This window comes from Phoca vitulina, unplaced genomic scaffold, assembly GCF_004348235.1.
Source record: "Phoca vitulina isolate PV1807 unplaced genomic scaffold, GSC_HSeal_1.0 scaffold34, whole genome shotgun sequence".
Taxonomy (NCBI): Eukaryota; Metazoa; Chordata; class Mammalia; order Carnivora; family Phocidae; genus Phoca; species Phoca vitulina.
In genome coordinates, this window is record NW_022589737.1 from 20,078,967 (window position 1) to 20,151,055 (window position 72,089).

Below are 72,089 nucleotides of genomic sequence, written 5' to 3' on the forward strand. Positions count from 1 at the left end.
CCTGACTCAGATGCTGTTCCCTCTTCCTTCCCTTCTTACTTTGGATGCAGTCATGGCAGCCTCATCTGCAGAAGCCACTCACAAATCATGATCGAAAGGCCAAGAGAATCACAGACACATTTACCCTAACACTGCAGTATTGAGCCAAGGCCAGGAGCCACTTACCTCCAGACTTTCATTTTATGAGAAAAACAAACCCATATTTTTAAAGCCAATGTAGTCGGGGTTTTTTGTAGCTTGCAGGCAGATAATAGACTGGGCTTATTGTCAATGTCCACAGGAGATTATGTTCTTTTCTAAAAGATAGAGGGACTTCTCAGCTCAATAAGAATTGTGACAAACTTTCACAAGGGAAGTTTGAGGATGTAATCATGGAATAGGAAGAAATATCTAAAATAACTCCAAGTCAGAAATTAGTAGGCTGAGTCCGAGAGACATGTAAATCATGCTGAGTATGTGAGCATATAACCCCTCTGCACTCCCTAGGAGAGATTTTATAGCTTGTGTCAGATTTCAAAGAGTTCTGAGTCTCAAGCAAATTTAAGAACCGCTATAAGAGTTTCTGGCATAGACCACTAGAAATAACTGATAACTCGTTCACTATCAAATCCTGTAAAATTAACATTTTTGAGCATTTCCTGCTTTTCAGCACGGTGTTGAGTGTTGCATCTACCTCTCTATTATCTCATTTACTCCTTAGAATAGCCCTGTGATGAAAGAATCTTTCTACTCTCATTTACTAGACGAAGAAACTGAGACTTAAAGAGATAACTTGCCCCTGACCCGCAAGCACTGTCTGTTTTGTCTTACTCGTCTTGTCTCCTCAACACCAACACTGGTAAATAGTAAATAGTGAATAAATGTTTTCAGTGAGTAGTAAGTGCATACTGCTTCTGTACATACTATACAGCTTTATTGAGAACCTGTTATCCTCTGACCTCATTCTGAGGTGTTAAATCATAAAATGTCCGTAAGAGATTTTCCTTGTACTTAAGGAAATGGCAGTTCAGTGCATCAGATTTCATGTAAACAGGAATTTTTTTTTTTTTTTTACTAACATATTCAAGGACAAATTAACAGAGAGTTGGTGGACTTCAAACTGTGAGCATAGCAAACAAAGACAATAGCAACTGCAAAGCACAGGCTCATTCAAAAACAAGGATGGGTAAATAAGGATGTGAGAGTGATTAATATATAAAACATAGGGAAGCAGTGGCAAGAGAGGAGTTAGATTTAGATTAAATTATGAAGGGTGTTGTATAGCAAGCTAAGAAGTTGGGATTTTAGGATTTTATTCAACTGGTAATGAGGTATTAACATGGATAGCTAAGCAGTGAAGTGAAAGCTCAACTTTGTTTTAAGCAAGACAGTTCTGGAATCAGTGTGGAAGAAGGACTACCTAGCTGTAGTTGTCTCGGCATAAATGCTGAGGGCATTTGGCTTGGGACTCGGAGTGGTTAGATATGGAAGAGTCCTTAGGAGGGATGGTATGTGATATCTTATGAAAAGCATAAGAAAATAAAATAGCATTATTGGACTTGCAGCACTTTTGGGTCATTCACAGATATGCATTGAGTGGCAAAAAATCTGAATTGCCTAGCATGCATGGTATCAGCTGAAGTGAAATAAGGTGATGTTTTGCCTTCTTGTTTTAGCACTCATACTGTAAACAAGTATGCTTTTCACAATCTATTTAGTGCCACATTTCTCACATTTTGTGCTTTTTGTTGTTGATTTCACTATTAAAATGGCTTCCAAGCATAATGTTGAAGTGCTGTCTAAAGCTCCTAAGTGCAAAGAGGCTGTGGAGTGCCTTAGGGAGAAAATGTGTATCAGATACACTTTGTTCAAACATGAATTTTAGTGCTTTGGGCCATGAATTCCATGCTAATGAATCAATACTATCTATTAAATATGGTGTCCTTAAACAGAAACACACATAAAACCAGGTTATGTATTGATAGGTTGACAAAAATGTGACCAGAGGCTTTCAGGAACCTAACCCTGTTTTTCCCCTTGGAGCAATGATTCAGCATTTGCTAATTCATTTTTCACAGCAATTTTATAGAACATAACTACTAATAATGAAATCAACTTGTATATATCATAGAATGTTCGACCTAGAAGAGACATTTGAAATGACCAAATTCAATGCCATTATTACACAGAAGAAACTGCAGTCTGAAGGTGCAAAATGCAGTACCCAAGACTGTATACTTATTCATCGCTGAGATTGGACCAGCATTAAGACTCTTAATTTTTTCTTCAGTGGTTTTTCTACTTCACAAAAATATCAACCTTTAAACAGAGTACTGCCATGGATGGAATATTTAAATCAAAGTATTAGCTGATTTGATTTCCTCTTATTAATTGGAAGGAGATCTATGATAGACATAATGAATCATACACAAGATGCATAGTTTCTGCTCTGCTTCCCTGCCTTCATCAAGACTGATAGTAAACTTGTGTGATTTCGGTCTAAACTTATATAGACTCAGAACCTAAGAGGCTTTCAAAGATGACTAGAAGGAACTCTCATGCGCATAACCTGGAAATACCTGAAATACACCTGGACATACCACACTTCTAATACCAACCATCAGCTTTTTGGGAAGTCATAATCTAGTACAGGAGTCAACAAACTATGACCTACAGGTTAAATTTGTCCCACTGCCTGTTTTTTTTTTTTTTTTTAAGATTTTATTTTTATTTATTTATTTGAGAGAGAGAGTGAGAGAGAGAGAGAGCACAAGAGGGGGGAGCGGGAGAGGGAGAAGCAGACTCCCTGCTGAGCAGGGAGCCCGATGCGGGACTCGATCCAGGGACTCCAGGATCATGACCTGAGCCGAAGGCAGTCACTTAACCAACTGAGCCACCCAGGCGCCCCCACTGCCTGTTCTTATAAATAAAGTTTTATTGGAACTCACCTAATATTTATTTATGTATTGTCTATAGCTATTTTCATGCTATAACTGTATAACTGAGTAGTTGTAACAGAGATTATATAACCCTTTGTGTTAACTATCTTGCCCTTTATAGAAAACGTTTGCTGACCCATGGTCCAGCCTATAGCATGAACTTTGGTGCCAGTCTTCCATGTAAATTTTTTGTGATGACAGTCTTTGAAAACATTTCATCAGTCGTTTTGCCCTTAACTTCTGGTTTAAGATATTCCAATGAGGAGCCTTATCAAAGTGTCTAGATGACACGAGAGGATTATCTTTTGCTATTTGGTGTCATCCCAAAATCTGAATCAATTTAACAAGTGATCCATAACTCATTTTAGCACTTAGTGAAATACATGTCAGTCACCTGACTTCCTCCACTTCAGGACTACAGTGGTAAGATTCTAAGTCTATAATGCATTGCTTGCTTTAGCCCATCCTTACCAGCTGTCAACACTACCTGAACCAATTGTTACTGTGGCTGTCAGAGCTGACATTTGAAATCAGCAACAGGACAGAATTAACTTCCCAAGTGTCTTTCCTGTTGCACAAGCATATGTAAGAAATGCTTTTATTGAGCTTAGTGACATTTGCTACCCAAGTACTGACAAAACATCGTGTCTAAACAAATGTTGATTGCACAGATTCTTCTTCCCATGATAATGAATGTTAAACACATAGAGATAATTACATAATAATCTCAAAACCACACACAGTGACTTTTGCTTAATGGAATTACTTAGGAAAGAGTGTTTTAATTTTGTAACCTGACACTTTAATAAAAAGAATACTGTGGTAAACATTTTATCAGAGCTTCTTCTATATTCTGATTCTTGTTGAAATGAACATTGTATGGAGGCTTTCTGAATGTTTAAAAATTTCTTAATTAGCATAGTGTGGCTAAATTAACACATCATTTCAGTTTCTTGTTAGTCTCAATAGATATCTTCAATAAAGAAGGTTTAGTGCCCCAAATGGGTATTTTATTAGAATTAAGAATTTTATGAAATCTTTGCCTTTGAATCTGCTAGGTGTGGGGTAGAGCGAAGTGAGGTAGTAGGGCTTGGGGTAATCAGACAAAGTATGAAAAACTGCTATTCTCTCCTGGATATAAACTAGAGAATATTTTTTCATAGACTCTTTTTTTTTTTTTTTTTTTTAAGAAAGAGAGATGGGGAATAGGGGCAGAGGGGGAGAGAGAGAGAGAATCTTAAGCAGGCTCCACGCCTAACATGGGGCTTGATGTGGGGCTTGATCCCAGGACCCTGAGATCATGACCTGAGCCAAAATCAAGAGTCAGATGTTTACCCAACTGAGGCACCCAAGCACCCTTTTCATGGACTCTTTCTATGGATTGTAGGAATAGTAGATCAGGAATGAAAAGAAAAACATAACCATGGGTGAGGAATACAGAAAGATAAGATGCCTTAGGCTTAAACACCATATTGAGGAAAGAATGACAAGGGTATGGGTCAAGACTGAGGGTGGACATACACAAAAATTAACTCAATATGTATTAAAGATTCAAATGTAAGACCTAAAATTGTAAAACCTAGAAGAAAATATAGTGGGTAAACTTGACATTAGTCTTGGCAATGATTTTTTTGGATTTGACACCAAAAAGCAAAGGAAGTGAAAGGAAAAATAAATAAGCAGGACCATGTCAAACTAAAAAGCTTCTTCACACAGAGGGAAAACAATCAACAAAATGAAAAGGTGACCTATGGAATGAGAGAAAAAATTTGCAAACCACATATCTGATAAGGGGTTAATATCCAAATATATAAGCAACCCATACAACTCAATAGCAAAAAAAGAAACAACTCATTAAAAAATGAGCCTTAACCTGAATAGACATTTTTCCAAGGAAGACATTCAAATGTCTAAGAGGTATATCTAGAGATACTCAACGTCATTAATCATCAGGGAAATGCAAATTGAACCACAGTGAGATATCACCCCACACCTGTTAGGTGTTATCAAAAAGACAAGAGATAACAAATATTGGTGAGGGTGGGGAGAAAAGGGAACACTTGTGCACTGTTGGTGGGAATGCAAACTGGTGCAGCCACTCTGGAAAACAAGTAGGGAGGTTCCTCAAGAAATTAAAAATAGAATTGCCATATGATCCAGAAATGCCAGTTACAGGTGTATATCCAAAGGAAACAAAATCATTATCTTAAAGAGATACCTGTACTTTCAAGTTCATTGCAGCATTATTCACAATAACCAATGTATGGAAACAACCTAAGTGTCCACTGATGGATGAATGGATAAAATGTGATAGATAGATAGATATAGAGATAGATATATGTACACACAAACGAATGTTATTTAACCATCAAAAAAGAAGGAAATCCTGTCATTTACAACAACATGGATGAAACTGGAGGATATGATGCCAAGTGAAATAAGCTGGACAGGAAAAGACAAATTCCACATGGTATCACTTATGTGTGGAACTCCCTCATAAAACTCAGTAGAAAAGTGGTTTCCAGGGTCTGGGGGTGGGGAAAATAGGGAAATGTTGGTAAAAGGATACAAGCTTTCCATTATAAGACGTAAAAGGTCTGAGGATCTAATGTGTAACATGGTGACTATAGTTGATAACACTGTATGGTATAATTGAAATTTGGTAAGAAAGTAGAGCTTAAATATTCTCCCCAAAATGAAAAAAAAATGTGTATGTGAGGTGATGGATGTGTTAATTACCTTGATGGAGAGAATCCTTTTACAACATATACATATATCAAATTATCACATTGTATGCTTTAAATATCTTACAATATTTTGGTCAATTACACCTCAGTAAAGCTGGGGGACAAAAAATGAGGGTGAAGACATAAGATGGTCTAGGCTATATTTATAAAACAAGTTGTGATGTGCAGAAATGATCACTATTACATATGACATACATTTAAGAAATGTAAGAGAGATTAAGTAAGGCTACTGAGGATGCCTTGGCATTGGGAAAAGTAGGCTGTTTGAGAAGAAGCACAAAATATGAAGATGGGCATATTTAGGATATGAGACTGTACATCTAGCTTCTACAATTTTATATTGAGTTAGTTGATCTATGGTTCTAGTTGTAAATCACCAACAGCAAAAATCACTATAAAATGCCTAAGGGCATGTGTAGTTGTGATCAGAAAGGACTGTCCATTTCAAAGCTATTCTTTTGTGTAGTCTCAGCTGACCGTAGCTGAGTCTAAACTTTTTTACCTGTTCATAGGCCAATTGTGAAACCAGTGACCATTCTGACAATGATCTGTAATGTGGGGCTCATCAGCATCATGAATTTGATCATTCCAACCAACTAGCCTCGAGTATAAAGGCAGTGGAGTGCTGATTTTCTGAAGATCCATTGCTCAGTTCCTAACATCCTGGACTTTAAAGTCAGAAAGATATAAATTTTATATCCAGCTTTGTCATTTATTAGGTGTGTGACTTTGGACACTTGACTAAACTCCGTCTAAACTACAACACTTTAATTATGTTAAGATAAAAATAATAATTCCCAGGCTTGGTTTTCTGATTAAATGAAAAAAAAAAAAAAGAAATTACCTTGAATATAGGAAGCATCAATAAATCAGTTATTATATAAATAAATAGTTTCACCCTTTGAATATGATCATGGGCTATATTAAGGGCCAAGTATTCCATAGTCTATAAGCAAATAATAGAGATAAGCAAAGAAGGGCAGAACAGCCAGAGTCTTCCAAAGGTGTTCTTTGAAGCCAGAGTTGAACAAAAATTTATTTTTTTAGATTCTAGTGTTAATTTGATGTTCTCATGGCTGCAGCAGAGATTGCTTTTATACCATACCATTTCACCAGATGTGGTTTTTAAATCTGTGTGAGGACCCAAGAGATGGCTCTACAAGATGCAGAGTTATACAGAATTAAGTCTACTCTCCTTACAAATAGGTCTAGACAGCAGTTCGTGACACTGTGTTTTGCTAAGTGTCTTAAAGCCAATGTTCATCACAACTCAGCTTAGTGCTACCGGATGCACTAATAAATACATTTTAGGACTGTTCCATTTGAGAAAACAAAATCTGTAGATTAAAGTTCAGCTGGAAGGTTGTGACTCAGTCTCTCAAGTGTGCTGTCTGCAAAGTAGCTCCTTAAAAGAACACAAAGGAAAATATTTCACAGTCAAGTTTAGCCGCTAGGTTTCTAGGGAATTAGAACTGAGCCTTGATGTCCAAGTGGCTTTTTTAGAAAATTCTCATATGTGTATCAAGTAAAAAACAACTTCACTTCAGCAGTCCTTTGCTCTTTTAGAGTTTTTCAATTATGCTGCCTTCTTTTGGTTCCTTAAGAAGAATCTTCTCCAAACTTTCATGGTTTGGTGAAACAATGATCTCATATAATTTTTTTAAAAAGAGAAATTTTAGGATTTGAGGAGGATATCTTCTCAGGCTGTCTTTGATGGCAGAGATTGACCTATACTAGGATGTTCAAAATTGACCTCTATAGAACTCTAGCTGTTCCTTAATATGCTTCATGAGAAAGAAGGTAGTAACACCATCAAATTTAATTTAGGGATTATGTTCGATTCCTACACAATCTCCTAAAAATTGTGAGAAGCTTCATGCTAAAGAAACTTGTTTGCTTATGTTTAACCCATTGTTTAACTCAATGTTAACTCCAGTTTTTCCAAACGTATTTATAGAACATGACCCTTTTTTCCTCCAGCTACAATATATTGTCCCCCTGTGAAACTATTGTTCTGTGGGGTATACTTTGGGAAGCGTTAATATACCCATCATTGACAAGTAATTTCAGAAAGATGAAGATGGATATTTAATTAGTTACCTTATCATACAGAATGGGGTGGCACCCTTAACTGATGATAGTTTTATATCTACTTCTTGTATTGGTCCAGTCCTCCTCTCTGTAATGTGGGCTGCATTTTGTATTGGTGACCCTACAGAAACAGATTAGCCTGTGCTGAAAATAACCCTTCTTACACATGAAGAAGAGGTGACTTCCCCCTTTAGGCTGTCTCCAGGCAATTGTCCAGAAGGATTCCATCCTCTTAAAATTTCCCTTTAGTCTTTTTTCTTCCATGATTTTCTCCAGATCTTTTTAAAGCAGGTGCAGAAGTACAGCACTAATGTTCTCTATTTTTTCAACATCAAAGCCCATCTAAGTTATTTTGCATATTGGTTCTAGTTCTATATTTAGATGGTTGTTTTTAATTTCCAGACTACATCATCTTATACTATCAGCCATTGACTATTAGCATGTTTGAATAGATAATTACTTTATCAAGTCTGCTTTGCATTTAGCTTCATTCTTTTCTGGTTTAATTACTTTCTTAAAAAAATTGTCACTTTCTGCAAATGTAATGAAGGCATCCTTCATTTAAGGCACTGATAAAATTTTCAAGCAACTCAGATCCCAGATTCCACTCTCCACCTCCACTCATGCTTCTCAAAAAATTTCCTCAAGGTAGCCCCACTCACTCACTACCCAGTCTTTGGAGTTAACCCAAGTATTGAAGTTTTTTGAATGCAAGTTATGAATGTCACCCCTCTTTACATCTTGGATCCATGCAGTATCTGTACATGGTATGTTTTCAGTGCATGGCTGTGTAAAGAGAACATCAACAAACCATATCAGAATAGCATGATCTAGACCATACTTCAGAGCTAACTAGTAAAAATACCACTTGGGAAATAACAAATGCCATAGGAGATCCCACAAATTATATCTATTGTTTCTTCCTTATTTACGGAGCTTGTTTTCCTATGATAATAAGAAATTAGTGTGTTACACACCTCCATTTCCTCAAGCCACATTATCTCCCTGCTAAATGTGTACTAAGCTAGATGGCTGCTAGCTCACATTTTTATAAAATTTATTTATTTTTTCATATTTTAACATTTGTAAAGTCGGATGAATCTTAAAATTGATGGCATCCTAGTATTGGGTCATAGTTTAATTGGCAGAGGTTTTTCTTTCTTTGTGATGCATATAATAATGATGAGTAAGATTCAATAGAGATTTGATGAAATACAGTATTTTAATGCTCCCAGTATGTAGAGTACAATGCTTTGTGCTGGGCATGGCAAAGTTCTTAGAGAAGAATTAAAATAATGTGAATATATCAGTTGTATCATGCTTATAAAGAGTTCCCACATACATTGTATCACTTGATGGCAGTGGAGTCATTATTAGCCTAAATTTATACCTGACAAAAAATACACACTTAAATGATTTGCCCAAGGACATAGATTCACAAAGGCAGGAACCATGTTTATTTTATTTAGAAAGCACAGTATAGTGTTTGGCATATAGTGGGAACTTCATACATATTTGTAGAATGAATGGAAGAATGAACTTGTACTCAAGTTTAACTTATTCTCATTTGAATATTTTTCCCTTTCCTTTATAACATTGGTCCATCTCCCTCATCTCTCTCTAGTACTTTACTGTCTCTCACAAGTGATGAGCTCATTAAGAGGCAAGACCAAATGAAAACACATTTAAAAACCCTATCATGGGGCGCCTGGGTGGCTCAGTTGGTGGGGCGACTGCCTTCGGCTCAGGTCATGATCCTGGAGTCCCAGGATCAAGTCCCACGTCGGGCTCCCTGCTCAGCAGGGAGTCTGCTTTCCCTCTGACCCTCCTCCCTCTCATGTGCTCTCTCTCTCTCTCTCATTCTCTCTCTCAAATAAATAAATAAAATCTTAAAAAAAATAAAAAATAAAAATAAATAAAAACCCTATCATGGGGCGCCTGGGTGGCTCATTCGGTTAAGTGTCTGCCTTCAGCTCAGGTCATGATCCCAGGGTCCTTAGATCAAGCCCCATGTTGGACTCTCTGCTGAGCAGGGAGTCTGCTTTTCCCTCTCCTTCTGCCCCCTTCCCCCCAGCCCCCACTCATGCCCTCTCTCTCTTTCTCTCTCAAATAAATAAATAAAATCTTTTAAAAAATAAAAATAATAAAAAACCTATCATGACAATGTGATGAACATTTAGAGTTGGAAGGATTTTAAGAGATTGTTTACTCCTATCTTCTTCATCCTGAAGAAAAATAAACCAAGGACACAAGAGACTAAATGATTTCTTCAAGTTTATATGACCAGTAAATGGCAGACCTCAACTTTGAGCCAGGCATTCTGGCACTTTGCATTACACTACCACCATTTCCTTTATATTGTTGGTCTAATAAAGCCAGCTAATCTCTTGTCTTCAAGATTAGTTTGAATTTGCAATACATGTGTCCAAATTGCTAGAACTCTCCCTTTGAGTCCTCACAGGAGATTCAACCTCAAATTTTGCAAAACAGAATTTATTATAGCCCATTCAACTTTGCTCTGCCTCATGTATTCCCATCTGGGCTAATGGAAGACCCTTTTTCAGTCAATCTGGTGCAAACACTTGAGAATCATCCTTTGATTTCTCTCTCTCCCTGCAGAGTAACTGCTGAGTCTTGGTAATTTCAGAAACTACCCATTTCTCACATCTGTCTGTTATCCCACACATAATGGCCTGGTTTTAGGCCATTGTCGTCTCCCTCCTAAAATATCATGGTGGCCCCTATAGGGTCCTTCCTTTCTTGGGTCTTATCCTCTGAAATCTATTCTATAAATTGTATAGTAAAAAACTATAAATATGAAACTGATCTTGATTCTCTTCCCTTTCAAATCTTTTACTGGTTCTTTACCTTCAGATTCAAATCCAAGTCCTCAATATGACCTATGAGTTCTTCCAAATTTGGCTTCTGCCTAACTCCACTCTGTTTCCCAATTGAACCCACACCTCAGGGGTGCCTGGGTGGCTCAGTCGGTTAAGAGTCTGCCTTCAGCTCAGGTCATGATCTCAGGGTCCTGGGATCGAGCCCCACATTGGGCTCCTTGCTCAGTGGGGAGTCTGCTTCTCCTTCTCCCTCTGCCTGCCACTCCCCCTGTTTGTACTCTCTCTCTCTGCCAAACAAATAAATAAGTAATCTTAAAAAACAAAACAAAACAAAACAAAAAAAACCCACACCTCATAGTCATGCCAGACATTCAGGCACAGTGATTAGGAGCTCTGCTCTGGAGTTTCACAGATAGAACCAATTCCTGGCTCTACTTTACTAAATGTTTAAATATATTTTTAGTGACTTAATTTCTCTAGGCCTCAGTTTCCTCATTTTCAAAATGAGGCTAATGAGGTTCCTATTCTATTGCATTGTTGTAAGAATAAAGGTTATAATTGGTGTAAAGTATTGGTTATATACCTGACCCATGCATTTTTAGCATGCAGTACATATTAGCTATTATTATATTTTATGGTTCTATGCCTTTATTCATGTAGAGTAACTTTCTAGGAATGTAATTTCTTTTTGCCTTAGCTTGAGACGTTCTTCCTCATCATTGAAGACTCAGTACAGTCTTTATTCGACTTGAAAAACTTCCTTAACAACCTTTCCCAAGCAGGGTTCTCTAGCGCCTGTGTGCATCTTTATCATGCTACACTTATTGACTTATATATCTGTCCAACTACACTGAGTTCCTTGAGGGCAGCAGTTGTGGCTTTTAACTCTGTTCTGAGAGTCTAGCATGGCGTCTGAGACAGAGGAGTCACTTTATAAATATTTATTGAAATGATCTAACAACCATGAGGGCAGGATATCATTACTGTATCCCTAGCCTCTGACTTATATATAGTAGGCAAGTTGATAAATATCTGTTGAATGGATAAATTAGTGGATATAAAGATGAATAAATACTCCTGCAACTAATACAATACTGTATGTTAATTACACGTCAATAATAATAATAAAAAGAATCATAGGGAGTAGATGTGGTGTATACACACAATGAAATATTACTTAGCCATATAAAAGAATGAGATCTTGCCATTTGGGAGAACATGCATGGGCCTAGAGGATATTATGCTAACTGAAATAAGTCAGACAGAGAAAGACAGATATCAAATGATTTCACTTATATGTGGATCTAGAAAACAAAATGAACAAACAAACCAAAAATTAAACTCTTAAATACTGAGAACAAACTGATGGTTGCCAGAGGGGAGGTGGGTGGGTGCATGGGTAAAACAGATAAAGGGGATTAATAGTTACAAACTTCAATTTATAAAATAAGTAAGTCATGGAGAAGAAAAGTGCACCGTGGAGAATATAATCAATAATATTGTGATAACATTTATGGTGAGAGATGGTGACTACACTTACTGGGGTGAGCCCTTAGTAGTGTATAGAATTGTTGAATCAATATTTTGTACACCTGAAACTAAAATAACAAAGTATGTCAATTATACATCAATAAATGAATGAATGAATGAATGAATAAAAAAAAGGAAGAATACTCTCTTTGCTAGTTTTCTTCTTCCACGTGTGAGGGTGGAAAAACTTTTCCTTGACCTTCTTAGGGTTTCTGGCTGAGCCTGAACATTAAACAGACAAAGACAGAATAACAGGGAAAAATATATACATTTACTTATTATAAGTTTTACATGGCATGAGAGTCTTCATAAGGAAATGAAGACTCCAAAAAGCTGTTAAGCTTAAGCATTTTTATACTGGGATTGGTGAAGGGTGGAAAGTTGTGGAAAAACAAGATAAACATGAAAGGATATGAGCTAAGTAAGAGTAGTGAACTGGGGAAGCTCAGGAAGGCCTGTTGGTTCCCCTCCATCTTTGGAGATGAAGATGCTACTTTCCTCTGGATTAAGGGAGGGCATCTCTCACATGAGGGTCTTAGAACCTGCTTCAGCCAAGAAGCGGGAGAGGTTAGAGAGTCCTTCCTGCACCTTCCATTGCTCAGATTTCTTTAGCTAAAAAAGTTCTTTATGCCAAAGTGCCCTATTTTGGAGTGGTATGTTCTTAACCCCGTTCATGACATCTCAAAAAAACAAAAAAAACCCACTCTGCTCTCAAGCTCTGACCACCACCAATATTTTCCACTTCAAGGCAACATTCTTGTACAAATGGCAGCCGCGATCTGTGGTTACTCTTATTTTAGGAGGTGACTGACACTTCAGCCTGTGACTTGAAGGCAGTAACCTGCATCTGATAAAGACATGGACTGCTAAAGTGGCAGGATATAAAATCAATGCACAGAAATCAGTGGCATTCCTATACACCAACAACAAGACAGAAGAAAGAGAAATTAAGGAGTCAATCCCATTTACAATTGCACCCAAAACCATAAGATACCTAGGAATAAATCTAACCAAAGAGGCAAAGGATCTGTACTCAGAAAACTATAAAATACTCATGAAAGAAATTGAGTAAGACACAAAGAAATGGAAAAACGTTCCATGCTCATGGATTGGAAGAACAAATATTGTGAAGATGTCAATGCTACCTAGAGCAATCTACACATTCAATGCAATCCCCATCAAAATACCATCCACTTTTTTCAAAGAAATGGGACAAATAATCCTAAAATTGGTATGGAACCAGAAAAGACCCCAAATAGCCAGAGGAATGTTGAAAAAGAAAAGCAAAGCTGGTGGCATCACAATTCCGGACTTCCAGCTCTATTACAAAGCTGTCATCATCTAGACAGTATGGTACTGGCACAAAAACAGACACATATATCAGTGGAACAGAATAGAGAGCCCACAAATGGACCCTCAACTCTACGGTCAACTCATCTTTGACAAAGCAGGAAAGAATGTCCAATGGCAAAAAGACAGTCTCTTCAACAAATGGTGTTGGGAAAATTGGATAGCTGCATGCAGAAGAATGAAACTGGACCATTTCCTTACACCACACACAAAAATAGACTCAAAATGGTTGAAAGACCTAAATGTGAGACCGGAGTCCATCAAAATCCTAAAGGAGAACACAGGCGGCAACCTCTTCGACCTCCGCCGCAGCAACTTCTTCCTAGAAACATTGCCAAAGGCAAGGGAAGCAATGGCAAAATGAACTCTTGGGACTTCATCAAGATAAAAAGCTTTTGCACAGCAAAGGAAACAGTCAACAAAACCAAGACAACTGACGGAATGGGAGAAGATATTTGTAAATGGCATATCAGATAAAGGGCTAGTATCCAAAATCTATAAAGAACTTACCACACTCAACACCCAAAGAACAAATGATCCAGTCAAGAAATGGGCAGAAGACATGAATAGACATTTTTCCAAAGACATCTAAATGGCCAACAGACACATGAAAAAGTGCTCAACATCCCTCGGCATCAGGGAAATCTAAATCAAAACCTCAATGAGATACCACCTCACACCAGTCAGAATGGCTAAAATGAACAGGTCAGGAAACAACAGATGTTGGCAGGGATGCGGAGAAAGGGGAACCCTCCTACACTGTTGGTGGGAATGCAAGCTGGTGGATCCACTCTGGAAAACCGTATGGAGGTTCCTCAAAAAGTTGAAAATAGAGCTACCATACGACCCAGCAATTGCACTACTGGGTATTTACCCCAAAGATACAAATGTAGGGATCTGAAGGGGTACATGCACCCCGATGTTTATAGCAGCAGTGTCCACAATAGCTAAACTGTGGAAAGAGCCAAGATGTCCATCAACAGATGAATGGATAAAGAAGATGTGGTATATATACACAATGGAATATTATGCAGCCATCAAAAGGAATGAAATCGTGCCATTTGCAACAACGTGGATGGAACTGGAGGGTATTATGCCGAGTGAAATAAGTCAGTCAGAGAAAGACATGTATCATATGACCTCACTGATATGAGGAAGTCTTAATCTCAGGAAACAAACTGAGGGTTTCTGGAGTGGTGGGGGGTGGGAGGGATGGGGTGGCTGGGTGATAGACATTGAGGAGGGTATGTGCTATGGTGAGCGCTGTGAATTGTGTAAGACTGTTGAATCACAGACCTGTACCTCTGAAACAAATAATACATTATATGTTAAAAAAAAAAAAAAAGAAGATAGCAGGAGGGCAAGAATGAAGGGGGGAAATCGGAGGGGGAGACGAACCATGAGAGACTATTGACTCTGAGAAACAAACTGAGGGTTCTAGAGGGGAGGGGGGTGGGAGGATGCGTTAGCCTGATGATGGGTATTAAAGAGGGCATGTTCTGCACGGAGCCCTGGGTGTTATATGCAAACAATGAATCATGGAACACTAAAAAATAATAATAATAAAATAAATAAAAAATCTATAAAAAAAAAAAGATAAGGACTGCTGTGTCAGGACCATTTGGATGTAGCCATGAGACACTCCCTCTTGCAGAACGGTTCCTCCTGCCACTACAGTTGAGTTTCCTCCCATACCTTTGTGTTTTCCTTGTAACCTCATCACATCATCGTGTCACCAATACAGATATTTTAGGGTTCACTGAACTCCTGGGGCTCAGCCAGATGTTGCTTCTGGTGTTACCCTGTGCATAGGGGTTTGCTCCATCTGCCAGAATTTCTTCTCTAAAAACCTGGGGATCTGAATATTTACATGAAAATATGCTAGAGGTACAAGTGAGATATTCAATATCAGAGTATAATTTGGTGCTTCTGTGTGGCATTGTCATGACAGTGATCCAGGTGGACCACCTTCTCTGGCCCTTCAGGACTCTGGAAGTTTCTCTCTCATCCCAAATCGTTAGATGTCTTCACATTTGCCTGGTTTGTGCAGTCCATTTCTCCCACTCCCAACCATTTGTGTTTTTCTTCTTCTTCTTTTTTCTTTTAGTTTCCCTTCTTTGGCTCCTTTTGAGACTGTCTCTTTCCCTCTGCTGCTCATAGGGCATCATTTTCAGCACGTTTTATGGGCCATTTGTGGTGTCACAGGTGAAGTCTTACAGCCTGCATCCAGATTTAGATTTTTTTTTTATAAGGGCAAGTGCCGGAATTGGGACTAAAATTGTCAAATCACTAGAAACTTGGGATGTCAGATCAGCTTAAAATGCATGTGAAAACAGTAAATTTGCAAAATTAATTTCTTTGGCACTATAATTCTATAGCTTCTCTTTTTTAACTCCACATGAGAACTTGCTAAGTCATGCCTTGAATTATTAAAAAACAACATGAGAAACTATTGGGTATCAGGCATTGGGCCACACAGCTCATGAATGTAACAAGAAGGTTTGCATTAATGTTTGCAGATGATCGGCTTTATGAAAGAACACCAAATGACACACTCCATCTTTCCTAATGCTCTGTCTTCTTTCAGCTACTCAAACACCAAGCTCTTCACTACCTCAAATCCTTTGTCTGTATTGCTATTCCCCCTGCCAGGAATGTTCTCTCCTCCATTCTCTGAATTGGTAATCTTTCACTTTCCTGACTGTTATCACCTCAGAGAAGATTTGCCTGACTGCTCTATCTTAAACCAATTTCCCTTTATCATTATTATCACAACTCCTTTCCTTTTGCCTTCAAAAGCCCCATTGTAGCAAGCAGTTATTTTGTTTATTTGCCTGTGTATTTGGAGTTGTCTGTCTCTTTAAATAGAATATAAGCTTTGTATATTCTCCGGAGAAAGGTACTATGAAATTATAAGAAAAATATATTTGTCTCTGTGTCATTCCAGCTAACATTTGGTCTTTGAACCTGTCTCCTCCTAAAACACTTGTAATTTCCCCAGTGATGGGGGTGTCTGGCACAGAGCTCCTAACCCCCTTGGAATTTTCTGGGTGCTAGAAGCATCTTTTATTCTAATGAGGCAACTCTTGGGGTGCTCTTTGGAGAGGGCTGGTGACCAGAAAGTTTAGGCTGTGATTAGAAGCTTGGGATTTTCATCCCCACCCTTCATTCTCCAGAGAGGGGAGCAGGACTGGAAATTGAGTGAATAATAGATCATACCTGTATGATGAAGCCTCCATAAACATCTCCCAAATCCCAGGGTTTAGAGAGGGTTGGTGAACAAATCCATGTGCCAGGAGGGTGTCACAGTCCATCTTCACTGGTGCAGAAGCTCCTGGGCTTAGGACCCTTCTGGATCTTGCTCTGTGTATCTCATCATCTGGCTGGTTATCTATATCCTTTATCACATCGTTTATCATATAATACACGGGTAAATATAAGTAAGTGTTTCACTGAGTTCCATGAGCTGCTCTAGCAAATTATGAAACTCATGAAGGGGTTGGGAACCCTGATTTATAGCTGTCAGTCAGAAATACGGGGGACCCAAGCTGGGACTTGTGATTATCATCCAGTCGGGGCAGTTTTGTGGGACTTGAGCCCTTAACTTGAGGGATCTGGGGCTAATTCCAGGTAGATGGTGTCAGAACTGAATTGAATTGTAGGGCACCCACCTAGTCAGAATGGGAATATGGCCAGAAGGAGTGGTGAAAGCAATAGAAGTAGTGTGAAGGGTAACTGCATTTTTCCCTGTATAGGATCCATCTCTCTCACTTTCTCTCCATTGTATTCCTAGTGGCCAGTCAATAGTTAAGCTCGATACACAATAATGTGCTATGCAGTGTTCCAAATACTTTCCATGTAACTCATTTACTTTTACAACAACCCCACCAAGGAGATATTATTATTATCTTTATGTTATACCTAAGGAAATTGAGACATAGAAAGGTCAAATAACTTACCCAGTGTCACACAGCTCATATGTGGATTAGCTGGAATTCAAACCCAGGAAGTCGGCTCTGGAATCCATGCTTGTAATGAAGATAGTCACAGAGTTATATATAAGAAGTTAAATAATAAAAGAAAATGTTCTAATGCAAAAGTAGGTGATGCACTGGAGTGATGGTGAAATGTCCCCAAATAACTTTGAAACACCAGCAATAATGTTGTCCTGAATATCCTCTCTGAAAGAGTAGGATTTCCAGGCCAGCTAAACTGTACAGTTATAAGCATTAAGGTATTGTTAAGGCATTAACATATCTAAAGAAAGAATGTGTCAGTCATAATGGAAATTATTCTGCAATGGAGATAAACAACACAAAAAGGAGAATTAAAGAGGTGGTATGAAGCTAAGGAAACCTCCCCCCCCCCCCCAATCTGGAAAGAAAGATGATAAATTGATCAACACCTTACAGGTGTTCTTTTCTCTCTCTCTCTCTCTCTCTTTTTTTTTTTTTCCCACTGTGGTAAAATATACATAACATCAAGTCAACATTTTAACAATTTTTTGAGTGTTCATTTTTAAAGCCTCAGCTGAGATTTTGTGTAGCTGATGAGCAGCCATTAATATGTATATGCCTCAGCCATATGATTATTTTTTAATTTTTTGTTATATATTAGATTTCAGCAAGCATAATTTGAAAGATAGGGGTGGGAGCAAGATTGGATGGAGAGGTAGAAGAAAGACTGTAAGACTCTCTCTCTGCATGATAATCATCAGAGCAACTCCAGTGTGTGGAGTTGCAAAATATTTATCTTCCTAGAATGAATGAATACTCTTCTTTGGGAGGACGTCACAGAAGTCCTATCCAACAGTGAGCGTTACAAGACTCAGAAGGCATTTTGGGGATTGTACTAGTGTAGTGATCTTTAAAGTAAACATCAAAAATGTATTGTTTGTGGGTCTTGCTTAGTATGTTCCAGGTAGAATAACAGACTTCAAGAAATACACTGCCAGGGAGGGAGGTGTGCAGTGGATTCTGGTAAGGGGTGTGTGGTTTCCTAAAAGTCATCATGAGTGATCTACACAGTTTTTAAAGAATAAGAGTGGACCCAAGGACAAGAAAGCAGAGTTAGGGGGATATTGTATGATACACCATTGCAACTTTAAGTGGTATAGTCTTGCAAAAGGAAGTGAGAAACAAAGCATAAAATTAAGTAACACCTGGCTCATTCATCACCCTCAAATGCCCAGGATCTTGAAGTATCACATTGAGAAGGAATTTCAGTTGTCGAACAATAATGTAGAAGAAAGCAGCTGGGAGGTACAATCAACTTGAAAGCCAAGGGAATGAACAATAAACCATCCGTAAATATTAGGGAGAGGGCCTTAAGGAGGGTCCAACCAGCAACTGGGGCTCTCGTTTTCCAAGCATTAGTTCAAGGAGAGGATGCACCTCCCAGTATACCATCTGCCTGGTTCCAGTGCTGAATCAAGAAGCATTAAAACGGCAAACTGTGCTGTTTCAAGACTACAATGTATAAGGAAACATCTGATTATCAGTTAGTTTTTAGTGTAGCTTCCTTATATGAAGAAAATATACTGCTAAAGAATGTTTATATTTGGCCCACTTGGTAATTAAAATCCTGTATCAACTAATAAACTGGCATTTTGATAGTAATTTGGCTTGCTGTGTAACTTGCCTACCGTGGAGGTTGTACTGACCACAGTCTCTTTGTTCTGTTCTCTTTGGATATTGTAATTCTCTTCTTACTGATTCGCTATGATTTTATACATCAGTCCATATGGATCTAGCTGATATGAGTCAATTCCTGAAAGATGACTCCATTCTTAATGTGCTGAATAAATCTAGCTTCTGATCAGGGTGAGGGAAGACATGGGCTGTGATTTATTTATCATCACCCTTGCTCTAGTGTCTTGATCGTCAGTAAAACTGAGCTCCCCAGCTGAATTTCTTTAGGTTTTGTCATGATTTGCCATTCCTATGAACCTTCTACCTGTTGCATATTAGAAATATTGCAGGTGCAGGATTGTATGTTCTGTTTGCGCAAAAGGGATTTCCTGAGCTGTGGCAGCCTTGGAATACCCATTTTCTGACACTTACAAATGAAACCATTGAGGAATACGCTGCTTCCTAATGAATTTGTAATTTTTTTAGTGTCATGGACCAGCACTGAATGAGTTCAGCGTGGTTTTCTCCATACACACACTAGCAGCATCTTTATCATACAGGGTGTTCCAGTTTTGAACATAAGCAGGGAAGCCTCACTGAAATCGAGCAGAGGGACTATACTCTCAGCATCCTTTCAAGCCATCTTTTTGCTCTACTCTTGCATGCTGTGGGAGTGGCCAGATTGTGTGACCCATAGTCAAGACTTCCTCCTATACAACTGGACTCTTGTTACTGTTCTGCACTAATCATCTGAAATAGAAATTGAGAAACCAGGAATCAGGGGCTTAGAGTCCCATTAAATTGCTAAATCATTAGATTTAAACTCTTTAGTCATTTTTGACTTTGGATAATTTATTTTCATACCAGAATTTATAATTCTGAAAAATCTCTGTGATAGAGACCTACTTTTCTCAACTTTATATTTTAAATCCAGAGGAATTATAGATATAGATATGTAGATATATATAAATTGGGCTGGTACTGTTTTAACACCTGCTGTTAAATTTGCTTGTGACATTTGTGAAACAGAATAACCTAGCAATTCCACTAGAATTACTTTTATATCTTAGTTATTGTTTATGCATTGATGCTTTCAAGTTAGCTGCAATTCCAATATCTCGTGGGCAAGCAGAACAGAGTCGTTAAATCATTAGAGTGTATTGTCAATTCAGATTCCTTGAAAAATTAGGTTCTTTATTATTTTTTGCAAGAGATCTCTATATAACTTCTAAAAAATAACTGGAAGACACAACTTATGAATGCATCTTGCTCCATGCTTACATATAAATGAAACATTTGGGGCAAGTATATAAATATCTATAAATTAACTCTATGAGGTCTTGAGATGAGGTGGGAAAAGAGGCCCAACAAGGGAGTGCAATTAGTCTATCATGAAAACCCATTTTTTGGAAGATACATGTTTACAGCACATGGTGCAAGTTCTTACTTTTAACGAAGCAAATCTTGCAATGAGGTGAAGTAAAATGGTTTCTGGTATACTTTGGTAAGTGAGGCATACATGAGGAGGTCATAGAAACACATTAGAATAAGTTTGCTCCTCTATAAGGGGGTCTCAGGACAAAAATGTCCCATCACGTTCTAGCCTGTGTTGCAGATATTTACGTACCTGCCTTTTCTTTCTTATTAGTATTCTTGAGGGAAAACTGGTTCTGCTTCATTTCTGTATCTTCCATGGAGTCTTAGTGCCTTGCACAGAGTTGATTTGGAATGTACAAATATACAAATGGAATTGTAAAGAACATCATTAACATGTCAATGCCATCTTTAAAGCACAGCTGGAGACTAGACTGGGGATATTATTATAGTGAGGTTACAGCTACTTTTCAAATAAAATTCTTCTTGCTATTAGTAGTAATTAAGAAGAGGGAATATTTTCATGTCCAGCATGTTACAATGATCAAAATACCATAAGGTTGGTTTTTCATACGGGGTACATTAATCCCAATGACATCATGTATCTACATGGATACTTGAATGAAATGAAAAAAAATGACTCCTGTTGGGTGGGGTCCCAGGCTGTACTGCTGGATTGGATGGTACTGCTGGCTGGATCCATGTTCATGTGGGGCTATGGGCAGGGCTTTGTAGGTGAACAGGGCCTCAGGGCTGTGCTCTGTGATCAGTCAGGTCCATAAGCTATGTCTGCAGTTGGGCGGGACTGCAGACTGGGCTTCGTGATCATGTGGGCCACTGGCTGTTCTCTACTGTTGGGCAAGGCTGCTGTCTGGTTTCTCTGGTCAGGAGATGCCCCCGGCTGTATCGGGCAGTTGGGTGGGTTTAGAGTTTGTGCTGTGCGGTAGGCGGGGTTGCTCTCAGGGCTCCAGGGTTGGGTGTGGCTGCAGGTTGTGCTCTGTAATTGAACAGGATCACTGGCTAGCTTCCCTGCTCTATGCCCTGTTGAGCAACTGGGAAGGGCTGTAGGCTGGGCTTCATTGCTTACTAGGGTTATAGGCTGGACTCTGGCTGCGTTGGGGTTTAGGCTGGGCTCTGCCACTCGGGAGTAGCATAGGCTGGACTCTGATGATGCCCAGGGTCGTTCAGACTCTCTGGTTATGCAGGGCCAGAAGCTATGCTCATCATCTGGGGAGGGCTGCTGGTTGGTTCTCTGCCCTTGCAGGGCTATAAGATGGGTTCCATAGCTGCCCAGGTTCTCTGGTCAGGTGAGACTAGAGGCTACACCCAACAGTTGGGCAGGGCTGTGAATTTGCTTCTTTTCCTAAGCGGATTGGTAGAAAGGGCTCCAAGACCAGTATAGCCTATTGACTTGGAACCCGCATCAGGCAGAACTGCTAACGGAGCTCCTTAGCCAGATGGGGCCACCTGCAGCTGTGCAGATGGTTAGAGCTGCTGGCTGGAATTCTGCTTATATACAGCTGCAAGCAGGAACATGGTCCACCAAGGTCTGACTGCTGATTGCTGTAAGCCTCGACCTCCTTCCCCATCCTACCTGATCCCCAGTGGTTGAGACCTGCAGATTCCCCCAGTGATCCCTATGAGACAAGACCCAAGTGGGCCTCTGGGGAAGTGTCCTGTGAGGCTGGGGGAGCTGAATGTTCATCTCAGGCTCTCTTTTTCCACCAGAGAAACCATAGGTGCAGGGGCCCCTCTTGACACTGTGCCGGCCCTGGGGAGGGGTGACAGGGTTCTCTTGTAGCTGCTCCTCTTACCCTTCCAGGGAGTGCTTTTCAGTCTCCATGGTCGAGGAGTGCTTCAGCCTTATCCCTGGTTCTGGGATTGTCACAATCATGTTTTATCTGCGGATATTTACGTGTTGGTCTTAGGAGAGAAATGAAGTCAAGGACAACCAATGTCACCACCTTGATGGATAATATTTTCTTAAAAAGAGAAGCAATATTTCCTGGGCCTTCTCTTATTAATCTGCAGGAACCACATCTGCTACTTTCACAAAAAAGTCTGGGTATATGCAGGCAGCGTTTCTAAATGCTCATGGACTCAGTCTCTCAACTGTCTATCATGTCCTCTTCTCTCATTTAACTGTGAAACAGTCCTTACCTTAACCTCAGATGGCAACTGGAAGAACAATCATCATTTTTGTTTCAGCTCAGCTCCCATTTTTGGCTGCCTAGATTGATCCACAATCCCAGGAAGTTCTTTAGTACCGCAAGCAAATAAATTCTTGTTGGTATTTCCTTATCCCTTTTTGAGAAATGCCCTGACACTTCTAAAGGGTAATTACAGAGTGGCTTAATATAGAATTTTCTCTCTTTTATAAAATTGTTTAACAAAAATGTATTAGATACCTACTAGACAGCAGAAATTATAATAGACCCTCGGGCTACAAAAGGAAACATGATATGGGGTTTCATGTTCATTAAGGGGGTTTACGGTGCAGTGGGAGAGACAGACATCTTAACATGTAAGATCCATTTAATAAGGCCTATTCTAGATGTATCCAAATTACTTAGGTACTGTACTTTGTGCTGAATATAAAAAGGTACTTTGCTCTGTCTCCCCAGTTCCCCACAGTAGAATTTCATTTCACCATCTCTTTTACCTCCCTCCACACTGGCTCACAGCAGACAACTTTCGCCTTCTTAAAGGTTAAACAGGAAACAAGTCAGAAAGTCTCACAACTGTATGTCTCTCCATCTCCTCACTCCCATCCCTGCCTTTGCACCTGTCTCTACTCTTCCTCACTCCTGTGTTAGTGCAAGATGTGTTCTGGCTCCAGGCTCACACTTTGCTCTCGTTCACACTTCTCACATCTCCTCAAGCCCTTGCCCCATCAAATATTTCCTCTCCCAGTCTCAGCCTATGTCTGTACATTAGCTTTCTGCCATATGCATTGCCTCATGGATTCAGCTCCAAAGAATACATCTCTCCCTTATTCAGTTCCTTTCTCTATCTACCACAGCTTCTGGAAAGCACAGGGGCATTCAGATTATACCACAAGTAAATATTACTATGCAACCATCAAAATGGCTATAATTATAAAGGTGAAGAATACTAAATATTGATTAGTATACAGAGAAAAATGAACCTTCAGACACTGCTGGTGGTACTTTCACTTTGGAAAAATAGTGTAACGTTATCTAATTCATTAAAGATAGGTACACCCTTTGACAATGTAATTCCATTTCTGCTAATTGACTATACCCACAGAAGTGTATATATATGTTCATGGAGAAACATGAAAAATGATGTTTGGAAGCACTATGTAGTGGAAAAAATAAAATTACCATTAACTTTACAATAAACAAATTGTTATATATTGATGTAATGGAGTATCATGGAGTGATACAAATGAACGAACAGAATTAAACCCACAGCCTGGGTGATTCTCACAAACATAGAGGTGATCAAGAAAGCAAGATTCAAAAGAATACATGTGTCATTAATTCCATTTATATAGTTTGGTAAACAAAACAATTTTCTTTGGGTATACATGATTTGGAGGTGAAACTACAAAGCAAAACAATGAATTGATTATCATAGAAATCAGAATAGTGGTTACCTTTGGTAGGTAGTTGAGAAGATTACTGGGGATGGATACCAGGGGACTAATTCTTAGTAGAAACAAATTAAATGCCAACTATAAAAATAAATTCCAGTTAGTGAATAACAATTTCCTAATGAACACAGGAATCTTGCTCATCTTTACTATCAGTGGAAGAGCACAGGTTCATGGTGAGGCCTACCAGTGGCCACTCCTTTGGCAGCAGCCTGGAGACCTTTTAAGAGTCCCAGGGCCTGATCTCCATCTATACCTGGCCAGGACATCTAACACTAACCCAGTTTCCCCATGCTCCTCCATGCAGAGTAAGTTTCACTTTTACTGATAAAAACATTTCTTTGCCATTAAAGTAAAACCTACGTAATGCCTGTGAAAATGAGTAAAGGAACCTTCATTAAAATAGGGGGGAAAAGAGACAAACCAAGAAACACTCTTAACTATAGAGAACAAACTGATGGTTACAAGAAGGGAGGTGGGTGGGGCAATGGAGTCAATAGGTGATGGATGGGGATTAAAGAGTGTGCTTGTTGTGATGAGCACCAGGTGTTGTAGGGAAGTGTTGAATCATTAAGTGGTACACCAGAAATTAATATTACATTGGATGTTCACTAACTAGAATTTAAATAAAAACATAAAAGAATGAATGAATGAATGAATGAATGGAGTCAGGAAGTCCTGAGGGGGAGCTCTCACACAGGAGCCACGCGTTGCCCTACGCAAAACCAGCAGGGAGATAACTCTTACCTTGACAAGGGCGGACACTTTTGACATAGGAACTTCATCTCCTACCCTGTGACAAAGAAGGAAGGTTGCTCCCTGCCCTAGCAACAAGGCACTAACCACAGCCTGCAGCCAATGAGAGGCCCTCCCAAGGCCCTACTCCTGTTCCTCTCCCCCGAGCTTTTGTTCCAAACAACCCTCCCAATTTCCTCCTAAAACCTAATAAAAGCTGACCTTCCCTTTGTCTCTTTGGACTTGCCTGTGGTTTGTGAAAGTTCACTTGTCCCGAATTGCAGTTCCTCTGCTCTTTCCGAATAAACTCATGTTGCTAGTAAAATAACTTGGCTGTTTTATTTTGAAGGTTGACATACTCAATTTTACTTACCTATTAAACACTTAAATTAAATGCTGCACTCCTCTTACTGTTTTATAAATATTAAATCATTGTAAGCTCACAGCAACACTTTGAGTCAGATATTATTGTTATTTTGTTTTTTACTGATAAAGAAACTGAGCCAAAAGGAAGTCAAGAAACTTGCCCTACATCTGGTAGCTTCAATTGCTAAAGGTGGGTTTCCAACCCAGGTAAGTCTACCTCCAGAAGTGGGACTCATAGGGACTACACCATTTATGTGGCCATAGTGTGTGTAACTATTTGGATGAAAGTAACATCAAAAGTAAAATACACGAAGAAACAAATTTCAGGGGCCCATAAATAGAGTACTGCTGCGAACAGCCACTAGGCCCACCCTGGCCCTTTCCCCCAAGTTTACCTTTCCCGAAAAAATTTCCCTGCCTAAGTAAATGGTACCATGTTTCATCCAATTGCTTAGGTTAAAAAATAAAAAAAAAGGAACGATCCTCAATTTTACTTTTTCCTTCATTTTCTTCATCCAACCCTTCATCGAGTCCTTTCTGCTCTACTTCTAAAATATATTCTAAACAAGCACACAGATAACATACCCTGGAATTTTTTTTTATTTCAGAAATCAACAACATTGTCTTTCAAGGGCTACATAGGACATATTTTTGGCTTTTGTGAGCATATGGTCTCTGTCACAATGACTCAGTTCTGCCATTGAGAAACAAAAGCAGCTGTAGATAATACATAAACATGGGTGTGGCTGTGTTCCAATAAACTTGAAAAAAGCAGGCTGTAGTTTGGCTGATCCCTATGTTATTCTAGTAATGTTAGGTGCCCAATTATATCCTCTATTAACTTACCTGCTACATGGTGCCTTATGCATAATTGATGCTCAATGCAAAATCTCTGAATAAATGGCTTAAATTATTGTATCACATTAATTTCAATGCAAGACAAATATTTCAGGATAATTTGCTAACTCTTGGGTTTCAAGGTTTTTCCCCATTTTTTTCATTATAACAAATATTTCCTAAATCTAAGTCTGAAAGCATTAAGCTCTGGTATTCATTATTTGGAGAGAATGGAAACTGTTGTACCTTCTAATCTGTAGCATAAATTATATATGTAGTTATTTTCAGGACTGTGGACAATATAAATGGAGAGGACCAACTTTTGGGGGTATATCTCTGTTCCATCTGGAAGCAAATGATTTCACTTTTCTCCAAAGGAAATTGGTTCTCGGCCAACCAGTGATAGAAAGTTCTATTGTTCTGTCACAAAGTAGTAGTGATTTAATCATTCCTTTTGTATTATTATGTGACTGATTCATGCACTGATATACTGATGTGTGTATGTGTGTGTGTGTGTGTGGGTTGGAGTGGGGAGTGGTAGTGATTGTTCATAATACAAGACTTTGCTGAGTATCCAGTAGACATTTAATCGATCAATAGATTGATTAACGTAGTGGTAGAGAAAAGAAAAACAAATACCCCAATTCTTTCTTCTTTGGAATCTCTCATCACTTAGCTAGTACTATACAATTTAACACTTTTGTAGGCTCTCTGAATTAAATTCTGTAGTGGTTTTATGTGTAAAGTTTTGTTTATTCAATATTGTTTCCTAAAATAATTTTTAGTTCTTTTAATTCCTCTTGTTCCCATTACTCAAAATACTCCAATCTGATTGCTGGTTTTGTCTGTCTATTGGAATTTCTCACACACATTTACATACAAGTGCTATAATAGGTAAGTCTCAAACTGCATTGGCTGAGAACACGGTGAGTGATTAAGAAACTCCAGAGGAGGATTCTATAGCTCAGAAGGCTGGTTTAGGGCTGTTTCAGGGGGTGCTAATCAGGTTAGGTAAAGAAGAAATGACTCAAGTTTGAGTCCAGGGAAATTCGAGAGAGGACACAAATGGAATGAATATTTAAGACACTATATGCCAAATGCCTCCTTCTCTCCCTTATGAGCTCTCTTCCAAGTATCTCATTGCTTTTAGGGGTATGGACTCTTTTAGTACAGTGGAAGCTGTAATAAGATTTGCTTTAAGAGTGATTTAAAGCAAAGAGGGAAAGACAGGGTACAAACTGGTACTGCTTATATCTGAGTTAGACAAATAAATAGGGTTATCCAATAAAGTGAGTATAGCTTAAACCGCATATTTAAATAAAAAAATGCTTGGGGCACATGGTGGTGCAGTCGGGTAAGCATCTGACTCTTGGTTTCAGCTCAGGTCCTGATCTCGGGGTTGTGAGATCGAGCCATGTGTTGGCTCTATGCTCATCGAAGAGTCTGCTTGGGTTTCTCTCTCCCTCTCCCTCTGTGCCCCTCCAAGGCCCCATGCTCACACTCTCTCTCCCTAAAATAAATAAATATTTGATAAATACATAAAAATAAAAAATATGCTTACCTAATTGATACATTTTTCTACAAATGAGCTCCAGATATGATGATATAAATTGCAAACCCACAGTCTAGAGAAAATACTTTTGACCAGAGAAATAAAATCACAGTGAAGAGGGGCATCTGGGTGGCACAGTTGGTGAAGTGTCTGACTCTTGGTTTTGGCTCAGGTCATGATCTTAGGGTCGTGAGATTGAGCCCCGCGTTGGGCTCTGCACTCAGTGCAGAGTCTGCTTGAGACTCTCTCCCTCTCTTCCTCTGCCCCTCCCCACTGTGCTCACTTCCATTGTCTCTCTCTCTCTCTCTAAAATAAATCAATGAATCTAAAATAAATTTAAAAAAAAAAAAATCATAGTGAAGAGCCGTGGTGCAATCAGAACATCTGGGCTGAAATATCAAGTTGGTTCCTATGATCAACAAAAATTATGAATTTACATATAGTAAAATTTGCTTTTTGGTGTACAGTAATATGAGTTTTGAAAAATGAATGCAGTCATGTAACTGTCACCATGGCTGAGATGAAGAACAGTGCCATCACTCTCCAACCTTCCCTCTTTCTGTCCCTTTGTAATCAAGCCATCCCCCAGTCCCAACCCCATGTCAACCCCTCATCTGTCCTCTGAACTTTTAGTTTTGCTTTTTCCAGAATGTTATACATATATGGAATTGCATGATACATTGCTTTTTGAGTCTGGCTTCTTTCCTTGTAGCATAATGCACGTGAGATTCATCCATATCATTGCACGTACCAATAATTAATTCAATCCTTTTATTGCCGAGTAGTGTTCTACTTCTGGATGTATTATGATTTTTTTAAATCTAGTCACCAGTTGAGAAATATTTTGGTTGCTTCCAGTTTCTGGCAATTATAAGATGCTATAAAGATGATGAATAAAGATACCATAAACATTTGCTTTCAGTTTTTGTGTAAACATAAGTTGTCAATACTCTTGGGTAAATACCTCAGCATGGAAATGCTGGGTCATATGGTGGGTATGAGTTTTATTTTAGAAGAAACTGCCAAACTGTTTTCCAAAGTGGCTGTACCATATTGCAGTCCTATGAGGAATGTAGGATTGTTCTAGTTGCTCAGTTTCTTCATCAGCACTTGGTATTGTTAGTTGGTATTTTACTTTTTTTATTCTAGTACCTATGTAATGGAATTTCATTGTGATTTAAATTTACATATCCCAGATGGAAATGATATTGATGATTTTTCATTTAAATACATACTATATGTATTACTTTCTAAATATTGTTTCTTTAACAAATTACCACAATTTTAGTAGCTTATAAAAACAACACAGATTTATTATCCATAGTTCTAGAGGTTAGAAGTTTGAAATCAGTTTCACTGGACTAAAATCAAGGTGTTGGCAGGTCTGTGTTCCTTCTGGAAATCTATGGGAAGATCCATTTTCTTGCCTTTTCCAGCTTTGGTAGCCTGCTTGCATTCCATGACTTATGACAACTTCCTCTGCCTTCAAAACCAGCAATTTAAATCTTTCCTTGATGGCCTCTGCTTTCAAACTTGTATCTTCGATCTTTGACTCTGATCCTCTTATAAGAAGCATCGTGACCCAAATAATCTCTTTATTTCAAGATCTTTCATGTAATCACACTTTCCATGTCTCTTTTACCTTTCATTATCCATTGCATTGCATTTTGAATTTTATTTCTTGCTAAATAGATAGACCTTTAAAAAAACTTTTCTTTTTTTTTTTGTTTGAGAGAGAGAGCATGCATGAGAGGGGGGGCATGGGAGAGGCAGAGGGAGAGGGAGAGAGAGAATCTTAAGGACCCTGAGATCATGACCTGAGCTGAAATCAAGAGTCAGACACCTAACCAGTTGAGCCACTCAGGTACCCCAATAAGTAGACCTTTTAAAAAACATTAAGCAATGTCTTTGGCAATTTTTCTTCTAATGGAATCTAGTTTGTCTGATATTAATATAGCTACTACAGCCTACTTTTGATTAGCATTCTCATGGCATCTCCTTCCATTGCTTTGCTATTCATATTTAAGGCAATAAATGATCTAATCTGATTGGATTTTTGTCAACTATTTCATTTCTTTCTGTTTGTTCCTATGGTTTTGTTTCTCTGTCTCCCTTTTTCCTGTTTTTTTTTTTTTTTTTTGGATTATTTGAATATTTTAATAATTCTTTCCAATTTCCTGATTGAATTTTTGGCTGTATCTCATGGTATTATTTTTTTAGAAGTTATCCTAGGGACTAAAATATACATATCTTACTGGGCGCCTGGGTGGCTCAGTTGGTTAAGCGACTGCCTTCGGCTCAGGTCATGATCCTGGAGTCGCGGGATCGAGTCCCACATCGGGCTCCCTGCTCAGCAGGGAGTCTGCTTCTCTCTCTGACCCTCCCCCCTCTTGTGCTCTCTCTCTCCCATTCTCCCTCAAATAAATAAATAAAATCTTTAAAAAAATAAAATAAAATAAAATATACATATCTTACTTTTCACCATCTACTTAGAGTTAATATTTTATCACCTCAAAGAAAATATAGAAGCCTTATAATATACTCCTCTATTTCCTTTTTTTATGTTATACTTGTCATTTGTAATACATCTATGTTCTTTGAACTATCTACCAGACAAAATATAGCAGAATAATAATTTAGATAGTTATTCATATTTTAAAGCAATCAAAAGGGGAAAAAAGTCACTGTGCATTTGCCCACATCTTTACCATTTCTTTTGTTCTTCCTTCATTCTTGAAATTTCAAGTTTCCCTGTGCTGTCATTTCCTTTTTGCCTAAAGAACTCCCTTTAGCATTTCACTTGGAATAAGTTTTAGAGCAACATATTTTCTTAGTTTTCCTTCGTTTTGATTTTTTTTTTTGTCTTTATTCCATGAAAGATATTTTTATTGAGCAGCATTTTAGGTTGACTGTTCTTTTCTTTTTTGAACTTTAAAGGTATCATTCCACTGTCTTCTGGCCTCCATGGTTTCTGATGAGACATCCATAGACATTTTGAATCATTGTTCCTATAATGTAATGTATTATTTTCCATATATGCATACGTATGTAGAGAAAATCATTTATTTTCAGCAACTTAATTATGATGTATTCTATCATGTTTTCTTTGAGTCTATCCTGTTTGGCATTTGCTGACCTTTACAAACCTATGCCCTTATATCTTTCACTAAATTTGGGAAGTTTTCAGCTATTATTAATGTAAATACATATATATTTTATTTGTATCAATCTTTTTTGGGAACTGCAGTGATATGAATATTAGACCTTTTGATATTTCTCACAGGTTCCTGAGGCTGTGTTATCATTTTATATAAATATTTTTTCTCATTGATTTTTAGATTGGATTATTTCCACTGTTCTGTCTTCAAGCACACGGATTCTTTTTTCTGACCTCTTCATTATTCTATTGATCTCATTCAGTGGATTTTTAAAGTTTAAAGTTTAAAATTTTTAAAGTTTAAAGTATTTTACTTTTCAGTTCTAAATTTTCTATTGTTTCTTTTTACAGTTTTTATTTCTCTAGTGAGAACTTCTGTCTTTCCAATTCATTTCTAGAGTGTTTATTTTTATCACATAGATTATGCTTAGAATAGCTGATTTAAAGTTTTATCTAGATTATTTAACGGTTGGCAACTGTTCATCATTTGTTTAATTTGGCGCTTATTCCTGCTTCTTTGTATACCAGTTCGTTTTGAATTATATCCTAGACATTTTGCCTATCGTGTTCTGAACCCTACTAAAATCCTCTGAAAAATGTTTTTTGTTTGTTTTGGCCATCAGTCATTAAAGTTAAATTCCAACAGCAAGTTCTAGCTACGCTCAATATTAGTTTAGTTTTTGAATCCTTTCTTATGCTGTTTCAGGTCTGCTCTCTGTATGTGCTCCTCAGGGGTCTAAGTTTGGGCATTGAGTATTGGTTTATATAGATGTTTAATTCTCACAGCCTTTTCTGCATTTCTTTGTGTCAATTCCATGCACAGCCTGTTTGGGTATGAGAGTCTGGGACTTACGTTAGTTCATGCACAGAATTATTTCCAGCTTTCTCCTCTGCAAAACTTACCTCCCACCTACCAGCATACGTGGCATCTCTTTTCCCAGTTTTACTGGTCAGAAAAGTGGGGTTTTCCTCTCATGTTAGCCTCCTGATCTGTCATACAGATCTTTGTGACTGTGGTAGTCCTGAGGGAAAAGTGGTAAGAGAAGAAAGAGATAAAAGTAACAGCTTTCATTCACACTCTTTATACACAGGGCACATTTTCTGAGTTCCTCTGGACATTTTCTTTTTCTTTCTCTTGGAGTTTTAGATTCCCATACTGATGCTGCAGGACTGAAGTTTGATGACTGGGACGGCCCATGGGCAGGGCAGGGAGAGGGGAAAAAAGAAACATAATGAAGCTTCTCTCCACACTCTTCAGCTCACAGGGAGAGCCTTTCTGGTCCTTTGGCTAGAAGCCAGGAGCTTTTGTCTGATATTTTGCTCTGTGCAACTGCTGCACTGTTCCATAATTGGGGCCTCATTCTGTTCAAGCTGATAGACAACAGCAAATTTGTTGGGAAACAAATATGGAGAATCATCCCCCTTATGGCTCCCTTTTCACATTTTGACTTTTATTCCCCCCCCACTCCTCCTGCTATTGTTTATTTTTCACTGTCCTCCGATAGTTAATTTTTAACAGTTTTTATTCTAATTTCAGTTAGTTAACATACAATGTTATATTAGTTTTGGCTGTACAATACAGTGATTCAACAACTCCATACATCAGATAGTTAATTTTTAAATTCTGTCTGGAGTTTTAAATTGTAATCAATTGGGAAAATAGGCTGAGGGCACTTAATCCATCTCGGACTGCACTAAGTATGGTTACTAATATTTTGATTCTCATTTCCTCATTTTCTTCGAGAGGTAGTAGGGTGTGGTGAATGTAAGGAGGTTCTAGAAAACCTTGCTTTGAATTATGGTGCCACCGCTAACTGTAAAGGAGGACTAAGCCTTTTTAAAATTTGTGAACAGTAGTCACTTATTTATAGTTATTTGAGGATTAACTAAAGTAACATATAAAAAGTGATTAGAATAGTAACTGACACTCGGGCTATGATGTTGCACAATTAATTCTGCAGGGCACCAGTTCAGTGAATGCTGAGCCTGCAGTTATGCAGGGTGGTGGGGGCTCCTGAAGTAGCTGTTATCTTCTTCATCTTCATCATCTTCATCATCATCATCATCATCATCACCATCCCGTCTTCTCTTAATTCCTGTGTGTTTTACACTTCTAACTGAAAACTAAACCTACCCTTATTTATGTTTTTAAACAGCTGTCCTCTCGAGTAGAAGATCGCGATTGAATAGATGTGGTTGTAAAGATCATTTTCAACGTACTGGCTACTCATCTCGAACAAAAAATAATACATAAACATTCTTCAGAGAAATTGACGCTTCTTACAAACTTATGCTCAACTGGTTCAGTCACCAGCAAAGGAGAAGGAAATGATCTGGTTCTCCTCTTGATCGGAGGCTTCCTGTTGCTGAGGCAGGGCATTCTTCGGAAAGATGCCTTCTATGGCGTCCTGCATCTCATCGGTGACTCTTCTCTTCCTAATGTGACTTATCACCAATCTTCCATATGCTTGAGCTGAGTCTCTTAGGAGGATTTAAATGCAGTTTTCCCCAGGAGAATTTTATACCCAAAACATAATTACACATTGATCTGGTCACAAATCCTTATGTCAGTACTCATTTCCATCTCAGATTCTTTAAAAACCCAAGAGAGTATCACAGAGTTGTAAAATACAATGTTGATTTCTATTGGGAGTTTTTCTTAGATTAGAGAATGAAGGAATTTTAAATGGCTAATTTGAAAGATGTTTAAAATTTTTTGATCTTCAGGAAATGTTTGTGTACCTCTCTATACCCCATTGTCTTTTAATGATTCCTTCCTTTTTGCTTCAAAATCACTTTATGGCTACAAATGTAAGTTTAAGAATCATGATTTGAATGCTTACTCTGCCAATTACTAGGCACAACTTATCCTTTTTGTATCCCAGTTGACTCATCCATAAAATGGGGATGGTATATTACTTTCCTTATAAGGTAGTTAGGTTAATAACAATTTATTTACAGGGCCCGGAATAGCCTCGGATGTTTAAATATGTGTTACTTTACTCCTATTTTACAGATGAGGAAACTAAAGTACAGAGAGGTTAAGAAACTGTTAAGTCTCTATGCTGTGCTGTGTCTTCCATCCATCTATTCATAAGTTTCAACTATAATGTTAATAAAATTTTCACTTTCTTGTTGTGGCATTGATCTTAGCAATTTTTAGCAATGCAGAAGATATGGCAAAGTGCCACCATATTAAATATTAACTTACTCATCCCCTCCCTTCCATGTGTCCTTAAAAGAAAAAAAGCTATTGGATAAAGAAAAAAATAAAGGGGGTACCAAATGTTTGAACAAAGCAATGTTTGCATCTGTAACACCTTTGAATAGGCGATGCTTGGAGAAATTGGAGCTGAACATCAGGAAGGCTTGTTTAGTTAGTTATTTATAAAGTCACTAAAAACTCTGGAGATGTCTTTTGTTAGCAAAAAAATGTAAGTGATGTTTTTAACAAAAATTATGTTTCCGGAGATTTATTACTGCAATATTTACAGTTCCAGCTAGAATGCTTAGTTAGCCACAGGATTCTGGGTAAAATAAATATCAGACAGAAGGCATTCAGCATTTCCTTGCTGGATCATATTATTTAGGATCTTATTCTCCCCTCTTAAAGATATCCTACAGATAGGTTCTATTTCTTCTTTCTTCTTGGGCATAGCCTTTGCTGGAAATGTGGCCAAGGGACTGAAAACCATTAAAGCAGCGGGGATCCCTCGAACTTCCGCAGCCAAACTACTACCCTTACTCCCCTCCCCCAAGCATGTAAGCAGACCTGAGTGAGGCCACAGAAGGAAATCGTTCTTTTACTTATATTGAGATGCTTCTATGCTTATTAACCTTTTACAGATAGTCCTGAGACTCTTAGGCTTTACTGTTCTTCAACTTTAACCTGTTGAGTATTTGTGTTAAGCAAAACTGCCCGATCTCTTACTGAGGTATACTTAAAAATTCTTGTCACTTTTCACATTGGGAAGACTTCCATTGTGGTCAGGTAATATTGACTTAATCAACTGAGTTACAAGAACTCTTGAAATTTTAACCAAATAAATAGTGTTATTTGGTACTGGTTGTGACCCATGAACTGTGCTGAGTGTTTTGTGGGCTCATTTATTCTCACAATGTACCTAAGAGATAGGCATTATTATTATTATTATCATCATCATCATCATCATCATCATCATCATGATCCCATTTACAGGTGAGTAACTGAGGACACCCAGCTAATAAGTGTGATGCAACGAGCTGAACTCTGATGTCTGTGACTCTAAAGCCTGGGCTCCATTTTTCAGCTCTGCATCACCCCCACCCCTGCTTCCATTTAATTGGTTAACTCAAGTGAAAACATACATTGAGTGACCTTTTAGGGCCCATGTATCTGACATAAGAACCTTGCAATAGAATGAGTAGATAGGTGACATTGCTTTATGTTTTTCCACCTATGAAATTTTCCTATTTATGCCTATACATAACCTTGGAACAAACTCTTTATGCATAAAACATTTAATGAATAATTGATATGATATGCAGATAAATCCCAATGCTACCTAGGGGGTCAGAGCATTTTAGTTATTTTTGAGAGTCTGAGGAAAATTAATTTTTTGACAAAAATTCCCCGATCCAGGCACAGGTGTCCCAATCACTATGCTGTCTTGGAGGCACATGTCTATGCCTGGAAACTGACTTAGTTTGCTGGTATTGTTATTCTCTGCCTGATCTGAAGATTAAACAACTGGTACAATACACTTAAATGTAATCCCAGTGGGTACTGTTCAACATTCCTTTCGATTTGAAAGTCATGAGATTGTCAATGCCCAGTTGTGAGCTTGGCGGTTTCTTCACTCTCTGGCATCCTCTGCAGGCAAGATTTAGGCCTGGAAGAGTGAGCCAGGTGCTGATAGCCGGACAGGTCCTGCGTGTGTGTGTGTGTGTGTGTGTGTGTGTGTGTGTGTGGTGTGTGCACACATGCTCACATGTAACTTGAATCATATTGTTCAAGGACTTTGGAAATTATCTGCTCATTTATATTATAGAGGCCTTTTGAAAATCCAGTCAGTATTGTGTTTTATCAGGAGCCCATTGTATTTAGCTTCATACCTGCTGAACAAAATAAAAGGCAAAGTAAAATGCTTTTTGCCCAGATGAAGCACTGAATTTCAAAAGGGATTTTAGAGCACAGGTTTTGCATAATATTGATTAATCATCTTCTGTTGTGCTGTTCTGTGTCACAAAATACATAAAATGACAGACATAGATACCGTGCAGGGAAACAACTTTCTAAAGACAAGCACATATTTATTTTCCAACTTATTTATTCACTCATTTCATTCTTCAACAATATATTGAGCTCAAATTAGGTAACGGTGAGCTAGTTACCAGTGATAAAAAGATAAATAAGACAGGATACTAGACTTTGAAGAGATTATGATTTCATAGGAGACCCGACATGTAAGGAAACAATTACAATGGGGTGTGATTAGTTACAATGCCTGTCTGTACAAAAGACATATGGCAACATTTTTCCCCTGTCAGGATGAATATTTCATAAATATCATTTTCAATGGTAGCATAATACACTTTTATGTAAATATTTCATCATAGACCTGACCATTTCTAAACCTGTGGAAATTTATGTTTATACCCTAATGTTTTACTGTAATAAATGGTGCTCCAGTGAACATTTTTGGGTTTTTTTCTACATTTTCCTTTGCATCGGTAATTGGAATAGTTATTGCTGAGTCAGTGGGTATCAAAATTTTAAGCCTCATGATACATATCTTAAATTGTTTTAAATGTTATGAATTTATGCCCCCCTACAATGAATCTGCCTATTTTGCTGAATCCTGGACCAACACAATACAGTTATTATATATACTATATATTATATTATGGTCTGGAAAAATCCTTGCAAATTAGATGAATAAAAAGAGTATTTCATATTGGTTTCTATTTCTGGGATTTTGGGAATTTTCATTTTTTTTTTTGTTATCTAGGTATATTTTTTTGTTGTTGTTGAATTGTCTGTCTGTCCTTTGCTATAGTATCTATTAAAGCATTGGTACTTTTCTTATTGATTGCATGAATTCTTTACACATTAACAATATTAAACTTTGACCATCATATGTTCTTCAAATGTGTTTTTATTTTCTATGAACCCCCACAAACAAAACCACACAAAGCAAAATATTTATTTCATCCCTAAACTGTGCCAAGAATACAAAGTAAAAATAAGGCACATATCAACACACAGTTTCGTTGGGGGAGGGCAAACCTCATCACTAACCACATTAAAATGTGATATGTACTCATGAGAAAAGTATGAACACAGTGTTCTGAAGGAGCGAAGAAAGGATCACACTGGAGTGTGTTAAAAATATGCTATTTGTACTCAACCTTCGTTTAAATTTGGCTCAAATACCTCACCATATCTGGATGGTGTCCTTTGTGTCCATAAGTGTGAGATTCCAGGGAGGGTTCTCCATGTTTGAATAAGGCTCAATTTTTGTCTACCCAACATATGAACCCTCTTTTGTGTTTGGAGAATCCCCTATTTTTTTTTTAAGATTTTATTTATTTATTTGAGAGAGTGAGAGAGAGTGTGAGTGGGGAGGGGCAGAGGGAGAGGGAGAATCTGAAGCAGACTCCTCACTGAGTGCAGAGCCTGATACAGGACTCAGTCCCACAACTGGGACATCATAACCAATAGTTGGGTGCTTAACCAACTGAGCCACTCAGGCACCCTGAGAATCCCCCTATTTTTAAGTTTGGGGTTAGGTGGGAAGGGAAGTGTATAATTCCCATGCAATAACCTCCTTATCTTAACTTAAAACTGAGTTGTGGCTTCGCATCCAAGCCTGGCTCCTGAGGCCTCTTCTCCCAGGAAGCTGGGCTAGTGGAGAAGTCTTTTGGCAACAAGAACTGCAGTGACCCCACAGCACCCTCAGAACAGGCGGCACTGTCCACATCCACTGAGAGCCATGCAGTAGCACACGCTGTAGAAGCCTGGGATCCGTGGTAGCAGCAGATTCTGTGGCATTGTTTGAGCTATAGTGCACGTGTCATGGCTTTTTCTTTCTCTTCCCCTTTTCTCATCCAGGTCCTCTTGGTAATTCTATAAGGTGCCTGATAGCCTTTACTTCAGTTTCTTTTTTTTCTTTTTAATTTAAATCAAGTATTGGTGTTTATTGCTTGCAGTTAAGCATCTTGCCTGATACAGGTATTATTGCTAGCTTAATATACATATGAAGCAGACAGGACTCAAAAGACTTGTCCAATTTAGAGGCTCACTGGCTTGCTCGGACCTGTTTTCCAGAGATGACAAGTGGGTCTAGAGAAAACGAGCTAGTAACCCAAAGCTCCCCTGCAGCCACACCGTGTCAGAGCCAGGGCGAGAACCCTTCCTTGTTTCTTAACAACAGGTATTCTCCTCTTTGCACTTTTCGTCAGTGCCACGTTGATTTCTGTGTTTCTCTGACTGGTCCCTCTTTGCCTAAGTCATGTCAATTAGATCAGATCCTGTGCTTCTTGGGACAGATCCTTTGTCCTCTCGTAATCCCCATTGTCTGGTATAGGGTAGGAGACACCTGTGGGGCCAAAGTAAAACTCAATGGAGTGTATGAAAAACAAGTATGTCAAAGTAAATTTGATTTAATTCAATTAATCAAATATATCATATATTAGACTACAAAGCTAAGACATCACTATTCGAGGATATAGATACATAGGGAGAGAGACAGAGACAGGTACAGAGACAGAAAAATTCTCTCTCCCACCTGCCCCCTCTCTTTCTCTCTCTCTCTATATGTATATGATCGATCTATCTATTATTTATCAATCTGTTATCTATCTATATAGCAGAGATAAATAAGTCTTACATAGAAGGCAGATGATAAGTGAAACCATTTGACTTTTTTTCTTTGATTTAATAAACTTCATACCGGTTAGTTCATTAGAAGGTAGTGAGTTACGCAAATTCCTTTACGTTCTCTTTTTAAAAAATCATTAAAAAATGATTTCTGATGCCTTTAAGAAAAAAATAATAAATCAGGTTTTTAATCATGCTATAGGATTGATATATTCAATATTTCTGTCTAAAAGTAACATTAGCTCAATCCGACTAACCATTTGGGTAATAACTCAAACTGAGAGAAGGAGTACTAAGGTTAATTACACACTTTTTCTACAGCTCTATAATTGCTTCATTCATTTTAATTTTGCATCCCTAGGTAAGCTTCTGGCAGTTTGAATCCCGTGGCCTCCTACTGTGTGTCAGAAATTGCTCATACTTCTTTGACTCCCCCTAGAGAAGCCAGCCCAGGATTTGAGCCAGGTAGGCACACCAGGACACCATGCATACTTTCTTGATTAATACTAAAGCAAAAAGCACTTGGGAATGCCTTTCTCTGACAAAGTTCTTTCTGGGCACGTGTCCTTTTGTGGTTATGAAAATGCCTAGATCATTTTTATTACGGATTTCAGTTTTCGTATTATCTGAAAACGTCAGAGATGACTGGGTGATTGGTTTGAGGTATATACAAATTTCCTTATTCAGAAGTTAAAAATTTTTATTTTGTTACCGTTTATAATTTTAATATATGGAATATACTTACACTGAATTCTAGTAATCTATGCACCCAAATCTTCTTTACATTTATCCTGAGATCCACAATCTAAATATTTATTAGTTTAAGTCTACATCAGAGGTGAATTCATTTGAATGAGCTAAGTGTTGCCTCTTGGTATGAAATTTCAATATACAGAGAAAATACACGAGTATTACTTATTAATGGCTGTTAATGGCCCCTAACTGCACTGTGTTTAGAGCAACAATCACCACCTTGTTTTGAAGTGTAAACAGAAGATTATCCTTTCGTATGTAAATTGGTATTTTCTGCCTGGACACGGGTAGTCTTCAATTTGTGACATCCTGCAGTTCTCATTCTTCCCAGGTCATCCCATTATGCCTCAGTAGGCCAGCAGGCAGCGTGCAAATGAACTGACTTCAGGCTGGTTGTTTCCAGAACACTCACGCAAGGCTTCTTCTCCCCTGTTCAGTTGATGCGTAACTGCTAAAAGCCAGGGCAACGGCAGATTAACTCAGTGGTTCTTTCACTCGTGTCTGTTAGGTCAGAGGGAAAAAAGTTCTGTGTGTACAAATGAGCTGTGTAAAAGGGAAGGGGAAGAAGGAAAATAGGTACCCCAAGATCGTCAGTCCAAAAAAAAAAAAAGTGCCTGTGTATGACACTGCGTCTCTAATAAAGTGCCCAAAGTTATATTGGGCAATGGCAGCTTAATGAGATAAACAACTGGCTTCCAAAGATGGCCACTATGAAAGAATCAGTCCTTCCCCAGTTATATAAAGTGGGCACAGAGTTGTGGCTGTGAGTGCAGGGTTTGGAGTCAGACTGCCTGGGATAGAATCCTTTGCTCCACCATTACCTTTCCGGGAACTTGGGCAAGTTGTTTAAGCACTCTGGGCCAATTTAAGTCATGTTGGACTCTTATAATTATTGTACCCAACTCACAGGCTGGTTGTCAAAATTAGATTATGGTAATCCATATCAGTCCTCTGAAAAGAACCTTGTCCAATAAATGCTGGTTATTATTCTCCTTATGGCACATAATATAAAATACAATCACTAAAAGAACCATATAAACTTCTTCAGTCTTTTAAAATAATTGGATAATTGAAATAAACAAATCTAGAGATGGAAGCAACAGAGTTGTGGTTAAGTTGGTTAAGTTGGAAAGAGACTGGAACTTGGGTTTGAATCCCCAGTTTCTTTGCCTATTTACTTATGAGCTGTTTGAATGAGACTAAGTTCCTTGACTTTTCTTAGCATCACTGCCCTCCTTTTACCTATAGTGATGATCCTACTTTTCTCAGTATGTTCATGCGAAGTCCGATTTAGATGGTATATTAAGTATTAATAGGCCAGAATGACAACTTCACAGATGTTGTTTTTTTTCTCTCTGGATCAAAACCAACACAATTTGACTTGAGTTTAGCACAGTAAATACCAAAGTTCTGCACCTTAAAAAAGTAGTCAGATGTTTGTTAAATAAAAATTCTCAATGTACACAATAAGTGTAAAAACAGAATGTAAGAGAAGTAAAAAGACATAGAGATTACTGAAAATTCTAATATCCAAAGAGAATCACTTCTGACACTTTGGCAAATACTATTTTTCCAGATATTGCTCTGTCTGCCTATAAATATAAATATATATATATATATATATATATATATATATATATATATATGTTGTTCTATAAGTAGGTTCTAAAATACATGTTTTTCTGTAACTTGATCCCCTGCCTTGAATATATCGTGGCTACTTTTCTAATCAATACATACAGATCTACAACATTATTTTTAATGACTACATAGGATTCCATTTTAAGTTTCTTGCAGAATTGACTTAATCAGCATCAGATTGATATTTAGGTCATTTCCAGTTTGTCTCCATGAGAACAGTGCTGTAACACTGCCCACATGTGTAATACTTGTGCACAAACATCTTTCTGTGCTTGAGCAATCTTCTACAGGTAAGTTCTGACAAGTAGAATACTGCAAGGTAGACACAGTTTCTGTTTTGATGTAATTTCTTATCCTAGTTGCTTATGTTTCTTGTGTAATTAGTAAGAGCAAACATCATTATTTTATGAGATTGTTTTTCTTTATGTCACAGGGAGCTGTTAAAGAGCTTAGGGAGGGATAAAAGGGCTAAGGCATCAGGCTCTGGCCCCATGGTGTTCCCAGCACCGGGGTGGAGAGTTGAAGGTGCCGTTGAGTGAGAGGACCTCGCAGAGAGAATGTCTGGGCCAAGGCAGCCAAAGGACAAGCAACATAGCCTCTGTCCGGTGTAGGTGCTTACTACAAGGGGGTACATAAGAAGAAAAAGAAGGCAACAACAAACAAAAAGCCAGTAAAATGTTCTCAAAATGTCTCCAGATGTCCCCAAGTAACCTCAATCTGTTTCAAAGACAACCTGATATAAATCTCCAGAGAATTCCTTTTAGGTTTCAATATTTTTATAAAGGTACTTCTTAATATTCTGATCTATTTCAGGGAACAATGTCAAGGATTATGAGTCATACACATTTTATATCGTATGCTAAAGCTGTATATATATTAAATTATAAAAGTTATTATTTATTGGGCCCTGATTATGTGGCAGCAGTGTGATTAATTCAATATTCTCAATAATCCTAATACAAGTTTTAATTTTTATTCTTATTTTATTGATTTGAGGCTCTAGAGAGTTAGAGTCACTTGACCGAAAACATAGTAAGTGGTACAGACACATTTTCATAGCACACTTTCTCTCAATAAATTCCATTTAACATGGTTATATGAAATTGTGTGGTTTTGTCTATTTAAAAAAGCTTTATATTATAGAATAGCAATTTCTATAATATATGATATGTGCAGTAATTTCTATATGAAATTTTGCTATAAGGCTTTGACATGGAATGTGACTGTTTCTATGCCATGGTTTTGAGAAAAACAGATTCAAATGAAATTATTAGGACTTATTTCTTCTTTTTCAGATGTAACCCACTGTATGTAAAAGGGTAAAGGGAATTGCATCTGTGTGTGTGTGTGTATTTATGTGAATATATGAATATGTTTATTTGTGGTAGACACACATGTGCACACATAGACAGAAATTATAATTCAGAAAATAACCTCATCTTACTTTTTTATTGGGTAAGACTGTAACTAGCTTTCTAGGCTGTATGTTTGGTAAGGATAGGAACACAAAATAGTTGCTGAATGAATGTATTGATTTTAAGCTGTGCTGCAAGGCCAAAAAATGAGTTGTTGGAGCTGCCTTATATTCTCTGTTAAGCTAAAGTTTAATCTTCAGCTATAACATATTAAGTCTTATAATTGTCCTCGCTGTGTCAAAAAAAAGTCTAATCTATTGTGTACAGAATTGGAAATGCTAAATGAAGCATTTTGCAAAATAAATCTCTGTAAATCATCTGTAAATAATTTAAAAATGAGTTTGATTTGGATATAAGCAAATATCGAACTGATATCTAAATCATGATATTCATTTATTTCTTGTCATCGATGTACCTATACTTCCTGTAACTTGTGAATAGCCATTTGGGAGGCAATATAGCATAGAAGATGTATGCTCTGGAGCTAGTCTACTTGGGTTCAAATCCTAGTCCAGTTGTTTGGGCAGATGAGTTCACCTCTCCATGACCCATGTTATCTTTAAAAAAATGGGGATAATAATAACAACCACTTGGGGGTGCCTGGGTGGCTCAGGTGGTTAAGCAACTGACTCTTGATTTCAGCTTAGTTAGGTCATGATCTCAGGGTCATGAGATCAAGGCCCATGTTGAGATCCATGCTGTGCATGGAGTCTGCTTAAGATTCTCTTTCTTCTTCTCCCTCTGCCCAACTCTAGCTCACACTCTCTCTCTAATATATATATATACATTTTAACAAATAGCAACCACTTGATAAGGTTACTGTAAATGTAAATTAGTTAATATAGTAAAACACTTAGAACAGGGCTTGACCCGAAGGGCCAGTAAAAATTAGTCTCTTTAAAATGCCCTCTTCAGTCTCCCTGCTCAGCGGGGAGTCTGCTTGAGATTCTCTCTCTCCCTCTGCCCCTCCCCCTGCTCTCTCTTTCTCAAATAAACAAAATGTTAAAAAAATTTTTTTTAAAGCCCCTCTTCGTTTTTCCTCCTTTCCACACCCTACAAACCTTCAGAATTTGGTCTATGAGACACTTTCACAGTTGTATTTTTCCTTCCTCTGTATACTAATAGAAATTTCTTTTAATCTTATTACTATTAAATTTTTTTGTATGATAATTACAGAGAGGCAACATGATTTGGAACAAAGTATAGGAGCTTTAGAATAAGAAAGAGTGGGTTCAAAATCTGAATGATCACTTAATTATTCTGTGATTTGGGGAAGTTACCAAGCATAAGGTCTAATAAAATAAAGATATTATCACTATGCATTATCTAGGTATAGTGACTAAAACATGGTAGATGCTCACAAATAAAATTGTTTCCTCTAATAAATGTGAAATTCTAAATGGCAGCACGATGCCCTTTTTATCTGTGAGTTTGATTGGAGTTCAGCTCAGGACCACACATGGGTTAAATTTTACTTAGTTATATTGTGATTTAAACCAAACTGACACATTTACGCAGGTTAGCTGGCATTAAGCATTGCTGGATGCTGGGGCTCAAATGTTACCATGGGTACAGTGCCCTGCTTTGAATCCCTCAGGATTGGCTCTGTTTTAAGGAAGGGACTCTTTTCTTTGTGTAAGACAATGCCAGCAAATCTAGACTCCTATATTTTCCTGTTAACAATCAGAATGGAAATAAAATGCCTCTTTTACAGAAAGTCTAACCAATGTCCAGACTTTAGTACTATTGACTTTCCCCAGGGCCAGAAAATTTTGGTCCACAGTGAGGAAGCAGTTTCTCTCAAGGACAATGGTGGCCCTCTAACCAGAATGAGAGGATGCTGACAGGGTCCTCGACAGGTGATAAAGGTCCTCATTTGAGCACTAAAACCTGCCGTATAATTGACTGCCTCCTCTCCTAGTGCTTCTGTACAATTCCGTATTTCATCTTAATGTCATCAGAGAAAATCTCCCCCACCCCCTCCCAGCCATGGTCCCTGACACCGAGAAGACCAGATTACGTAGCTGAAGCCCCATTTACACTGTAGAGGGTTCATGTCTAGGAAAAGTACTGGGGGAATGGTTGCCATAGCTGGAGTTGATGTAAAGTTCAAAGAACATTCCAAGTGTGCCATTTTCACATTAGCTAATATTACTCAAAGAGCAAGGGAGTTAAAAAGAGTTGAAAGAGAAAGATCTTTATATTACTTGTTACCATAATTAGTGGGTGATAGAAGGGGTTTATTAATTCAACAAAAATTTGAGTTGGACCCTCTTCTTTTTTGTTGATCCAATGAACAACTAGTTGTAGTGCTATCCATCTGTTCTACTAATTCTTGTTCTTTTTGTCAAAGCACTTTTGATAGTTTTTTATACATTTATTTGCATGTTTATTTAAGATCTGTTTATCTAAAGACAAAGAATGTATCTGCTTGTTCTTTAGTTTACACTATGGTTTCTCAACCTTGGCATTACTGACATTTGGGGCCAAATAAGTCTTTGCCCTGTAGGCTTGCCCTGTACATTGTAGGATGTTTAGCAGGATCCCAGTCCCCACCCACTAGACGGCAGTAGTCCCCCACCTGCCTCTTTGTCCCCAGTTACCACAAGCAAAACTCCTTCAGACATTGTTGAACATCCCCTGAGAGGCAAAATTGTTCCTGGTTGAGGGGCGCCTGGGTGGCTTGGACAGTTAAGCATCTGCCTTCGGCTCAGGTCATGATCCTGGGGTCCTGGGATTGAGTCCCGCGTTGCGCTCCTTGCTCAGCGGAGAGCCTGCTCCTCTCTTTGCCTGCCGCTCCCCCTGCTTGTGCTCTCTCTCTCTCTCTGGCAAATAAATAAATAAAATATTTTTAAAAAATTGTTCTGGTTGAAAAACACTGGTCTCTACTCAGTACCCAGCGCAGAGCATGGCACACAGTAGGCATGAGTTATTATTTATGGAATGAATCTCTGCTCCCAGCTCAGAAATTGTTCTCTTAAGCTGTATACTTCCTGCACTTGGATCCCAACAAAAGCAGATACCCATGGACAAAATACAAGAGTCATGATAGAATGAAACTTCCAGCAAGTTATCCTTTGTGACATTTTATTTTATTTTTTGTTTGTTGTATTTTTGCTTGTTGCTCTTTTCCTCATGATTTGCTATGTTGATTCTGAGGCTATATTTGACATTTTACTCCAGTCAATCACTCCATTATTTTGCTGATATTCGTGGCATCTCAAGTTTTAATTTCCTCTAAAGAGAGCCCCAAACTTTCTTTGATGATTGGACAGGGAAGTTTAGCAGGAAGTCATTATTAAGATTTATGTTAGGTTAGGCTGGTATGCACACACATATAAATGGAAAATGAAATGAATATTGTTTAGGTTGACTGTGGCTCTTTTCATATTTCGTGTAACGGTCAGTAGTGCCAACAGAGATCCAGAGCCGGGCGGGTGCTAACTGGCTGCTCCAAAACTTTGGGAAACTTCTAAAAAATGCAGATTCCTGCAGGGTCCTGGTTTCAGAGTTTCTTATTCAGTGGTTCTGGGGTAAGACCTGGAATTCAGGTTTTTAAAAAGGACCCACGGGATTCAGATATGGGGCCTACTTTGGGCAACATTTTGTAATACAAAGACTCTTCACATAAGATATTAGTTCTCATCTTTGGGGTCTCACACTAAGGAGGCATCTTAATTCCTTCTGTGACCTTCAACCAGTCAGTGGTCAAAGTTGCGCTGTAGATTCATCGCCTGCTAGGAACCAAGTTAAGTGCTAAACCGTGTTTGTCGCCCTATTGAAAAATCAGTTTGTTTCTCCCTGTTTGCACTTGCACTGAATGTATAATTATGTTTTTATGACAAAGACTGTCCATGCCCCTTGCTTTCTTTAAAAGCTGCAGGAAGTGAATTGCGGTTCTTTGTGTCCCTAATTGGATCATGGACCGAACAATTACCTGCTTGCTGACTTAATTTCCTGGTACCTCTTGGGCTTCCTTCAGAACTGCTTCTGGCACCACGATCACTAATGTCTGCAGGTGCAAACCGTTCATGTGTGGAAGGAAAGCCACTTTCAAAATTCGTATGGCCATTTTGTGGAGACCAGCTTGAACTACAGAGACACAAATTCATCCTCATTCCTTCTAGGTTCTCTTCCAAATCACAGTTGTAAAGCTGTTTGCTCTTCCCAGTCTAGCTTTTCTCAGTGGCCAGCCTATAAATCTGGATATCTGACATTCTAAAAGGAGAATATGGATTTGTACGTTTGCCTGAGTAACTGTAATTCCTAGTGGGTGCTTTGGGCTCCCAATTCACCTAAGAGAGGCTGGCTATTTCCTTGAATGCCATGACTCACTTCTCACTACTTTTATCATCAACTGTAATTTTATATCAGAACAACTTTTATAAGTGATCATCCTATAGTGTTTATTTTTTCTTTTCCAGAAAAACTTACGGAGGAAAGATGATCATACTCTATATCCTTAGCATGAACCTGCTTTTTCTCCTGCTCAGTCTGATGAAATGTAATATCCAGTTACTTTGAAGTCAACACACCTGGCAATGTCTATCTAGGAATGTTCTAGGAATAACAGCTGATGTAACTGCTCATTTTAGGCTCACATGTGTTAGTTTTAATACACCAGGGGACCTGTGTGCTTGAGGAAGGCTAATGACTTCTCCCTGTTCATGTTGCATGTGCAGTTTATGCTCATGTCCTCCACTTTGGATCATTTAGATCATTTTACAATAATTGTAATTGACTTTTTGGCTCAAGTGTTCCAAACTCTCCTCTAAATTTATCTAATACATATTGTCTAAACCAGGAAATTTTAGCATAACTAAGACTTCTTGCATGTTACATAAATGTTTATATACATTACCAATCCCATGTGATGGAATCATAGGATCTTCCCACTGCAAGATACCCTTAACAAGTATTAATTCTACCACATTTGTGATATTAATGAAGAAACTAACACCCAGGGAAGTTAAATATACTGCCCCAGGTCACATTACCAGAGAGTGTCAGACCAGGTCCCTGTTACCTCCTGGTTCAATTTTCTTTGGCTGATAGTTAAAGTCTAACTAATATTTATTCAGTGTAGGCTCTGTGCTACCAAGGACTGCTATGAAGCCCAATGATTATGTGTCTTGTCTTCCTCAAATGTAGTGGAAGCTTTACCTTGGATGTTATGAAACTGGAGTCATGATCTCTGGAATTCTGACTCAAGGAGTAAGGATATGCTCTGAGCTAAGCTCTGGAAATAATTAAATTTATAATAACATTTTATGCACTTTAGAAGTTTCATGGAGTGAAAGATATAGATATATAAGGGCATAGTCATAATTCATAGCTGTTATTCAGTATGACCAGTGGTATATATAAACTGGTTTGAGAGCACAGTTGATGAGGGAAAATGAATTTGGCCTTCCCTGGGTGCGAGGGCCCAGAACACTAAGAACAGGATATGATACTGAACCTGGAGGCCGTGAGGAATAAATCACTGTGTCTGCCTGGTTGACCAGGTAGTCATTGTGGAAAACACAGCACACTTCAGATCCAGGGCACAGGACAAATAAAGCAATCGAAGAGGAGAGTGTAAGGTTTTCTTGGAGGACAGATTGAATCTGAGGCTACCTTGTTTTCACCATAGCACTTAGCACAATGCTAAAAACAAACTAAGCACTCAGTAATGCTTATTAGAAGAAGGAAATGCTATTTCCTATAAAGTGTCCAAATTTAAAGAGGCAAGGAAGCCATTTTTCCTAAATTGGCTTTTAAATAAAGATGAAGATCCACAATTAGGGTAAAGGAGCATTTATTAGTAAATGAGTAAATCCATTGATTATAGGGAAGCAATTATTAACCCAGAATGCCAAGCCAAGAAAGCAAAAGGTTGTGCCAAATTAACAAATTTACTACCTAATAAAGCTAAAAGAAGGTTAACTAAGTGCATTCAATAAAAGCCAGAAAACGACCACAAAATTAGATGCAACAGTTAACAAAAGCCAGTAGGCACTTTACCGAAGCTAATGAAGAAACTGTTTACAAACTAAGACTTACGGGGCTCAAGCATTTTTATGTGCCATATTAATGATGGGGGTAGGCAAAAATGTTCTGGTTTCTAAGTCCAGAAGAGGGCAATAATGGAAGAGAGAATAATACAATTAAGAGAAGGGGCTAGAAGTAAAGAATAAAAGATAATAACAGAAGGATACTTTAAAAAATGTGCCAGAGCCATGAGACCAGGCAACGGTAATGGTACCCAAGTAGTGGGAATCTCCTAATAGGTTTACTATTGCCTCCTTGAGGAAGATGATGCTCCCTTACAGATTGAAAAATACAGCCTCATGGATGGTCTTCTTGGAACACTTCAAGAGAATCAGGGTGGGAAATTTAATAACTGCTGATAACTTACCTTTGCATAAATATGAAGGTGTTCTTAGGCTTCTGGGAATGTCAGTGGCATAAAAGTAGTATTAAACAGACATAATTTTCATGGTAAACCAATAATAATCTGAAATTTCTGGTAGTTGGTTACTAAGCAACCCAGTGCTTAGCTTTGTCTAGCTTAAACAATGACTCAAAAAAAAAAAAAAAAATTAAGTTGGTTATAAAGAAATACTCCAGATTCCACTCTCTGGGCTGTTTTGGTCAGCTGTATAATTTCTTTTACAGGACAAACCACAGATCTGGTAGTACAAAAGAAGGGGTTTGTGAGGTCACTGCTAGATTATATTTAATGTAACTAGTAAGAAGATCTTTGTGGATATCTACAGGTAACCGAAGAATGTTTTCTCAAGGGACTTTGAGCATTTTTCCAAAGCTTGCTTTTTCTGTTTTTTAACTTGAGTCAGACAGACTTAACTAAGGGATCTCTTTCTCTTGCAAAACAGAAGGTATCTTATTACTTATAACCCAACAAAGTCTAGATGATGCTTTAAAATTGTATGAAACGTATAGATTCCATTGATAATGTTGTGTTGTGTTAAAATCATATAGTCATACCAAAGAAAGAAAACATAAAAATCCACAAGTTTTCATTTTAAGTTATTTTGTTAACTTTTCAGAATTATTTTAGAGCTGAGCTGAGTCACCTTCTCTTGACTCCTCAGCCATTTTTTGCCCGGGCTGTTGTCCCCTCCTGCTACGGGGCCTGATAGGGTTTCATCTTTAGGCCGAACAGTGTAGTGCAACATGGTCTTAAGAGGAAATGATTTCAATACAAGATTCCTTTATTCAAATATAGAAGGCTGTTCTGGATTTCAGAACCAGATGGAGTATGTAAAAATGGCTGTAAAAGATCTGGGGCTCAGAGGGAGAAACAATCTGGACACAAATCTCTTCATGCTGCCTCTGGTCAACTCAACTACATCAAGATAACGGCCATTCTTGATGTTGTGGCAAATAGAAACTTATATCAATGGCCTCTTGAACCAGAGGAGAAAATTCTTTTCTGTGCTCTCTTTATGTGACTCTGAGTTATAATACCTGTGATGAATCTCTAATTTCTTTTAATATGGGTCTTGTGTAAAGATAGAATCGGCTGGGAATTAAAAACAAAGCCAAACCATGGAGTGACTCTTGCGCAGTTAGGAAATGTCTTAGAATGTTTGCATTTTGCATTTTAACAGAAGAGTGTTAAGAACAAAAATGATTAGTATGTGAGCATTTGACTAGAAATGTTTATTTTAAATCAAGTACAGTATATACTTGAACAGAGGAATGTTAAGTATGAAGCTATGATTATGTAAACATTTAACAAGAAATAGAGCAAGCCAACCCTTACCTTTAAAACACATTGACAACAGAGTAATCTTACAGCTTGTAGTTTGAACGTTTATGGGCTGTGTCATTGAAAATCTGAAAAACTGGGGGCGCCTGGGTGGCTCAGTCGGTTAAGCGGCTGCCTTCGGCTCAGGTCATGATCCCAGGGTACTGGGATCAAGCCCCGCATCGGGCTCCCTGCTCGGCGGAGAGCCTGCTTCTCCCTCTCCCTCTGTCTGCCGCTCTGCCTACTTGTGCTCTCTCTCTCTGTTAAATAAATAAAAATCTTAAAAAAAAAAGAAAAAAAAGAAAATCTGAAAAACTGAATTCGACCACTGGGGGGCTCCAACTATGGTTAGGAACACAATAGAAATCTATTACATGGCATAGGGACTTTGAATTGTAGAAAGGTCCATAGAAAATAAAAATAAAAATGTTAGGGATTAATTTATTAACGAATCCAGTCATTCCAAAATATTAACTAATTGCCTTCTATGTATCAGGCCCTGTGCTAGTGTAGGTATGTACCCATACATAAGAAGGAAGGACACTCTCAAGTAATAAGTGAGGGTGTATGTTTGTAAAATACTCACTATCAGGTTGAAAAGTTCTCTCCACCTATGAGGAAATGACATTCCTAATCACCTCAAGAAGAAGCAGTATATTGCTAATTTAAGTCATTCTACAAATACCCTTCAGCACTAAGTATGAACCGAGCAGAGTGCTGGTTCCCCAGCGTACAATGGGGACCAAGACAGATCAACCCCAAGCCTTCACAGAAGAATATAGTCTGATGGTGAAGACAAACAATTCAACCAATAATTAAAATCATTTATAAGACAGAGATCACAGGACGTTCACTATTGTGGGAGAGATCATAGCAGGGTTATCTGCCTCGTCCTGGGAATACTAGGAAAGACTTCCCAGAGGAAGTGGAGCATAACCTTCCAAATTAAGAAATTCTATATCAAATGCATCGACATGTTGGCTGTATAGCCTATTAGGCCCTCACCTGGGTCTTTTTTTTTTTTAATTTTTTTTATTGTTATGTTAATCCCCATACATTACATCATTAGTTTTAGATGTAGTGTTCCATGATTCATTGTTTGTGCATAACACCTAGTGCTCCATGCAGAACGTGCCCTCCTCAATACCCATCACCAGGCTAACCCATCCTCCCACCCCCCTCCCCTCTAGAACCCTCAGTTTGTTTTTCAGAGTCCATCGTCTCTCATGGTTTGTCTACCCCTCTGATTCCCCCCCTTCATTCTTCCCCTCCTGCTATCTTCTTCTTTTTTTTTTTTTTCTTCACACATATTGCATTATTTGTTTCAGAGGTACAGATCTGAGATTCAACAGTCTTGCACAATTCACAGCGCTCACCAGAGCACATACCCTCCCCAGTGTCTATCACCCAGTCACCCCATCCCTCCCACCCCACCCCCCACTCCAGCAACTCTCAGTTTGTTTCCTGAGATTAAGAATTCCTCATATCAGTGAGGTCATATGATACATGTCTTTCTCTGTTTGACTTATTTCACTCAGCATAATACCCTCCAGTTCCATCCACGTCGTTGCAAATGGCAAGATCTCATTCCTTTTGATGGCTGCATAATATTCCATTGTATATATATACCACCCCTTCTTTATCCATTCATCTGTCGATGGACATCTTGACTCTTTCCATAGTTTGGCTATTGTGGACATTGCTGCTATAAACATTGGGGTGCACGTACCCTTTCGGATCCCTACTTTTGTATCTTTGGGGTAAATACCCAGTAGTGCAATTGCTGGATCATATGGTAGCTCTATTTTCAACTTTTTGAGGAACCTCCATACTGTTTTCCAGAGTGGCTGCACCAGCTTGCATTCCCACCAACAGTGTAGGAGGGTTCCCCTTTCTCCGCATCCCCGCCAACATCTGTCATTTCCTGACTTGTTAATTTTAGCCATTCTGACTGGTGGGCCCTCACCTGGGTCTTTGTTGATCTGTGGCATAACATGAAAATATGGCATAACAGAAAGAAATTAGCAACTACCTTGTCTCTTTAGAATGAACCACAAATTCAGAATTTATACTAACAAGCAGAATCTGGTGTCAGTGAGGCAGGCTCTACCTCAATCACAAGGTCTCCATGGAACTGGTGGTCTGTCGTATGCTCCATGGACTGAGAAATAATGAAATAGGTTGTGAGGTTATATATCTTGGGTTTTATTTGCTAAGAAATGATAACCCAAGCATTCTACAATGGTGTAAAATGGAGAGATGTCGAACACCCAGCACTGTGCCCCGAACACATAATGGTCAGTTGATGACAGGGAAGAGAATGGTGGTAGTGGTTAGGAGGAAAACGCTACTGGAGTCTGTATGTGGCTTTTAGATACCCCAATTCTTCAAGGTATTTTCAATTCATAAGGAAGGGTTTATGAAGCAACTTTGAGTCTTTATCTACTCAGCCCCTCTTCCAACCTTTGCCTTTACCACAGCTCCTGGAGCATTCTAATTGAGAAGGACCGAGCGTTGCTTGTTTGGGAAGCATCTGGAATGTTGATTAGAGCCATGTCAAATATAAACCGAAGCTTGCAGTGGCTCTCAGTGTCCTTTAAAGAAGTCAAATCTGGCTCTTCATTTTGTGAAGGTAACATCCATGTTTCATTCTAAAGAGGAAAAAGGAGACTGAAATTTATTGAGCCTGTGCTAAATGCCAGCAATATTTACTCGTTACCACAATTCTTCCTCAACAAAGTCCCATGAGGCAACTAGTTGTCCTCATCTTACACAGGAATTAATGGAGGCCCAGGGAAGCTAAATCATAGGCCCAAGCTCATATATTCCTAGAGCTAATTCATGGAGGAGCCTGGGTGTGAAGCCAGGAAAACTTGAACTCAATATTCATTATTCTGCCTGACTCTGTGATAAAAGCTCATTTTATATAGTTATTGTGAAGAGAAGCATCAGTCATGCTCACATTACAAGGCGTAGCATAGTTGATGATGTTTTATTTGGTAATATGGTTAAAAGTATTTATATGCCGACTAGATACTACTGGTGCTTAAAATACTCTTTTCTGGATATTTGATGTGATTGGAGGTTCCAGTTCATCTAGGTCACCAGAGTGCGTTTTTTAGGCCATTAAAAAAAACTTACACTATGAACCCTTCACATATGTAAAATAAATCATCAGTTTTAATGATATGCTACTAGGTGATGTTTATGACTTCCAATTCAAACATTGTACTATTCTCATTAATGTAATGCACGGTTGGATGCATGTAAATATGCCTGCAAGTTTACATATATAGTTCAGTATTTTCTAATTATATTCTGATAGTTACCAGTTCTTTATGTATGGTGGTTAACGGGCGGCCTTAAAAATAGTCCTTTAGTTATGGACAAGTACTTAATAGATATACTGACGTATGAATTACACTCATTGTGCCAGTTATGACACGTATAATTTGATTATAAACCTACACCGTTGATAATGTCTCCAAGCCACATTATGACTGGTATTATCTAACTGGATAGTCTTGACTGAATTTCCTAGGCAACTATGACTACCTTCTGAAGACATTAGGGAATAATTTGAAAGGAGTGTGTGGGAAGTATTGTATCCTCAGATATTCAGTTAACAAAGAACAGGAGTTCTCTAACTGCTGCTTTGAAGTTTATTCTGTACTTCCTTTCTCCTTCCATTGTGTGATTACTTTTAAACATCTGATTATGAGAGAACTTTGGAAACAAGTAAGTGGTGTTTAATTAGTTAAGGCCAAATCTCCCTTTGACGTTGCCCCATCTCCCTCCCAGGTAAATTTGTTTGGTAAAGAGCAACCTTTGGTTGGCAGTGGCCAGTCAGATGAAAGCCGTATTTATGTTCAGTGCAATAATATTCCTGTGATGAGCTGGTTATATAAACAGTGAACCTAAAAAAGAACGAAAGAATCCTTTTGAACAACTTTTTCAGAGTAAGTTATAAATACATGTTTTAAAAGGACACTATTTGCATGACTAAAAAACATGCATTTGGCAGAGTATCCAAAGCTTGATTTCAGTTACAATGGCATCGTGTTTATGACACTACATCTAATGCTAAAAACATGCATTTTGAACGGAAAGTTGATATACTGTGTCTCATCCCTGTGACTTTATTTTCAATTCAGCTGAAAATGAGCAAGCCTCTTTGTGTTTTAGTTTGAGAGAACAAATATAGTTTTGAATAGTTTTGAAAGCTTTTCTTCTGTCTCCATTTTGGGAAGGAAAGATTGATTTTCAAAACCTAAATTCCTCTAACAATTAGCATCATATAGTTGCATATGTTTTTCCCCTACATACTCCCCTTACTGAAGAAAGATTGCTCTTAAAATCAGTAACTGTGTCTCTGCAAAAGCAATTTATTTAATTTTAAAATTATACAAAAGCATCTGGATTCTGGGGCTTATCCATTTTGAATAAAGCTGAGAAAGTAAAAGGTATTTAAAATTACCTTGGATTTATTTAATGGGAGGTCTGTCCTTTCGATTTTCTTCAGAAGTTCATGTTTCTTTACCACAGATATCTCAGATGCTCTACATCAGAAAGACTATCCTGACAGTTTTCTATGAATTGGTAGTAGTCAGATGCCCAAATTTGGCATTGCTAGAATATTTAGCCATCCATACAACTAATGCCAATTGGTTACTTTTTTTTTAAAGATTTTATTTATGTATTTGAGAAAGTGAGAGAGAGAACACCTACGCCTGCCAGCATGAGCAGTGGGGAGGAGCAGAGGGGGAGGGAGAGGGAAGGGAAAGAATCTTGAGCAGATCCCCTGCTGAGCGCAGAGCTGGAAGCAGGATTCCATCTCAACACCCTGAGATCATGACCTGAGGGAATCCAAGAGTTGGAAGCTTAACCGACTGAGCCACCCAGGCGCCCCCTGGTTACAGTGTTTTTCTTGTAGTTTTTATTTTTCTCCCGCCCTACCAACTTCAATCTCAGAAATGGACCAGAGCCTAAAACTAAAAGAGGTGGAAAGTGGAAAGATCATTTTTCTTTTTTCTTGCAACCCACCCCCCGCAAAGGCCCTGAGAATACAAAGTTTCAGACATCAGGCAAACAGTCCTTTTGTATCTGTTCTAGACTTGTTCCTTGTCTGTCCAAGAGTTTAGTGAGGGAAATGGTTGTAGCCTTCCTCCATATTCACCTTAGCCTCAAACCACCTCTTATTAAAGATATTTCTTCTCAAATAGAAGCTTTGCTGAATGTGTTATGTAACTGGATAGTGTCTAAAAGACTCAGTGGTAAATTGGATTGTGTATAAAACAGCAACAACTACAGTAGTGATAATAGTAGCTAACACCTATTGAATATTTTCTGTGTGCAGGACATGAAGATTTTTTCTCTTACAGTAGCCTTACAGAGCAGGTACTGTTGCTATCCCAATTTAATAATGAAACAATAATGCTTTTAAAATTTGGTAACTTGCTCACAGTTACCCAAACTATAAGAACCAAGATTTCAAACCCTCCCAATCAGACTCAAAGTCTTTGTTTTAAGCTCTATGCAAATTCTGATGCCAGGCATCAAATCAAAATCTAGTGTGGCTGAATTTTGTCTTTCCTTGCTTCATTCATTCACCCTATCCTGTATGAGCTAGACAAGTTCCCTGCCTTCATAACAGAAAATTATGGTAGAAAAAACAGTTGATAAAAATAGGAACAGACAACAGATAAGTAAGCAAACAAAAAGAATTACTGAATTGTAGTAAGTACTATGAACAAAAGAAACTGAGCAGTTAGAAAACATAATAAGTGTTCAGAGAGGGCTTCTTTGAAGGTTGACATTTAGGTTGATACCTGAGTGATCAGAAGGAGCCAGGAATCAAAAAGACCAGGGAAAAATGTTATAGACGGAGGGAACAAAAAGTACAGAAACACTGCAATGAGAATAAACTTAGCACATTCTAGGAACCGTCAGAATGTTTGTATGAGCTCTGCATAGTGAATAAGGGGGAGAGTAATACCAAATAAAGTTAGAAAGTCTGTCAGAGTCCAGATTTTACTGGGCCTTAAAACTAGAATCATCTCTGTTAAATTTTAAATAAACAGCTAATGTCTTTTTTTTGTATAAGTATGTCTCAAATATTGCATGGGACATACTTATACTAAAAAAGTCATTGTTTATCTGAAATTCAAATTTTACTGAATGTCCTGTGTTCTTATTTGGTGACTCTGCAGCCCTATTTATAATTAGTGATAACTAGGTAGAATTTTTACATAAGTGGATGTGGAAAGCTACTATTTTAAGAAAGAATTTTACAAAAGAGGATATTATCATATAGGCAGTTGTAAAAGATTTTACTGGTTATTTGAAGAGACTTAAAGGAGATGAAATAGGAAAAGGGGGTACTTAGGAGGCTCTGACAGTTGTTCAGGGGAAAGATAATGGTAGCTTAGACTAGCAGATACATGTAGCTATGGGTTCAAAGTTTATTTTGATGTCAGAACCAACTGAATTTGTTGGAAAACTAGGTGCTGAGTTGAAGGAAAAAAAATGGGCTAAGCACAATCCCCAGATTTCTGTGGAGTGTCATTGTCTTTACTGAAGTGCAAAAGACCAGGCTGACCAGGGGAGGTAAGTAGGACGACCATGCTTTTTTGAGACCTCTGAAACATGCAAGTAGAGATGTCACATAGACTCCTTGATGCATGATTAAAAGCACCTCATCCAAGAGCATTTTGCCTAATGAGATTAGAAAGGATGGCAAATAGAAGGAATGACTTCCCTGTGCCAGGAATTATAGTGAGTCCTAGGGATAGGTCAATGATTAGAACAAGTGACTTTTGGAGAAGAGCTCATGCTTTAGTGGGAGACAGATTTGTAAATAAGAATTTTCAACTGTTTAATTGCTATAAAAGAGGTATCTGCAAGGTTCTGTGTGGGTGTAGGGGTATGGAAACAGAGAGGGGATTAATTTTGCTTGGTAAAGGGTTGTATTTGGGGTGGGAAAAGTTAGAGATTTGTACACAAAATAGTGTGGGGAAAGAATGTGACAGAAGAGAAAACAGGATAAAGAGGCATGGCTGATAAGAGGAATGTGGAGAAGACTGGTATAGCTGGAGGTTAGTGGTTCTGGAAAAAAATAGGACATGGGGCTAAAACAGTGGGTGGGGTCTGTATGAGAGAGGAGCCAGGGTGTGACTGTATGTAAGCCAACTGGCCTATTCACTCAGAATTGTAAATTTTGTTCAGATTAGCTTTATACACTGATAAAATTTACTATTAAAATAATAACATGCATATTTGTACACTTTCTAACTTTTCCTTATGTAATAAAAAAGTTGAATTTTCATCATGAACTTTTTTTAATTTAGTATACATTTCCTTCCCACGTAAGGTCAGCCTATTTCACAGTTCATCCTGTGGAGAAATACGGGAAGATAATAGTTAGATGGGGTAGTGAAGACATGTTTACTAGTTTGCGATACCATGCAAGTAATTATTAAATATCTTATACAGTTACCCCAAATTTCTCTTGGGATTAAGGAGTATTTGGGAGGTAGAATACTGTTTCTATTTTTGGAAATTGAGCTGCCCCTTCCTCTAGATGTTTTTTCCTTCCAGAAATACTCTGAGTCGCTGATTATAAAAGGATGCCAGTATATTTTTAACACTAGCAGTGCAGGAAGAACTAAGGGTACCTAATATGCTGTGAATGTGTCAAAGTTTTGAGTTTTCTTATAGGCAATATTTTGTTACTTTTTATGAGGTCACAAAAGAGTTGTGCTATGAAATTAAATCACTTGTACATTTTGAGTGATCTTTTATAGTTATTAGACATTATTTATTAAAATGCTACTAATGCATTGGGTTTTTAAAATTAAACATTGAACTTCTAACAAATTAAATATAAATAATTAATTTTATATTAATGAAAGTGGATTAATGTTCCAGGATCTTTTTCTTAACTAAAATGAAATTGAGCAAAATAATATGGGTGATTACTTACAACGTGGAACTTGGTGGACTCCCTGTGTTTCATCTGTCTTCTAGAATCCCTGGCCACTGTTTCTTGCTTCTGTGTAGACTGAATTCCCTCCTGATTCAGGAAGCAGCTCCGTGGAGCAAGGCCTTCATCTTTAATTGCCACATGTCCTAGCTGTTCGCCTGTTAGTGTAATACCCAAGTAGTTCCTATTCTGAACAATGATTTCACTTTAGAGCAGAAGAAAAATAGTGTGTAGTACTCTTATGTACGGCTTGAGTGACTTTCCTTAGACAAGTGTGGGATCTAATCAGACATTCATTTCTTTCGTAGAAGTAACTCACAGCGTTGTGTGTCTCTCCTTAAATCCAGACCCCACTCAGCATATGCTCAATGGACTTGAATGCCGGAAGTAGTGAGTCTACTCAGTTACAGAATTCCAACCCTTCAAGAAACATTGGGAAATCATGCACTGCACCCCCAGCTCTGCTCAGGACCATGAGCAAACCATTCCAGATAGAGATCTGTCTTAATTACTGAATAAGTTAAGTACATTTTTTCACCTTTTACAAGGTTTGCTTTTCAGCTGGACAGTAAAGACTTGTGTCTAGAGTCCCTTCACATCCAGAAGTGTTTAGTTCAGCCCTGGTGACTTGGGGAAGAGCACATCATCTACGGCCTTGTCTGATGACCCCCTCCTACCTCATTGCTCAGCATATCTTTTCTTTAGCTGTCCTCACTTGCCTTCATACCAATAAATGGAGGAATGAGGTACAGTTCTTCTCCAAATGAAAAGAGGAGAAATGCTTGTCATGGAAAGAACATGAGTTTGGGAGTCAAACCTGAGTTCAAATCATGCCTTTGCCCCTTTCTATTTTTGAGAATTTGTTTAACTTTCTTACTTTTTCCAAGGTTCAGTTTCTCCACATATACAATGGGTTTAATAAAGCTTCCTTCCAGCTTTTGGGAATGCTGGTAGGGATTAGAAATGACTACGGGGAGGGGCGCCTGGGTGGCTCAGTTGGTTAAGCGACTGCCTTCGGCTCAGGTCATGATCCTGGAGTCCCTGGATCGAGTCCCGCATCGGGCTCCCTGCTCAGCGGGGAGCCTGCTTCTCCCTCTGACCCTCCCCCCTCTCATGTGCTCTCTCTCTCTCATTCTCCCTGTCTCAAATAAATAAATAAAATCTTTAAAAAAAAAAAAAGAAAGAAAGAAATGACTACGGGGAGAGGGTGGGATTGTGGCATAATTATCAGATCTCTCCCAAGTGTACATAGAAACTATCTCTAAATTCCACTCCCCCCCCATGTAAGTGAGTGCAGGCGTGGTGAAGCCCTCACAATAATGAGAACCAAGTTATCAGTAACTATGTGTGCAGTAACAGGGGGAAGGCAGAGAGATTTTGATGACACCAAAAGCCAGAGAACCCCCAGATTCTCACTGGAATGTGTGGGCCCATCTGCTAACAGCAGCCAAACCTGGGAAAGAACATTGCTGCCTCCAGTGCACTGGGCAGAGCGAGAGTTACACAGCACTGGAGAGTCCAGCCTGAGGAACCAGCCACAGCAACTTTCTAGGACAAATTTGCAAACCAGAGAGGAACTGCAGGAACTAGAGCTTATATTGAACAGGACAAAAAAACAGGGGAGAAGAAAAGAGAAGAACCAGACAAAGGTGAGGGAGGGAGCAACAGACACAGATTTCAGAAAGGGAAGATCATGCTTTTCTTTTCTTTTTCTTTTTTTTTTTTTTTAAGATTTTATTTATTTGAGAGAGAGCAGATCTAGAGAGAGAGAGAGTGAGCATGAGCAGGAGTGAGGGGCAGAGAGAGAGAGACAAGCAGACTCCCTGCTGAGCAAGGAGCCCAATAAGAGGCTCAATCCCAGGACCCCAGGATCATAACCCCAGTCGAAGACAGACGCTCAACCGACTGAGCCACCCAGGTGCCCCTCATAAGTGAAATTTTATTAAAAGAGAAAGCAAGACTGTGGAAATGAGAGAGAGAAAGACAGAGAGAAGCAGAATGATGCCTTCACACACAGTGAAAGCATTTCAGGAATCATGTCCACAGAATAGACAAATGCTGTCAAATATTGTGACCTAACTAATATTCCACTAAAATTAAAAAGTAATAGAAACCATGAGTGAGCAGCATAAAAATAATAAATAGAACTGCTCAGATATGAGATGACTAGAAACAGAACTTGGGAAATAATTAGAAATAAAAGAAATGCTACTTTTGAGAGGAGGTCTAAACTAACTGAACAGCAAATGAACACTTCTGAAAAATGCCTTAAGAGAGATAAAAAGAAAGGAGAAAAGATCTTAAAATCTAAAAAGTAAGAAAGAAGTAAAAAGTTTTCAAAAGAAAGTGATAGAGAAGATGAGCAAAGACTTGCTATTCCCAAAGAAGAAAAAAGAAGCAATGCAACAGAACAAAAGCCAAATATTATAATCAAGAATACTTTCTAGAAATAAAGACACAAATGCACATATTAAAATGGCATACCACACACCTGGGAAAAATTTAACTGGAGCAGGTAATATCAAGACATAGTCTAATAAAACCATGGCTTAAAAATATCGTAAAAAATGAAAAGAAATCCCTTTGCATCTGGGAAAAAAACAAGTCACTTAAAAAGGAAAGAAATTAAATTGTCATCAGGCTTCTTAAAAGCAATAGTTTGTGCCAAAAGATAAATATAAATGAAGAAAGAAAATATGAGCTTAGAATTTTATATCCTTCCAAACTAACGTTCACATTTAAAGTCTCCAGAAAATCTGTGAAAATTTAATATCTCAGGAGATAAAGTTATAAGATTTTCCTGAGGAAGCTACTACCCAGCAAATAAAACTGATGCAGCGTGAAAAATTATATGAGTCTATATGTATGTGTGTGCATCTTCTGATGGAAATACCCACTTCCTATGAAACATTATTGAAAAGAAATTGAACCGGAATTGATTAAAAAAAAAATGTAGCAGAAAGTACTGATATAAAGGAAAATCATGGGAAAGGGACACATGTTGAATGACAGTATGGGGGTACAATAGCAAAATCCAGGCTAAAGGACACTCTAAAGGTATATCCTTTGTGTCCTTCACCAAATAAAGTAAGAGAAGAGATAGATACAGAAAGATGAAGAGAGAGAAAGTTTGGCTGGGGGGTACTCTATAGATAAAAAGAGACTTAGGAGACATCAAATAACTGCAAAAATTGAATTTTATTTTCATCTTTAGTTGAACCAACTGTAAAAATTATGAGCCAATTTAGAATATTTGATGGCTTCATATCTGATGACAGTAAGGAATTGTTATTAATGTTTTAAGATGTGGTAATGGTATTATGTCTGTGTTTAAGAAGGATTTCTTATCTTTTTGAGATACATATGAAATAGTCCTGGATAAATTAATATGGGCAATGTCTGCTGCCATATTTGAATATCACATATGACATGATTAAATATCCATTAATACCACTCATCCAAAGACCACCATCTTCCATTTGCACTAATACAGTGGATTTCTCATTGGTCTCCCCACTTCTACTCTTTGTCCCCTAAAGTTTGTCCTCAGCACATTGGCCAGATGATCTTTTAGACCTATCATTCAGATAATAATCTTAGCAAATATTTATGAAGCACAGACTTTGTGTCAGGTACCTTTGTAGGTGCTTTACATACATTACTCATTTATTGTTAACAGCAACCCCATGAAGTTGGCCCTATTATCATTCCTGTTTTATAGATAGGGAAATGCAAGCACATAGAAGGTTAATATCTAGCCAAAGTAGAGGAACCAATAGTGAAACTCAAGCACTTTGGTGTCCTTAACTGTATGTTCTGCTGTTTCAATCACTTGCTCAAACTCCTCAGTCACTTTCTCCAGTACCTATAATAAAATCCCACTCCTTTCCATATGGTTGGTTGTGCAGCTTGGATTTCTTCCACCAGCTTGCTGCTACTCAAGCTCTGTCCAAGGGCTTAGGGTTATATCAACAGAGGGGATGGAACACCTTGTTCTAATTTTCCTGCCCATAGAGAGCATTTTTCTAATTTATCTGCTCTGAGGAGGTACATTTTCCCAATTTGTACGGAGGTGCCAAATGTGCTAACACAGCCCTGACGAGGCCCTGTAGGGTCTGGCCCCACCTCACTCTTACCTCTCCCTCACTCATTTTGTTCCAGGCACGTTAGCCCCTGTCAGTTTCTAGAGTTTACCGAGCTCTTTCCCACCACAGGATCTTTATTCTTCACAAGAGACGCCATTTCCCCATTTTTCTGACGCTGATTTCTTCTCCCTGTTAAATTATAACTATTTAGGAGGACATTTCGTACCACTTTCTCTCTGTCATTCTTGGACACAGTATTCTGTTTATGTAAAACATAAATCCGGTAAGATAATTCTCATGTTAAAGTCCATTTTGTTCTTACAATAAGGTTGGGCTTTAAGAGTAAAAACCATGACACCCATTAATTTCTCCACTGAGTTTAGAACTGAGAAGTCCATGTAGGATCAGAGAGATTCAAGTGACACCCTTCGTGGTAATGGTAATTGGAGATCATGTCATGTCTTAGCTGTGAGGCCACACTGGACCTGTGGACTTCTGCCTGAGCTACACTCATTCTCCAGAAGTGTAGACTTCTCCCAACCCAGGCAAAGCCACCTCCAAATGTTTTCCTGCATGTGTTAGCAAGTCAGCATGCTCTCTGCCTGTGGTCCAGCAGATCTAAAAAAGAGAATGCCTGTAAAGGGTCACCACCTAGCATGTCCAGTTCCTGTTCCCAAATCCACCAATCAGGCAAGTCACTCCTGCATATCTTTATCTGCAGTTAGCACAGATACTCTTCCTCTCTCCTTTCAATGGAAACCAGAGGGGTGAAACCCGAGGGAAACCCTGTTTGGGTTTTCCCCCAAACAAATGCAACCCAGTGTTCTTACTCTGCTGGATTGGCTCACATCAGATTGTTAAATTTTCAGGTGTTTTTTGAGCCAGGTCTGAAACTTTTGATAGCATGAAATCATCCATTGGCGGGGGGGGGGGGGGGGGGGGCGTAGTATTTACATCAGGAAACTTGAAAATTGGTGAGTGCTACAAATCAAGTGAGCAGGCTATTAAACATGTCCCTACATATCACCATGGGGGGGTCCTGCATAAGGTGGCACCTACCTGCCCACCTTTCTGACCTTTCGGGTACCTCTCTCACTCTCCTCAGTGAGTCCAGTAGTACGTCTCTCTGGTATCCAAAACGCTGAACTGGTCTCAGCCTTAAGTCCTTTGCACTTGCTGGTCCTGTGTGGAGTAATCTTCTCCTATATCTGTACTTGGCTTATTCCTTCTCTTCAGATCCCCAGCAAAACACCATACCCTCAGGGACACCTTCCCTGACCCTCTGACATAAAGAAGTCCCCAGTCACTCTCCATCATGCTGCCCTCTTTCTTTTTCATCATAGTGCTTTACCATCTAAACTGTTCTCAACTACTCCTTTTCCATAGGATATAAATTCTATGAGAGCAAGATCTTTATCTATCTTGCTCTCTTCTGTATTTCTAACCCCTAGAGCCATGGCTAGCATATACAGTTAACTGGATATATTTAATGACCCTATCTCTATCCTAACTACAAGTTCCCATAGATAAAAAATGAAGCAGAGATAGGTCCAGCTCCAAATTTGGATAAACAGTTTTTTTTCTGATGCCGTAAATGGTGTATTTCTTATTTTTGAAAAATAGAATACTACCTCACAGAGTGAACTCTTGTTCATAGTATTTACAGTATACTTCATACTTTATATTTGGAATTCTCCAAAGAAAATTGGAGGTGCAGTTTTTCATAAACTCTGGAATGTTTCTCGAAGTTCCAAGTAGGGACTCCAGGGCTAAACACAGTGCTTTCCTTTTCAAGTACCTTCTGGAACTTTTTCCTACAATATGAGAGCTGAAAATTTATCTTCTTTTTATGGAAATTATAATTTTAAATCATGCTTGCTTTCAGTTTTTGTTGTTGTTGTTTTCCTAGGAAGCTTTTGGCTAAATATTGTATTCTGGTAAAGCCTGAAATAGACTGGTTAGTTGGAATGGAAAAGTCTCTTATTATCAGGCTTGGAAATTACTGTGAAAGTTGGCCTCTGTGTGTGTGTGTGTGTGAATCTTTTATTGATGTTTAATTGACGTGTGGCATTATGTAGTTTTAAAGTGTACAGTGTATTTTGATACATCTACATACACTATTACAACATGAGCACCATCTTAGTGTTAGCTAACGGCTCTGTCCTGTCACATAATTGTTATTTCCTTTTTGAGGTAAGAACAATTCAGATCTATTCTCTTGGCAGCTTTGAAATCTATAATACAGTATTGTTACCTATAATCACTGTGCAGTGCATTAGATCTCCAGGACTATTTATCTACTAGTTGCAAGTTTGTCTCCTTAAACAAGTTGGCTGTTTACTTAGTTAACCAAGAGCTGATTTCAGATTCAGAAACATTCAATTCAGAAATCTTCAGCTCTTCAGAGTCATCTAATTTTCTTAAAAGCTGAATGTGCTCAGTGAAACATCTTAACTTTACAGGAGGCCTCATTGTTCTTAGATAGGAACAAACTTAGGCAGCTAATAACTTTAGCATGCTCATTAAAAAAAAAAAAAACTTTTAAAAAAAGCTTTTGCTTTAGAGCGTGTGGAACACAATACAAGTCAAAGCAAAAAGTCAAGACAGAACAGCAGGCTTCAGTGTCCTGTTCAGAGATTCCATGCACTGTTCTTCAAAATGGTGAGAGCTGGTGCACCTTTTTCTATGTCAGCAATGTCTCCACCATCAGGGCATATCTCATCTGTGGCTCTTACCTGAGCCAGACTATGAACTGAAGCTCAGTCTCTCCTGGCCTGCGATGTTTCTTCCCCCCGCTGTAGACTTGAGGTTATTAGACTGAGACCTTTTTTCTATGATTCTGTGACCTCTGCCTCCTCCCCAGAAGAACACGACATCTTATTTTATGAGTGTTGGAAACCCGCTGTTTATCTCAACTCAAAGTCAGAAAAGAAAAAGTACAGGCATAGATTTTAACATGGGAGATTTACCTTAATGAGAGAAGAAAACCTTGTGAAGGTGAGGTTTGTGATGGGATCATGGGACCTCTGTTCTTAAAGCTCTTTAATGGTTTAGGTGACACAGGAGTGGACCTAGGTAAACTTGTGGTTTTGTTGACAGTTTCCCTTGCCGTCCCTTACGACCTCTAGGTTCCCCTCCAGGCTAACTAGTAACTGGTAGTAACATTTTCTTCTGGGGGTGCTGACCTCTATTCTCCCTAGCCCTTTGTTCCCCCTCATTGGAACGGGACATGACTACTTTTGTTCTCTGGTCCAAGCTACCTAATAGGATACATCCACTGAGGGGAGTTGCATTCATTATTAATGACAGAAGGAAGTCAATTAACTATCCCACGCAGACTTTTATTTTAAAAAGGAACACAGTCATGACCAATTAAATCTGTGATATGAATTTCCATTCATGAAATGTCCAGGTTATAAAAATGGCACTAAAAAGTCTTTATAATGCCTCTCAAAGCCCATTAGCTTAGGCAAGCACCCAAGGGGTGAAAGGAAAGGAAACTGATATTTACTTAGAGCATGTAAAGGGATGTTTTTGTACATTCCATTCTTGGTTAAGATTTTCTCTGAAAATAAAATCCATTGGAAAAAAAGTAGATAAAGTGACACTTTAATGTCCCCTATGTCTATTTTTTTTTTTTAAAAGTCCTGATTGGCAATATTCAAATCTCAATTTTATAACACTGTGAGAAAACAGCAACATCAATGACAACAACAATACTACCATCTTTCTTCAGTTATTGGCAGATTTGAAAGGACGGACAAGCTGTAATCTGCCATCCAGTTGAATAATATGGGTATGAGGTAGATAGGCACAGGGAATCCTGTGTCATATAAATCCCATATTAATGGGGCCAGCAAGAATTCAATGCTATTTGGATAATGGCTTTACGCACAATATTTCCAAATTTTACACTAAAATATATCCAGGGATTCAGATGAAAACTTAAAACTTAACTGTTAGTTAGACAATTAACTCCAATGTCAAAATCCAAAAAAAAAGTCTACTTACTACAAGAACTATGGGCCAGATTTAAAATTGTGATTTATAAACATAAAATAAGTCTACTTGCCTCAAAGTGTGCAGTAAAACCTTTTGTTCTTTTTCTATTGTCTGCCTCCTGGATTCTGTGTTAAGAAGCAACTGCATTGATTGGCAGCTACTCTTTGAAAGAGAGTATTGTTTTCTTCTTCCAACAGAAGTGTCTCCTTTTATGTTTATTGGCTGGATTGGGGGAACATTGGGTGGAGGTCCCCATGGTTGTACATTCATCCAAAGAGGTGTGGTTCCTATAATTTAAAATATCAAAAGGCAGGGTCAGAATATGGCCCTATTAGCTATGCATCATGGGGATTTTATCATTCCTTATATTTAACATGTTCTAAGTAGAAGAGGACTGGGCTATCTTAGTGTCACAGACCCAAAGTCAGCAAAAGCTCATGAAACCTTGGGAATTTCACCAATAACCATCCAAACTGACTTGCCAGACAGTTAATAGTTTGAATCAGACTAAACGGACAAGAATTTTGAGTTATCCTTCTGTAGAATAGATTATTCCCACCCACCCACCCCCAAGAGGAAAGATACTGCATGAAAACATTGAAAAATAAGGAAAAAGCTTTAGCATACTGAATGTTCAAAGAAAGAGGGGATCTTTGCAACTTATCTGAAGTGAGAAAAATTTTCGAAAAATGTTTAGTATTCTCAATAGGAGATCATAATATATGACTCCTTTGAAACATGTTCAGAAAATCATAAAAAGGGAACCACTGAGATTAAAAACAGGAAAATGGGTAAGATAATGAGGTTTTATAAGGAAACTAAAAATGTAATAGCAGAAATAAAATTTTCAGTGGAGGTAATGAAGAAGACAGTTACCTTGGAAAACTGACTTAATGATGTAGAAGATAAACTTGAAAAACTTGCCCAGAATGCAGGGATGAAAAAAAAAAAAAAAAAAGCCCAATAGTGAGAAGATGTAGAACAAAGAGCACAGGATTCAAGTTAGGAATTGTATCTTTTCCTGAGGTTACAGTTAGAATAATCAGAACTAAAACAATTAACAAAGGTGTGGCTAAGAAATCTTTCAGAACTGGAAAGAAACATGAATATGCAAATCTATATGCACCCCTTCCAAAGTCAATGTAGAGAAACCGTACCTAGACTTGTAAAGATTTTCAAAATGTTTGCAGAACACAAACCAGTATCAAAAAGGACAAAAATAAAATTAAAGATTTACTCAAATGCCTCCTTTGCAAGAGCAAAGGTTAGAAGAACAGCATCTACAGACTTGGAAGAAAGAAGAAAAAAAAAGAGACCCAATAACTCTATAAGAAAAAGTCTCAGATTTTCAAGGTCTCAAAAATATACTACTGAGGGGCTCCTGGGTGGCTCCATCCTTGAGCATCTGCCTTCGGCTCAGGTCATGGTTCCGGGATCCTGGGATCGAGCCCCACATCAGTCTCCCTGCTCAGTGGGAAGCCTGCTTCTCCCTCTCCCTCTCCCCCTGCTTGTGTTCCTTCTCTCGATGTGTCTTTCTCTGTCAAATAAATAAATAAAAATTAAAAAAAAAATACCACTGAGTCTTTGCCTCTGCTCAATGTAGCCCCTCCTGCTCAGAGGTATAAGGATTGCACATTCAAGGGGTCTCCTTTCTGCTGTCATCTCCTCTGCTTTCCTGACAGGAGGACATTTATTGTTTGTACTTGGCCCTCATCACTCAATGCAGATGGAATCGCCTTGTTGAGATCATAAAGCAACTGATGTGTTTGCTCTGTTCCCATTACTTTGGAGGGATGAGGGGACACCATGCTGCCTTTATCAGTGACTCAGGTGGTATTGCTCGAGACTAAGAATTCAAATATGGAGCCAGAGAGCCTGGGTTAAATCTTAGCTTTGTTCCCAACCAGGGATGTTACCTTGGACAAATTATGTAAAGTCTCTGTCTCTCAGTTATGCCACTGCATAAGGGAGACAATCATAAGCATATGACATAGGAATGTTCTAAGATCACATACATACATTAATATATGCAAAGAAGATAGAAGAGTGCCTGGCAGATGGTAAGCTTTGTGCAAGTGTTAGTTATTATTTCAGCTGTTGTTAATGATGGATTACATGCTTCCAACAATAATTGACAAAGAGTTATATTTTTAACCCTTCACAAACTGGTGCTGAATGGAGCAACATAATGGCCATTTTAATTCTAAGGAACTTGAGTATAAATATTAATTCTTTAAAACTATTTTTGAATGTTCTTCATTTTAAACTAGAAATAATGAATAAATGAGTGGCATATTCAATTTTTTTATTTACATAAAATTCAGGCTACAACCTATGGTTGGTTTGTAATGTCTTATCTGTTCTTGAAAATCTGCACATAGAACATAAGCTCAGTTTTACAAAAAATAACTAGTCATTTCTGGGTGTTAGTAGAGTTGTCATATTTTTTACCCTTAATTTTTTTATATAAATATTTCATAACAACAAAATGATGTGTGTATAAAGAATAATGTAAAGAACACACCTATATTATGGCTGAATTTAGGCAATAGAATATTCCTAGTATACTTAAAATTCCTTCTGTACTTACCCTCTTTATTTCTCTGTTCCCACTGCCTAAAGGATCCACTGTTTTGAATTTTGTATTTATAATGCTCTTAATTTTCTTTTGGGTTTTATTCTACCTATTCAATATATTGACTAGTTTAAATGTTTATGAAATTAATATTAATGATATGGCACATAATCTTCTACAAGTTGCTGTTTTCATTCTATATTTTTTTTTGTGATATCCACATACACTAGAATACCAAAAGGCATTTATTTTCACTGCTAAATAATCTTACATTATATAAATAGAATCCAGTCTTATTCATCTCTCTTGTTTCTAGTTGCTTCTGGTTCTATGCTAAGATGAACAAATAAATATACTATAAACATTCTTGTGAATGTTCCAGGATGCAAATCTTCAAGTTTGCCCAGCACACTAATTTCCATTGCTGACTCAGACCTAACCTCAGAGCTTCTGATTTATTTAGTCTGAGGATAGCGAGCCTGGAATCAGTATTTCATGCATCTTTAGGTGTAGGGTAGGAGGTCCAATTTCTTAGGCTCAAATCCCAACCCATTTACTTACTCACTATGAGAATTTGTGCAAAGAGACACTTAGTTTTTATGTGCTTCAGTTTCTTCATAGGAAAAATTGGAGGTGAAAATGAACCCCACCTCACTGGATTAAAAGAGTTTATGTAAAAATAGGGTCATGCTCAGCACTCGATAAATGTTCATTCTTATTAGAAGTTCATTATTTCTCTCTTCAGTTGTGCTAAAAAATTGCTTTCAATTTTTTTTTGAGTCATGATTTACATTTAATAAACAGATGGGTAAGTATTGACAGTTTATATACATCTATGCAAGCACCATCATAATTTAAATATAGAAAGGATAGCTCCCAGAAAGTTCCTTCATACTCTTCCAGTCATGCTTCCCCAAAGTGATAGAATATTTTGCCTGTTTTTGGGACTTCTTCTAAATGGAATTATATAATATATGCACTTTTGTGTCTGGCTTTGTCTCAACCCAATGCTTTTGAGCTGTCACCATATTATTTCGTGTGTCAGCAGTCCAGCACTTTATTTTCCCTAGTAGTATCCCATTTTTTGATTTACCACAATTTGTTTAGTGAGTCTTCTGTTGATGGAAATGGACCGCCATGAACATTCATGTACAAATCCTTTGGTGGACATAGTTTCTAGTCCTTTTATGTAACTACCTGGGGATGGGCATTCATTTAGCTTTTAATTTCAATAATTATATTTTTCACTTCTGCATGCATTTGTTACTTTCTCAAATAATCATGAGTAATTTTATATTATCTTGTTTGGCAGATAATTTTAGTTTTCTCTTATATTTCTGGAATTATATTAAAATATTTATTTTATATTTTGTACCGAGTATTTCCAATATTTGATGTGTGTCCAACGTTGAAGCACATATTGTCCATGTTTTTTTTCAGTTTTGGATCTTTTTTATGTTGGCTTTTCCCAATGACTATGTTGTGAATTTTGAAAAGGACATTACACTTGTTGCAACATGATGTGCATAGATCTACGGAGGTCTGTATAGAGGATTTTTTTTTCTTGAGAGGACTTGATTTTGTTTCTGCCAAAACAGAGACCTGGGAGTATTTTTTTTAAAGATTTTGTTTGTTTGTTTGTTTGTTTATTTATTTAGAGAAAGAGAGACAGAGTGTGAAAGCAGGTGGAGGGGCAGAGAGAGAGGGAGAAAGAGAAGCTCAGGCAACTCGCTGAGCATGGAGCCCCATGTGGGGCTAATCTCATGACCCTGAGATCATGACCTGAGCCGAAATCAAGAGTCAGATGCTCAACAGACTGAGCTACCCAGGTGCCCCGAGACCTGGGAGTAGTTTAAATTAATTTAATCTGTATGACTGTGGTTCCCCAGACTTCTCAGTTGGTGTGATTATGAACCTAAAATATCCTTGAATGCCAGTCGATAGATCTCAAAGCTTACCTTTTCCCTTACCTCAAAACCAGAGCCAGGTTAGATGGATTTCTTTGCCATCTATTTTATTGGGTGGATGGGAGAGGTGGGGGAGAACTTTTTTCTAGTCACTCTCTCAGTACAAGTATAATCTTTCATAGATCCAAGCTTTGTGTGTGGTTCTGTGTTATAGTTTCCTGTCTTGTATGGATCAAAGTCCTTTTCTTTTGAATTTACTTTGGCTATTATATCCCAATACTCTGAACTCCTGGCCACCAGTTTTATTCCTTTCTGACCACTCTACATACAAGACCCTGATTCATTTTTTCATCTCCGAGGGCTCCTTTTCTTCCAAAACAATGATTCATTTAAAAGGAAATGTATCATAATTTACCACAATTTTAAGTGTTCTGATAGAAAACATTACTAGAAAGTGTCTTCTAGGAATAAAATTTGTATTGATATTAAATAGGATATGTATATATTTTACTTTGAAAGGGTGAGTGCGCAGAGGTATATATATATATATATATATATACACACACATACCAACTCCCATCAACTGATGGTTGAGGGCTGCTCCCCAGAGGTGCTAGTGTCTATGTATTTCCAATCTGTCACAGGGTAGGACAGAGTAGCCCTCAGTAGTTTCAGAGAAAGCCTTGAGGAACAGAGATCTGTATGCTGGCAACTGGAAGTTACCAGGGTAGGCAGAAATTCTAGTGCCTGAGCTAAGCATGGACAGAACCTACAGGGCACCAAGGCCTTCCATGTTCTGGCCCCTCCCTGTCTCCCTCTGGACAACGAGGCTGGTATTACACACTTGGAAGAATTTCTAGAGGATTACATATTTTTCAAAATGTTTAAGCACTAAGCACCATTCCTGGTTTGTTTCAGAGAGTCAAAAAAAGTTGTGGGTTTTTCTCCTTCCTTCTCAATTCAATTGCTGTGCCTTCCAAACCTTCACTCCCACCCCCATCTCTTTAATGGAAACCATACCTCTTCTTCACTATCAATTTTTACTTATAGTTATATATTTTGTTTTTATATCTTATAAATATCCTTTTATATCTTATAATATCTTAAAATTTCTATAGGTTTTATCTCCACCAGTATATTTCAGTTTCCTTGAGATCAGGGTTTATATTTTTTATCTTTGTAATTTCCATAGCACCTGGCACATTGTCTTACATATAATCACATTTACAGATTGTTTAATAAATATTCTCGGATAGACTTGTGAATGAATGATGTGCCTGATTTAATGACTCTTGAGTTTACATCATTTTTGGATAACCAGGCATCTTGTCCAAATTCAAAACACAAAAATAAACAAATATAACACT